The 72,089-nt window shown below is 36.4% G+C and overlaps 2 protein-coding genes across 4 annotated transcripts; both read right to left on the bottom strand.

The window, feature by feature from the left end:
- Positions 1-32,846: 32,846 nt before the first annotated feature.
- Positions 32,847-37,385, bottom strand: LOC143535314 (uncharacterized). Its single transcript, XM_077029600.1, has 2 exons — positions 33,117-37,385; positions 32,847-32,941 (listed from the first exon to the last, which is right to left on the bottom strand). The coding sequence occupies exon 1, from the start codon at positions 34,686-34,688 to the stop codon at positions 33,642-33,644; it is 1,047 nt and encodes a 348-aa protein (XP_076885715.1). The 5' UTR covers positions 34,689-37,385; the 3' UTR covers positions 32,847-32,941; positions 33,117-33,641.
- A 1,884-nt stretch (positions 37,386-39,269) lies between these two features.
- LOC143535315 (uncharacterized) lies at positions 39,270-41,716 on the bottom strand. 3 transcript variants are annotated; one of them, XM_077029603.1, is made up of 3 exons: positions 41,473-41,715; positions 39,634-41,441; positions 39,270-39,535 (listed from the first exon to the last, which is right to left on the bottom strand). In XM_077029603.1, the coding sequence occupies exons 2-3, from the start codon at positions 40,324-40,326 to the stop codon at positions 39,530-39,532; spliced, it is 699 nt and encodes a 232-aa protein (XP_076885718.1). In that variant the 5' UTR covers positions 40,327-41,441; positions 41,473-41,715; the 3' UTR covers positions 39,270-39,529. The 3 variants fall into 3 exon arrangements, with proteins under 3 accessions (XP_076885718.1, XP_076885716.1, XP_076885717.1); XM_077029601.1 differs by having other exon boundaries at positions 39,468-41,441; positions 41,473-41,716; XM_077029602.1 differs by lacking the exon at positions 41,473-41,715 and having other exon boundaries at positions 39,468-40,799; positions 41,004-41,031.
- Between the last annotated feature and the right edge of the window lie 30,373 nt (positions 41,717-72,089).

Below are 72,089 nucleotides of genomic sequence, written 5' to 3' on the forward strand. Positions count from 1 at the left end.
GTTTTCAACAGGGGTGTAATCTGATCGGGACCAACTCTAAGATTCATAGACTGCCAGTGCTCACAATTGAGCTCACAAACAAGACAAACTGTGCATGTGTAAACAAAAGAGAAAATCATAAACGATAGTTCTCCCGTGTTCATCTAATGGTACCATGAGAACTGCGGAATAGACCGACAAGACGGTTAATGATCCACACATACAAATAAACAGCCAAGTCTACGTCCTCAACACATGGGATACTGCGCGACTAAAGTTCATAAACAGTTTAAGACTCTAAGTTTGTATGAACACATGAACATCCCAAAACATTAAAAATAAAAGGGATTAGGTACGAGATCACTCACTTGATAATCGGTGTGAAGATAGGTAAAGCAAGAACCAAACAAGCAAAGTTAACCTATAATTAAAGATTATTGTTTTAACGATTTGTTTTAATGTCTTGATTATAAGTTAGCATAATTAATAAGTAAATTAAACAAATTATTATATAATATATATTACCGGAAAAGCAGGGTAGAACAAAGAGAGGAGACGGCAGAGGACAAGGACGAGAGCAAGGAGAAGATTTAATTTAAGTGTTTGTGTGTGATGTGTTAGGAAAAATAATATTATTATTTATAGAGAAACCATAGGGAACACAATCCCTAAAAAAAGGGGAAAAGATCTCAAAAAGTAAAAGATTCCAAAAGCAAAAGATATCAAAAGATATGGCAGCTGCAGGGGACAAGGGAAAAGCTGACAGGGAACAGTAACAGCATGGGAGGGTCAGATAAAGGTACTGGTCAAGCATGGAAAAAGCAGATCTCCAAAAGATAATGTCAGTCACTTTTTCTGTCAACCAATGGGGTTGGTACGCATGCTGCGCCGAAAGTAACTTTTCAGACATAAGATAGGTCAGGTCAACAGCACAGAAGATAAGACAACATAAAAGCAAACTGCTAGATTAAACAGGAGAAAAGACTCAAGGGTTAAACGCGAGAAGGCATCGAGCGCGAAGGCAAAAGTGCGCGAGCGCGAAGGCAGATAGAACCAACCTTAACGCGTCGCGGGAAGGATTATATTTCTAAGCGCGCCGCGGGAAGAACTTCAATTCTAAGCGCGTCGCGAGAAGAACTATATTCCTTAGCGCGTCGCGGGAAGAACAGTATCCATAGCGCGCCGCGGGAAGAACTAAAATCCTTTGCGCTCTGCGGGGACAGTTCGTCTCGCGTATCGCAGTAACAGGTGGTCTTTACGCAGGCTTCCTTGTAAAGAGTCTGGCGCGTGGAGCTGCGCAGACAACCTTAGGCGGGAAGGAACAAAGGACAGAGGTTCAAGGCTTAAGGGCGGGACGGCGACAAGAGGGAAAACAAGGCGGAAAGAGAGAAGAGGGACGGGACGGCGGGAAGGAAAAGAGAGAGAGGGACGGGAAGGAAAATATATATTATTATTAAAAGTAAAATATAAGTAATATTAAATCATAAAGGAAAGAGATCGGATCGGAGAAACGGATACCTAGGTCGGGTCAGATGTCACAGTCTCCCCTACTTTAAGAAATTTCGTCCCGAAATTTATCTCGAAGTAGGTTGCGCAGAGAACAGGTGCGGGTACTTGATCTTCATTTGATCTTCCCTTTCCCATGTAAACTCGGCTCCGCGCTTGGACTCCCATCGAACTTTAACAATAGGGATACGACTGCGCTTGGTTTGCTTTACCTCGCGATCCAAAATCTCAACAGGCTTCTCAACGAAATGCATGGATTCGTCAACTTGAACTTCATCAAGTGGTATGTGAAGGTTCTCGTCAGCTAAACATTTCTTGAGATTGGATACATGGAACGTTGGATGCACATTACTGAGCGCGGGCGGCAGGTCAAGTCTGTAGGCAACTTTTCCTACACGCGCGAGAATCTTGAATGGACCAACATAACGAGGAGCAAGCTTACCTTTCTTCCCAAAGCGGACAACACCTTTCCAAGGCGACACTTTGAGGAGAACAAGATCACCAACTTGAAATTCGAGAGGCTTTCGCCTGCGATCTGCGTAACTCTTCTGTCGGCTTCTGGAAATCAGCAGATGATCACGGATCTTGGCGATTTTATCGGTTGTCTCTTGAACAAGTTCGGGTCCTGTGATTTGAGTTTCACCCACTTCGCTCCAACAAATCGGGGAGCGGCACTTACGACCGTAAAGTGCTTCAAATGGGGCCATACCGATACTGGAATGATAGCTGTTATTATAAGAGAACTCGACCAGAGGTAGGTGTGAATCCCAATTACCTCCAAAATCAAGAACACAAGATCGAAGCATATCCTCAAGAGTTTGAATAGTTCGCTCAGACTGTCCGTCAGTCTGAGGATGATATGCCGTACTCATGTCCAAGCGAGTTCCTAACGCAGATTGGAGAGATTTCCAAAAGCGGGATATAAAACGGCCATCGCGATCGGATATGATGCTCAAATGAGTGCCATGGCGGCAGACAATTTCCTTGACATAAAGCTGCGCGAGTTGCTCAACACGGTAGTTTTCACGAATGGGCAGGAAGTGAGCAGACTTAGTCAAACGATCCACTATTACCCAAATGCTATCATGTTTGCTTGCTGTCAAAGGTAACTTGGTAATAAAGTCCATCGCTATACCTTCCCATTTCCACATAGGAATTTCTGGTTGTTCGAGCAAACCAGATGGGCGTTGGTGTTCAGCTTTTACTTTAGAACAAGTCAGGCATCTAGCTACGAACACAGCAATATCCTTCTTCATACCGGGCCACCAATAAGTAATGCGCAAATCCTTGTACATCTTATCAGCGCCGGGATGAATAGAATACCGAGATTTATGCGCTTCACTTAGGATATCAGCGCGAAGATTCTCATCAAAGGGAATCCAGATGCGATTGAGATAACAAAGAATTCCACTCAGATTAGGGACAAAGTGCGCTTCCGCGCCACACGCTAACTCGGCGCGAAGGTTACCATTACTGATGGATGCGCGCTGTGCGTCACGAATGCGCGATTCAAGGTTGCTCTGAATCGGCGCAAAGTGAAGCTGGGTGCGCGGCAAGATACAGTTAAGCTGGCAGGGTTTACGGCTGAGCGCATCGGCTACCACATTAGCCTTACCAGGATGATACCGGATCTCACAATCATAATCACTGATGAGTTCGTTCCATCGGCGTTGTCTCATGTTAAGTTCCTTCTGATCAAAGATATGCTGAAGGCTTTTATGGTCAGTGTAGAGGATACACTTAGTACCATAGAGGTAGTGTCTCCAGATCTTCAAGGCAAATACAACTGCACCAAGTTCGAGATCGTGAGTCGTATAATTCTTTTCATGAATCTTGAGTTGCCTTGATGCGTAAGCGATAACCTTGCCTCGTTGCATAAGAACACAACCGAGACCTTGGTTGGATGCATCGCAATACACGACAAAATCATCATTACCCTCAGGTAGCGCAAGAACAGGAGCTTCACACAACAGACGCTTGAGCGTCAGAAAGGCTTCTTCTTGCTTCGAGCCCCAAATATACGGTTTACCTTTGTGCGTTAGAGCTGTTAAAGGCAAAGCGATCTTCGAGAAGTTCGAAATGAATCGCCGGTAGTAACCAGCTAAGCCCAGAAAGGAACGGATTTCGGTAGGAGAAGATGGCGTCAACCAGTTCTTGATTGCTTCAATCTTGGATGGGTCGACATGAATACCCATCTTGTTTACAACATGACCAAGAAACTGTACTTCATCAGACCAAAATTCACACTTGGAGAGCTTGGCAAAGAGCTGCTCGGCTCTAAGCTTTTGCAATACCAATCGGAGATGTTGCTCATGCTCAGCCTTGGTCTTAGAATACACCAGAACATCATCGATAAACACGATCACAAAACGGTCCAAGAAAGGTCTACACACCCGATTCATTAGATCCATGAAAATGGCGGGTGCGTTGGTTAAACCGAAGGACATGACCAAGAATTCAAAGTGGCCATAACGAGTTCGAAAAGCAGTCTTCGGAACATCTTCATCGCGGATGCGCAACTGGTGATAGCCAGAGCGGAGATCAATCTTGGAGAAACAAGAGGCACCTTGGAGTTGATCAAAGAGGTCGTCAATACGCGGTAAGGGATACCGGTTCTTAATGGTGAGTTTGTTCAACTCGCGGTAATCGATACACATGCGAAACGATCCATCTTTCTTTTTAACGAACAACACCGGAGCACCCCAGGGCGAAGAGCTAGGGCGAATGAATCCTTTAGCAGTCAACTCTTGAAGTTGGCTGGCCAATTCTTGCATCTCAGCGGGTGCAAGACGATAAGGAGATTTAGCTACGGGGGAAGCACCAGGGACAAGATCAACACGAAACTCGACTTCACGAGCGGGAGGGATACCAGGAAGATCATCAGGAAAAACTTCAGGGAAATCACGCACAACAGGGATATCGCGAAGCTTCTTCTCTTCAGCAGGTTTGACCACATGGGCTAAGAATGCAATACACTTCTTCCGCATAAGCTTTTGGGCTTCGGCGCAAGACATAAGCTTAAGACCGCGGGAGGGTTTCTCGCCGTAGATATGAAGATCACCATTTTCTCGAGGTATGCGAATCATCTTCTTGGCGCAAATAACTTCGGCGCGATTCTTCGAAAGCCAGTCCATGCCAATAATAACATCGAAACTTCCAAGAGGCATAGGGATGAGGTCGATTAGAAAATCGTTTTCATTAAGGTTTAGCGTACAATCCTTGATCACAGAGTTTATTAAAACAGTTTCGCCATTAGCCAATTCAACTGAAAAATCTTCTTTTAAGTTATCGCGCGGTCGCGCAAGCTTCTGCTCAAAGGCGCGAGAGATAAAACTTCGATCGGCGCCAGTATCAAAAAGTATAGAAGCATAATTTCCGTTAAGTAAAAATGTACCATTAACTACGTCATTATTCGTTTGCGCTTGGTGCGCGGTTATATTAAAAGCTCGTCCACGCGTCACTTGGTTCGAAATCTGGTTCACCGGATTCGCTTGTGTAATCTGAACTTGTAGTCTCGGGCACGCGTTCCGGAAATGACTAGGATCACCGCAGTTGAAGCACGATCTGGGTCGTGGGTTTTGGTACGTTGGTTGTGGGTTCTGCGGGTAGACTGGTGGTGTGGGCGCAATTGGATTGGCTGGAAGGACTCTACAGTTCTCAGCAGTGTGACCAGTACGGCCAGATCGGTTACATTGTCGACACGGGGTTTGGGTTGGGTGGTGAAATCTACAGGTTGGGCAAAAGGGGTGGTTTCCTGTGTAAGGTTTCTTAGTTGGCGGGGCAGGGAGTGCTGGATTGGTTAAGGCATAGTTGTGGACTACAGGAGGTGTTGGGTAGACGGACAGTGGTTGAGGGGCGTATACTAGAGGTTGGTAGGCAGGTTGCTGGACTATGGGTGGGTTGGTAAGCGCGTAAGCTTGTCTGCGCTTACGTTTCTGGTTATGGTTTGAGGGTTCTGGTTTGGTTTCTATTGGTTCAGGGACAGTTTTGGTGGGTTTGGTCTTCTCAGCTCCCCGCAGGAACAAGGTTCCTGCTCTGACATGGTTGTCGCTGAGCACAGCGGCCAACTCAATAGCGTCAGGGAGGGTTACTGGGTTTCTGGCCCATACAGAATCTTGAATTTCCATGGGGAGACCCCCAAGGAATTTCTCGATGGCTCGGCGTGAAGGGGTAACAAGGTGAGGGACCAGTAAGCTTAGCTCGTGGAAGCGCGTCGCGTACTCGCGCGCTTCACCGCTGTATTGCTTAAGATTCCAAAATTCCTCCTCCAGGCGCTTTACTTCGTTGGGAGGGCAGAATTCCCGCGTCAAGAGATCCTTAAATTCCTCCCAGAGTATGCTGGAAGCAGCTTCTGCGCCACGCGCATGGGCCACTCCATTCCACCATGTAAGCGCTCTGGATTCCAGGACACTGGAAGCATATAGGGTTCGTCTGTAATGCGGGCATTGGGTATGGAGGAAAGTGTTTTCAATCTTTTCGAGCCATTGGAGCATCACGGTGTCTCCTTCAAGACCTGTGAACTTTGGAGGGTTACCCGCGTTAAAGGACTTAATGTTGTAACTGGAGGTGTTGGTATTGTTTTGGCTCAAAGCTTGGGCTATTGCGGTGGCTATTTCCTGGGAACGTTGCAGCGATCGCCTGCGCGCGGCTTCTTTCTTCTTGAGATGGCGACGAGATAGCGGAGGCATTCTATAAAAGTTTTAATTTTTGTTAATATCTTGGTTTTATTGCAAAGTATAACCTTATAAAGCTTGGTTTCGCAGAGTTAGATACTATCAAAAGTTAAAGTAAAATAAATGACTTTAAATGCAGACTTAATAAAGGTAACAAATTCGAATCGAGAATCGACAATTCATGTATCACCATGACCTTCCAAATTCTCAATTTAAAATGACGAGTAAACGAGTATTGGAGATTGACGATTCATGTATCACCATGACTTTTCAATCCTCAATATAAAATATACAAGAAAATGAGTATTGGAGGTTGACAATTCATGTATCACCATGACTTTTCAAGTCTCCAACCTCAGAACATAATCGTAATTGAAAATTGAAAATCAACTATTCATGCATCACCATGACTTTTCAGATTTTCAATCCCAACAAACGAATATGTAAGTAAAATCAATAAAAATCGAAATATCGCGGAATAAAACATAAAATCATATACTGCGCAGGCGCGAGCATATTCATAAATAACGAGTAATTAACAATAAGCGCGCAAACATGAGATTTCTCTCATGCGCGAGAGGGGACTCTTAGGTATTCTAGGCCGTTACGTCTAACCACCTATCCTAAAGTCAACGAGCTCTGATACCAATCTGTCACACCCCGACCAAAGGCGGATTATACATCGGGGCGCCACATTTTGTTTCATTACTCGTGACACTATTGGGTGTCAATATTTAATAAATACATTCATTCGCGCATACGCAAAGTAGACAGAAGATAACAAAGCAACATAAATCAATATATTATAACTCAAAATATTCGAACAGCAATAACTTGTCTTGATACATTTTAATCTAGGTCCAAAATAAAGAAAACTTCCTAGGTTATCTCGAGCTCCAAAACAGCTACAGCAAACCTGAACATGTGTTAAAATAAAACGTCAAACACTTGCGTGTTGGTGAGAAATCAAGTTTAATAGTTAATACATAGATAACAATAAATCTGCGCGCAACATGTGTATGTCTGGTTTTCAACAGGGGTGTAATCTGATCGGACCAACTCTAAGATTCATAGACTGCCAGTGCTCACAATTGAGCTCACAAACAAGACAAACTGTGCATGTGTAAACAAAAGAGAAAATCATAAACGATAGTTCTCCCGTGTTCATCTAATGGTACCATGAGAACTGCGGAATAGACCGATAAGACGGTTAATGATCCACACATACAAATAAACAGCCAAGTCTACGTCCTCAACACATGGGATACTGCGCGACTAAAGTTCATAAACAGTTTAAGACTCTAAGTTTGTATGAACACATGAACATCCCAAAACATTAAAAATAAAAGGGATTAGGTACGAGATCACTCACTTGATAATCGGTGTGAAGATAGGTAAAGCAAGAACCAAACAAGCAAAGTTAACCTATAATTAAAGATTATTGTTTTAACGATTTGTTTTAATGTCTTGATTATAAGTTAGCATAATTAATAAGTAAATTAAACAAATTATTATATAATATATATTACCGGAAAAGCAGGGTAGAACAAAGAGAGGAGACGGCAGAGGACAAGGACGAGAGCAAGGAGAAGATTTAATTTAAGTGTTTGTGTGTGATGTGTTAGGAAAAATAATATTATTATTTATAGAGAAACCCTAGGGAACACAATCCCTAAAAAAAGGGGAAAAGATCTCAAAAAGTAAAAGATTCCAAAAGCAAAAGATATCAAAAGATATGGCAGCTGCAGGGGACAAGGGAAAAGCTGACAGGGAACAGTAACAGCATGGGAGGGTCAGATAAAGGTACTGGTCAAGCATGGAAAAAGCAGATCTCCAAAAGATAATGTCAGTCACTTTTTCTGTCAACCAATGGGGTTGGTACGCATGCTGCGCCGAAAGTAACTTTTCAGACATAAGATAGGTCAGGTCAACAGCACAGAAGATAAGACAACATAAAAGCAAACGGCTAGATTAAACAGGAGAAAAGACTCAAGGGTTAAACGCGAGAAGGCATCGAGCGCGAAGGCAAAAGTGCGCGAGCGCGAAGGCAGACAGAACCAACCTTAACGCGTCGCGGGAAGGATTATATTTCTAAGCGCGCCGCGGGAAGAACTTCAATTCTAAGCGCGTCGCGAGAAGAACTATATTCCTTAGCGCGTCGCGGGAAGAACAGTATCCATAGCGCGCCGCGGGAAGAACTAAAATCCTTAGCGCGCTGCGGGGACAGTTCGTCTCGCGTATCGCAGTAACAGGTGGTCTTTACGCAGGCTTCCTTGTAAAGAGTCTGGCGCGTGGAGCTGCGCAGACAACCTTAGGCGGGAAGGAACAAAGGACAGAGGTTCAAGGCTTAAGGGCGGGACGGCGACAAGAGGGAAAAGAAGGCGGAAAGAGAGAAGAGGGACGGGACGGCGGGAAGGAAAAGAGAGAGAGGGACGGGAAGGAAAATATATATTATTATTAAAGGTAAAATATAAGTAATATTAAATCATAAAGGAAAGAGATCGGATCGGAGAAACGGGTACCTGGGTCGGGTCAGATGTCACATTTATCATCTCTAACCATCTCCTCTGTCTCATATTCATCTCTTTTGGCTCAAAGAAATACTTCAAACTCTTATGATCGGTATAAATAGTACACTTGGTACCATACAGATAATTTCTCCATGTCTTGAGAGCATGAACTACAACTACTAGCTCCATGTCATGCGTCCGGTAGGTACTCTCATGAACCTTCAACTGTCTGGATCCATAAGCTATCACATTTCCTCTTTGCATTGATACGCAACCTAACCCACGATGCGAAGCATCCGTACAAACAACCAAATCCTAATCACCATCAGGTAGGGCAAGGATTCGAGCTTGTGTGTCTCCTTTTTCAATTCCTCAAAAGCCTCCTCCTGTAACTTACCCAAATTGAATACTACAGACTTTCTTGTCATTCTGGTCAATGGTGCGGCTATCTTGGAGAAGCCTTTAATGAAAGCCAGCAAACCCTAAAAAGCTTCGTATATCAGTCGGGTTTTGCGGAGTCTTCCAATTTCATTATCGCCTCAATCTAAGCTGGGCCCACAATAATCCCTTCAGGATTGATTACGTGACCTAGAAACTGCACTTCACGCAACTAGAATGCGCATTTCAAAAACTTAGCATACAACTTCTCTTCCTTCAAAACCTCCAATACTTCTCTTAGATATTCAGATTGGTCAGACTCGCTCTTTGAATAAATAAATATGTTTCAATGAAAAAGATGGCTGACATGTCTAACATCGCCCAACATACCTTATTCATCATATCCATAAATGTTGTGGGAGCATTCGTTAGACCGAACGACATCACGAGGAACTCGTAGTGTCCATACCGAAACACTATCTTTTGAATGCCTGCCTCTTTCACCTTCAGCTGATGATAGCCTGATCTAAGGTCTATTCATGAGAACCAACTCGAACCTTGTAGTTGATCACACAAATCATCAATCCGTGGCAACGAATATCTGTTCTTCACCGTAAGCTTGTTCAACTCACGATAGTTTATACATATTCTCAAACTTCCATCCTTCTTCTTAAAAAACAACACCGGTGCGCACCACGGGGAAACACTCGGCCTTATAAAACTTTTGTCGAGGAGTTCTTGTTGTAGGGACATCAATTCCTTCATTTCGTACGGTGCCTGGCGGTAAGGTGCTTTCGCAACGGGATGTGCTCCTGGTATTAAGTCTATCTGAAATTCTACCTCACGCTTTAGTGGCAACCCCGGAAGGTCCTCAGGGAACACCTCTGGGTAGTCGCACACAACAAGAACATTTTTCACTTCTTTCGTCTCGGTCGTAGCTTTGACAACATACTCCAGGTAGGAACCGCACCCTCACCTTAACAATCCTTCGACTTTTATCATCGAAATGACATTAAGCTCTGAACTTTCTTTATTACCCTAAATCTTCACCGTACCACCATCCAAGGACTTTAACCTTATCAACCTACTCTTACACACTATCTGAGCCTCAAACTCAGATAGCCAATCCATTCCCAAAACCGCATCGAACCCTCCTAAGGTCATAACATACAGGGTAACTGGGAACTCACGTCCCTCTAACTCTATCTTACAAACCTTAACAATCCTTGGTATCCTAACCGAGGTCTCACTAGCGGTTTCTACTATAAAAGTTTCGGGCACACGACAACATTTAATTTTTGCTAACTTACTAAATTTCGTAGCTACAAAACTTCTATTTGCACCTGAATCAAACAATACAGAAGCGGAAATACCGTTGACTAGAAATGTACCAGTCACAACATCTGGGATCTGCTTGGCCTGCTTCTGAGTTAAGATGTAGGCCCTAGTCCTTGGCCTAGCTTGCTAAGCATCTTTCCTTCCACTTCCTCCAGCTTTATCAGTGCACTCCCTAGCCATGTGACCCGTCTTACCACACTTGTAGCATGAGGGCTTAGTAGGGCAATCTGGAGCATAATGCCCCATTTTCCCACACTTGTAACATGCATCCGACCCAAGCCTGCACTCTCCCCCATGAGCCTTACCACACTTGTAGAGACGTCCGTACCCTTACCTCGTATGCACTGACCACCGTTCATCTTACCACAAGTCTTACATGACTTATTCTCCCATACCCTTTGTTGCTTGCCCTTGGGGTTCCACATCTTAGTACAGGGTCGTTTAGTAGGAGCGACCCATTTCTTCTTTCTTTTCTTCCACCACCGCATTGTCCACAATCAGATCATCATAAAACATCTCTTCGAGTTCAACGAAAGAATCAAAAGTAGCAGGTTTACTAGCCCTGACTAAGGTGCAAACATTCTATGGTAGCCCTATGATGTAAAACTTGATTCGCTTGGTTTCAGTGTTCATCATGTCAGGCACCAACCTCGACATGCGGTTGAATTCAATAGTGCACTCGCGGTGTGTCATATTACCCGACTTCAAGTTTAGAAACTTCATCTCAGCCCTCTCAACCTCAGCATTAGCACAAAACCGCTTCATAACCAATTCCTTCAAGTCATCCCACCTCAAAGCCTTAATCTCTTCCCGGGTCTTTCTTTGTTCCGTAGTTTCCCACCAAAACATAGCCTCATCAACAAACGATTGAGTAGCATAACCCCACCCACCGCTTGATCGGGACGACACTCGCTAATTCGGATAACCTTGTCCATAGCGGTTATCCACTGGAGAGTAGCGATTGCATCTCCTAAACCAGTCAGCTTCAGCTGGTCGCAACCTTTGAACGATTTGTAGTTACACCCACATTGGCCCCTTTTTCCCTCACCAACTTTTACATACCTAACCTCACTCGAGTCACCTTTCTCATTCTCATCACCCTTCTAACCACTCTCCCCTATCTTCCCAGCAGTCCTTTCATATCTTTCAGCAGACTTACAAGGATGTAGATTCTTCACTTTAACATCTATGGCTTGAGCAATGGCGGCTTGAACAACATGATCCAGTTGATACCCTTCATTGTTATTCTGATCCTGCCAAGTTGCACTTCCTTCTTCTCTCGTGTTAGTAACTAGTTCTTTAGAAGGTTCCCAAACAATACGTGGCCTACCACGATGTCCAGTACGACCTCCTTGACCAACAACCTTTCTTGCTCCAGCCATTCGTATTCTATAAGGAAACACAAACGTCGTCACTCAAGGAACTATTTAGTACAAGGATAGTAAGGATAACAGGTATTAATAGTGGCCAGCTGTGATAAGAGGATCACGTTGCTCTTCGTGTCCTATACGCCTCCCTTTGTGAGTCCACTTGTGCTAGGTTCTACTTTATAGTGGTTAAGCAGTCAATCAATCAATTCACAAACAATCAAATACTCCTATCTTTAGAAATTAAGCTAGCTTCTTTACACATTCTTACATTACACATGAAATTAATCATGTACTTTACCTTTACTTAGTTTGCTTGAGTGACACATGGATTTCTTTAACTGGCATCTTCTTTCTTTTCTTACTTAAGTCCAATTCACTGTTCGAGTCTAAGCATGTAGGATGCTTATTTCTCTCGAACTTATGCTCTGATACCAACTTGTAAGGCCCTGGTACCGGTGCCCTACTTTGGCATTGAATTTACTCATAAACACAATTCTAAATATCAGAGTTAATTAAAATTTTTCGTGGAATATAAAACTTCAACCTTATATTACATAATCATTCAAATCTTTCCATAATAAATGAACTTTTGTCTTTAAACATAATGTAAAAAGTCATATTAAAACATCACAACATTCCTCTAAAGATGTTAGCCTCTTCAGTCCAATGCCATGTGTCTTCATTCAAGCTAGCTGCCTTAGCCTATTCACCTACATGCATACTAAAAGTAAGCTACGCTGAGTGAGTTCTAGTTAATCAGGCAACCTATAATCATACACTTACTTACATATACGCATCCGAAGATACGTATTATATACTTTACCTGTTTACCTTCATTTTCGTACATACATGCATTCATACGTTCTCTTATACTTTCACACATTCATACTTTCATACTACATGCATAACTATCCTTACCATCTCAGATATTAGTCTATTCTGGTCCCTTCTATCGATATTATTAGGTTTTGGTCTCTTTTGTCTCAGATATTATTAAGGTCTGGTCCCTTATGTCTCAGATATTGTTAGGGTCTGGTCCATTCTATCTCATATATTATTAGGGTCTGGTCCCTTCTTTCCCCATAACCTTACATACATTTATTTACACGTAAATTTTAATATATACTTTCATGCATACTCTTAACCTCATACATATATCATTCATACACATTCACGTATCATACACTTACCACTTAAGGTAAGTGTATTAACTAATCACATTGAGTATGCACACAACCTCGAAAACATAACAAGAAAATGGGGCTAGAAACTCACCAGAGCTCGGTTCCTTTTAGAGTTAATGGTACCTCCTTTCTTTAACTGGGCGCGGCTAACTGTATAACAGTTACACGTATCAATTAACTATCCCTACCCATATCATATTCCTAGTTTAATATAACCCTCAACGAACGGGGGTCTGGGGGCAGCTCCCCTTACAGCGGGGTCTAGGGGCAGCAGCCCCTGCTGATGATCTTTATCATTATTATTAATACTGTTAGTATTTATACATGCATTCCTTCCATTTCATTTCGATGTTGCTGCAATCACCATTCTTACTATTATCATTTTATTATCATTGCGATTACACATGTTATTATTATCCCTTATTAACGTTATTATTATTATTATTATTATTTATCATATCATATATTTATTATTTATTATCATTCAATCATCACCCTCAACAAAGATCTAGCTCGTTTATGATAAAGTTCAAACCTTTACCGATTTTTAATGCTCGGTTTAGCTAGATCTTGAAATACAAAATGAGCCAAACTTAAAGAACAAGCATTTCGTTACAAAATGTACCTTAGATGAATCGGTTTCACGAACACAATCAAATCTTGGCGTTTATTTTGCTCGTAAAGATGCTCTAACACCAACAAGCTCGGGTATTTTTCCCCGGATCTCGGTCCGAGATAGAAGATAGTGTGTTTTGAGTGTGTATGGAGGCTAGAAGATGGATATGAGGGTTTTAAGGTTATAGGGAGGTTTAAGGGGTTTATATACCCTTAAGCCCATGGACCTAAGACCCATAACCATCCCTTAATCCATCTTTTATTGACCAACCCCACACTCTATTTTTTTAGCAAACTTAATTAAATAATAACACACTATTAAATAAACAAAATTCCTTTATATATATATATATATATAATCCAAAGTAGGGTGTTACACAAACACCTCTAACAAACGATTTCAATATTCATGTCTTCGCATGTTACTGTAATACCTATGTTATACACACCTTAATTTATACTTTTTAATATATACGTACACATACAATAACTTGTAGTATAATAAACACCATCAATCTCATCTAATGATAACGCAATCGAACAAAAGATTGAAAAACTAAAACAGACCTAATGAGAGTTGAATTTGGGGTTTATGGGTGACTTGAATTGAAGAAAAATATGAAGAGAAGGTTTGAATTTTACCTCATAGCACCCTTATAACTCTTGTGTAAATGAGCAGTTAGGGCACGACGATTAGTATTTGTTTGATGATTGGGGAGTTCAATTTATTTTAAAATCGGTTAATTGAAACCGACCATAAATGAAGATGAAGTGTCATCGGAGGGAGCACTTGGATTGAAGTCACAGTTAATATTCCGATGTTTAAAGGAGAGAGAAATTAGGAGATGAAAGGACGGATATCTCTATTATCTATACTATATATAATAAATGAGACATGGGCAAATTAAGACACCTACATTTTAAGTTATTTACAACTTGTAATGTATAATGTACACATTATATAGCATGTAAGATAGGGACAACCATGTCCATTTGAAAATATGTATAAAAATAATTACGACATTGCCCCCTCAACTTTACTCAATATTTGTAAATTTAAAAAATAGTTACAACTTTGAACCTTCATCTATACTCATTTATTCATTTTCAATTTTAATTGTAAACTAACTTCCCACCAACGATTTTTAAACGCCCGTAACTCTTTCATACGCTAATATATATTTTTTAAATTGCACCATAAAAATGAGTATTTTATTGTCTTTAATTTGGGTATGGTATTGCTATAGTTTTTTTTTTCAATTAAAAAAACTATCTTGTTACGTATGCGTGTTCACAATTAGATTTTAACAGTTTCTAAGTTAAACCGTGAGTCATTGGTTCGATTTTTTGTCATTGAAAACCGAAACTGAATCATTGATAATTTAAACTGAATCATTACTAATGGTTCGGTTTCACACATTGAGCTTCAATAATAAGTTTACCGTCTGACCCGGTTTTATATGGTCGGTTTAGATACAAACCTTTTGCTATGAATTTGAACATTCAGAAACTGGCTGACCAAAAGTGGTGATTGATTTAACGTTTTCTAGGTTTCAAACGAATATTGAACAACCATAAATATTACATGATTACTAAGATTTTTGTTTCCCACCGCATATATATATATATATATATATATATATATATATATATATATATATATATATATATATATATATAGGGGTGAGTTATTGTACAATAATAGCTTATCGTACATTACTTACGCGACCATCCAGAGCGTTAGATTACAAAACATGAGGTAACAGTTTCTTAAATAATCCAAAACTAGTATGTGATCAAACTCATCAATTAAAATCATGTCTGATCCAAATTCTGAACACCTCGCTTTATCTCATCCAAATTCTATATCCTAATCAGAGCTTAAAGTATGAAATCTCAAAAGTGAAAAATCAAAATAGAACGTCGTTGAACATCAAGAATCATTAAATTGATCAAAAGTTGATGATTTAATCAATCATGTGTAGGAGGCTTTAGAATCACCAATCAGTTATGAAATTGTAGAATAATACACTTAATTGAGTTTAGTTCAGAACTTAAAACGTTCTGAACAAACTAAAATGTAAGGCCCCGGTTCCGGTGCCCTACTTTGGCGTTGGATTTTGATGTGGGCCCAAGTATAGAAGACCAGGTCATTATGTTCCTGGAGGCCCAAGATCGCGCTTCAAAAGGGGCTAAACAGAAATGGGCTTAACTTGGGCTACGGGCCTCCGTTTAAGGCGTTCTACCAGTCAAAACGACAGTTGGAACGTGGGCCACATTGTGGTAACCAGCTGTAGGTGGGTTATCCCGTTTATTTTTCTGAAATAAGGCCTCTAGATACACTTTTGGGCCCCTTTTTTGAGTTTTTCGTCTACTTTTTGTGTTTTGTTTTGGGCTGTTGTTGGGCCTTTGGTTGTTTGTTTCGGCCCAAACCTATTTTGGCTTTTCTATTAATATCCTATGATTGCAACCTAACTGATCATTGATCAGAATTAATAAAAAAATACTCTTGTCTTTTCAAGTTCTTGACTTTTGGGTCTAATTTGGGGGTTTGGGAAGGATTTTCACGGGTATTCCAAGAATCAACGTGATTAGCCTTTGGATTCTCATCGTACGCTGCATCAGATTTACTGATAAACACAGTTCTAAATATCGAAGTGAATTAAAACTTTCGCAGAATAATAATAAAAGTCAACCATTCATTACAAACATCCATAACTTGTCCTTTTTAAAACATAACAAAAAATGGAATATCAAACATCAAGACAAATCTTCAGATGCCAGCCTCTTCAATCCTGCCATGTGTCCCCCTCACGCCATCTGTCTCAATCGATTAACCTGCATGCATACTAAAAGTCAGCTACGCTGAGTGAATTCTAGTTAATCAGGCAACGTATAATACATTCACATACTTACATATATGCGTATCCGAAGACACATATTACATACTTAGCCTTTTACCTTTCTTCCTCCGTACATACATACTTTCTTTCTTTCATACTTTTATTCTTTCTTGTATTAGCTTACTTATACATACGTCATTTTCTCTACGTTTTAAAGAGCGTTTCGCCCTATAACCTTCGCAGATATTATTAGGGTCTCCTGTAACCCTCGCATATATTATTAGGGTATGCAAACCTTTGAGCATACCTCCATACAACCATACATTATCTTCTTTATATATATGAATTTATATACTTTTACACATACACTCAATCTCTTTCATAACTTTCATATATCATTCGTAAAACAATAACATATCACACTATTACCTGGCGGTACATAAAATCCGAAGATCGTTCACGTACCATCAAGCATTCATTCATGCATTAAATCATATAATGCATAAACTTACCACTTAGGGTAAGTGTATTAATTAATCACATCGAGTATGCACACAACCCCTAAAACATAACAAGAAAATGGGGCTAGAAACTCACGTGCAATCGATTCCTTACTGAATTTACTGTTATGCCCTTTTTGAGCTGTGCACGGCTAACCGTGTATTAATCATAGTATTAATTAACTACTTCTAGCTATACTATACTTCTAAGTTATTGTCACCCCTAGCTACGGGGTCCGGGGGCAGCGCCCCTGGTAGCAGGGTTCTAGGGGTGGCAGCCCCTAGAGGGGTCCAAGGGGCAGAGCCCATGGCTGGGGTTAAGCTGTCAGGTTAGCTTGGAAAAATTTTATCTTCATTAATAAGTCTTTACTAAAAACCTCATCGGTAAAGTTTAATTATTTAATCAAATAAAATCTTCATTTTAAACGTTGCCTTTCATTATTAATTATTTACTTATTCTTATCTTAACCATCATATAAATCCGTATCTATCGTTTACATACGTATACGTTGTTTATCTTTCGTTTGTTTGGAATAATCACTTTTAAGCGTATAAGCTGTCCGGCGTATAAGTTTATTGGCGTATAAGTTGTCCGCACGTATAAGTCGTACAAGCTGTTCAGCCGTATACGCTGTCCTTGGCGTGTAAGTGTTCCAACGTATAAGTCATACATGTACGACATATACATACACAGTGTATATGCATATACGACCTACATACGTACTTATGTGCTACATACTTACACGTTACATACATACTTACATGCTGCATACATATACGTGGCATATACATATACGGCTGAACACACTAATGCGCTGCTTAGACTTATACGGCACATATACTTATACGACGCATAAGTCTGTTCAGCTCTTTATTACTCGTTTTTAAGGTTTTTCTTCGGTTCTGGCGCCGCCTGCCTTCGTTCACCACCATGATTGGTCGGGGTTTCATCGTTTATGGTCTGGGTAGCTTCGGGGTGTCCATATCTGAGCTAAGGTAGCCCTTAAGCTCGTTTTTGGTTGATTAAACACTCGAAATAAGCTAGATCTAGATCCAAACGGCTTATACGACATCGCAGGGCTGTGGTGTCGGGTTCTAATATGTTGGGTCAGCTGAGAGAAATCATTTCTTACCTTCGGTTGGTCTCGGATCGTTGAATATAGTAGAGTAGAGAGTGTTTGGTTTAAGTGTATGTTTTTGAAGGTGTAGGCTATTGTGTAGAGATTGATGGAAATGAAAAGGATTAGGGTTTAAGGGAATCCTTAAGCTCATGGACCTTTGGCCCGTCTTTCCTTTTTAGTCCATATTTAATTCTATCTTTAAAGCCTACTTAACCTTCCATCTTTATTATTTTATTATTTCTTCGACTAACTCAAGTAAACTTTTCTATCATAAATAAATAAAATATTAAATATTATTTTTAGATATTTCGGGATGTTAAAGTTAACCATTGATTATGTTTAGTCAATTGCTAGGATTGAATAAACTAGTTTTCAAGAAAACCATGGTTCTCGTTTGAACCATCCCTATATATATCTATATATATATATATATATATATATATATGGTAAGGATCCTAAGAGAACCCTTTGTAAATTGAGAACTTTGAGAACCATTTTGGACCACTAAAAACACCTTTAAAAAATATTTATAAAAATCATAAAACAAAAAATAATAAAAATTTTAAAAAAGTAATAAAACCAAAATTCTTTTATTTCATTCCGGTTTCATTAAAAAAAAATAAAAAAAATGTCGTAATATACACATACGTATAATTTTATATAATCTTTAGTTACGTAATATAAACATATGTACAGTATCATTTATCTTAAATTATAAACATATGTACAAAAAAAACATGTAAATGTACATATGTGTATATATTATACATATGTGTATATAATTTAGCTAAACCGAGTATTTTTTTTATTACGAAACCGGGATGATAAAATAAGAATTTTGGCTTTTTTACTTTTTTGATTTTTGTGTTTTTTTGATTTTATGATTTTTTTTATTTTTTGGTTTTTGTGGTCTAAAATGGTTCTCATAGTTCTCAATTTCAAAAAGGTTCTCTCATGATCCTGATCATACAATAATTGGTTATCGTATAATAGGTATGCGAGTGGCAAAATTGAAATTTCTTTCAATTCAGTTTTTGACTTGATTAACTGCTTCATTCATATTTTTGGAAAATTGTAGATCAATCTGCTTTTATGAATCGTTAGCCAAAAATAGACATTAACTCCAAAACGCTGGACAAGTCCAGAAACAAAATCAAATAAAAATTAAAAACTGAATGTGGGGTTTGTGAAATCGTGAACAATTTAGAGACTGCCTGATAAACGACGACGACGACGAATAAGAACAATCATTTTGTTTTGAAAGTTGAATTGCTTTGTTTGAACGTTTAACTCATTTTGTTTTTGAAGATAATTGATTTTGTTTTGAAGGTTTAACAGTTTTAATGGTTTTGTTTGAACGTTTAACATTTTTTATTGATTTGTTTTGAATGTTCAAGTTCAACACCCAAAATTTTGTTTTGAAACGTAATTGTTTGTGAGGAACGTTTAATTTATTTTGATTTGAACGTTCAAGTTCAACACCCCGATTTGTTTTGAACTTTTAATTGATGCTGCGAGTACAACGAATACTTAGCCTCAGAAAATTGTTCAAGTTCAATGATGTGCAAGAAATTATACATCTTTTCAGTGCTAAAATATCTCCAAACAAGCGTAATTTCGGAAACTGTATTAGAATAAATAACAACTAATATTTATAATTTCTATCTATAGGTAAATATAACCCTAAGGTATAAAACAAGCTGAAATACGAAGTAAAAACGGAGATAAACAGTGAAAACTGTCAAGACACACCCCATGGTGAATCAAGACATGACCATGCCTAGAGCATACGAAGTAAAGACAAAAATCAGGAAGACAACATGCCATGTTAACCAAGACACACCCCATGTTATCAAAGGCAAGAAGAAAAGACCAAATAGAAGGTTCTGAAGCAAAACACGACAATGCCTTCCCAAACATGACCATGCCTTCAGAACAAGAGAAAAAGACAAAATAGGATGAGTTTGGACTGTGCAGGGAAAAATGGCTGAGATGAGTGGGTATTTATGGGGGGGGGGGAGGGGGATTAGGGTTTGAGGGTTGGATAAAACCTTTATCACATAGGTAACCGGTACAATTTGATTCTTTATTTAAAAATAAATTAAAATCTGTTTTAAGTTAAATAATTATATCTGAAGATAATATCAAGTTTAGAGGGTTATAGAATAATTATGGGTTGAGTCTAGGTCGGATTGGATGGTTAAAACACAAGTTTGGGCTTTAAACGAGCTTAAATCAACCGAAAACGTTAAAAAAACTGCTTTGTTTATTGCTGAGCTGCACTGTTGGCTGCTGCACAGCGGGCTGAGACCAGATTTACGCGCCACATGAGTTGGGGTTGTCGGTCAAACTTTATTGTTTGACAATTTTAGTCCATATAGTTCGTTTTAAGTTGTTTTGAGAACAAAATAATCATTTTAAACACCGTTAAAGACTTTGGAACTAAACGACAAGTATGAAACATTATTATAACATAAAATTCTTTGTTTTTTTAGTATCTAACAATCTGAAAAACAAAATGAGTCATGTTTACATTATAAGAAAGAATTACAAATCGAACCGAAAATGACAAAGGTCACAATATGGATGGACACCCGATGAATCAATTGATTAATTAGATTGTAGAATTAGATTTAGGTTATTTAAAATTATGCCACTACGTAAAAAAGAAATTGACATTCAAAAAACTCGCGTACCTAATGTACGTAATTGATTATTGTACAATAACTCATCATATATATATATATATATATAGGATCAGGATCATGAGAGAACTTTTTTGAAATTGAAAACTTTGAGAACCATTTTAGACCACAAAAAACCCAAAAATAAAAAAAATCATAAAACATAAAAAACGCAAAAATGAAAAAAGTAAAAAAAACCAAAATTCTTATTTTATCATCCCGGTTTCATAAAAAAAAAACTCGGTTTAGCTAAATTATATACACATATGTATAATATATACATATATGTACATTTACATGTTTTTTTGTGCACATGTGTATAGTTTAAGATAAATGATACTGTACATATGTGTATATTACGTAACTAAAGATTATATAAAATTATACATATTTGTATAATACGACGTTTTTTTTTTTATTTTTTTTAATTTTTTATATTTTTTAATGAAACCGGAATGAAATATAAGAATTTTGGTTTTTTTACTTTTCTAAAATTTTTATTATTTTTTGTTTTATGATTTTTTTAAATATTTTTTAAAAGTGTTTGAGTGGTCCAAAATGGTTCTCAAAGTTCTCAATTTGCAAAGGGTTCTCTTAGGATCCTTACCCTATATATATATATATATATATATATATAGGTTTGATGAGACCGAAGACCCATTTATCTTTTACTATAAAATTGGATTTTTAATTATAAATAATATATTTTTTTTAATACATAAAATATTATTTTTTAGTATATCTCTACTTTATAGGATTTTTATATCAAATATTTGGTGAGATTAGTTTTTAATTTAATGAGATATTATAACTCGTTTAATAAATATATGGGGTTGATGGGACCCATACCCGTGAATTCGGGTCAAACGCATGAGAAACCTCTATTTAAAAATCAAGCAAATCTGGTGACTCAAAAAAAAGTAAGCGACCACTTCACGACACTTAGGATTTTTATGGTTTCTTATATATATATCTGTCTCTCTCTCTATATATATATAAGTTTTGGTTTGTATCAACAAGACAACAATTGGTTTTAAGTGATAAAAAAAGCTCGAAAGATTTAAATTTGAGTTTTTCTTTTTTACTTAAAGCATTATTAATGAAATAAGATTTGGGCCACCGAGCCAGGCCTCATGGGTCGGTACTCAATTGATAGTGGTCTTCAGTTCAAGAGATGGGCCAAAATAGTGGTAGATTGGATCCTTGTGGTATGCGGTAGTTGAACTCAATACCACCTCTCCTAAACTCATAATGTTTTATCTTTATTACCGGACCACAAACCCATTGATACTATATAATTCTTACACCTTTTGTTTCAACGATTACAAAATGATTATAACAGAATATTAATAGCAATATTATAATTATAATAATACTAACATCAATAATAATGTTTAATAATTTGATAGGTTGTATCTGGTACAATTTTTATCTGCAATGGTTTTATCGTATATCCTTGTTCATCAAACCCAAGTGATCCGGCTTTTAGTGTTTCTTTTGTTTTTTTAATGTACGGTCCATGTTCACTGTGTCTGTTGCTTCTTCCTTCTTATTGTCCTGATTTTAAGGAATAATTTATTATACACAACAAACTCGACCATCAATATGGAGGCTATGACAATATTATATTGTTCAAATATTTTTTTAATCAAATATTCTCTTCTGGTATGTTAACTATCTTTGTTAGCTAAAATGGTATATTCCTATATAAATCGGTGAGAATATGGAAAAAAATGGGTAATGATCACACGAGTATTTGCTATAACACAAATCAAACAAATCATCTTGATAGCATACACTCATAAACTCCTATGATCTTATTTTAACATCATCATCACAAAACATGCGATTTTAAAAATGTACTGAATCATATACACGCGACACGCCTTCTTGTGGTACGTCGTATTACCTCTATACTATCGGTATATTACTAATTAATACAATATATTTATGCACATTAATCACATTTTGTTCATGTAACCATATAATCAAATCTAGTGCTCTATATCCAAATTCACATACATCTCATATATACTTTGTGAATGCCTTGGTTATAACAGGCAACATGAAGGAAATTGTACGTCAGATACTCAACTTGTAACAACCAAATTTATGAAAATCAGTGCATTTTACAAAAATATCCCGACTTTTTATAAAATTGACATTAACGGGTTATAAAACTAATAGTTTAATATTATAATTTACACAATCACCAACGACATTTTTCGGGTTCTACATGTTTCAATGACCCGAAATTATATCAGACACACAAACCCGACATGACCAGAATTTTCGCTAATATACACAAAAACAACCTATTTAATATGAGCTTTTACTATTTTTCACATTAATAATTAAAATTAAACCTAATGATATTTGACCTTTTTATCTTTTGAAATTTCGACACAAAATACAAATTAGTTAAAGTGTTGACGTAAATATATGTATTCTAAAAAAAGTATAACGGGTTAATCTGCAAACATGTTAGGTTGACTCGGACACGACATATGTATATTTTGGCTACACGTGTTTGCGGGTTCGACTCAAAACTGATCCGAGCCAGATTAGTCTACATCCAAACCCACAATTTTATATTAGATTGTTATCGAATTTTCAAGTCTTGCTTTAAATTCATGCTAAATTTAGTTTAGTTGGTTTAGAACTTTCATGCACTAAATCTTGTCACGTCATCATCAGCTGTACCCATTGATATCGATATTAATCAGACGGTTGGCACTTACACGTGTGTGGCGATTAACTATATCATGTGAAGCCGCGGTATTCATTTTCCGGTGAAGGTTTTTATGCCTATATTCAGCTTTAAAGGCAAAAAAATAAAATTGACTTTTCACCTAACGACCAAACATGAGAATCCTAATGAAAATACTCATCATATTCATATAGGACTAAACTGTCATTTTTGTTTATGTGATTCCGTCAGTTTTGTCGTTTTCATCCATTTTAACTTTTTTCCAAGCTGTGTACACTAATTGTGGTTTTTTATTTCTCATTTCATCCACTTACCTAACGAACGCTTATGTTAAGTTAGTATTATATGAGTACACAAATAAAATGAAGTGACTATCATTTGTGTCCATGTGTATCTCCTATTCTATCATGACCAATGATCTGTTTCTTATTATAACACATGATCACTTTTTCATGACAAAAAAAATTATTATTGTGTGATACATCATACATGTCTTAAACCCAAAACCTCATATTTAAAACTAAAAACTTTTACCATCTTCACTTAAATGGTAGTAGTGTTGGATTTTTTAACTTCACATATATAAATACGTCTCATGATCTAATCTTTAAGTATCAATTAAAATTATATTTTATTGTTCGACATTTTCATAATTCACAATATACAAACTATATAATATTCAAATAATTTATATCTTCTTTTTTCTTATTCTTACTGATCAAAATCAATCAATCATACCCAGTTAAGTTTCACCAACAACAAAGCTATAAGTAGGGTCTGGGGAGGGTGGGATGTAGGTACACCGTACCTCTATCCAACAGAATAAAGAAGTGGCTTCCAGAGAGACCATCAGCTCTGTAATACATATGTATGATGCAATATAAAGTAAATGACATAATAATAATAATAATAATAATAATAATAATAATAATAATAATAATAATAATAATAATAATAATAATAATAATAATAATAATAATAACAATAATAGTAATAATAAAATAATAATAATACACATACTAAAATAAGGTAAATAGAAGCCTTAAGGTGCTCAGTTCTCCCTAAAAATCTTTAACTTTAATCCTACTTCTCCAAGAATTCCTATCTCCAACCATGTCCTCGGAGAGGTTTAGGTCTATCAAAGCACGCCTAATCCTCTCATCCTAAGTCAATTTAGGTCGTCCTCTACCCCTCCTCCCCTCTATAGTCAAGTTTTCTACGGATCTAACAGGATTCAACGAATGCCTTCTCTTCACATGTCAAAACCATCTCAATCTCCACTCTCTTATCTTGTCTGATATGTTCGCTACCCCTAATCTCTCCCGTAACACAACATTTCTTATTCGGTCTAACCTTGTGTGCCCACACATCCATCGTAGCATTCTCATTTCTGTTACCTCCATTTTCCACACTTGTGCCTTCTTGATGGCCCAGCAATCTGTTCCATATAGCATTGCAGGTCTAACTGCGACAGTATAAAATTTTCCTTTAGTTTAGTTGGGAAACTCTTGTCGCACAATATACATGTGGCTGCTTTCCATCTACACCATCCACCTGGACTCGATGGGTCACATCACTGTCTAATTCCCCATCGCTCTGAACAAAAGATCCTAGATACTTGAACTTCGTTACCTGTGGTACCACCTGCCCTTCAATGGTGATCTGTGTGTCATCATTGTCATTTACCCCCCCCCCCTAAATCACAGTGGAGGTACTCCGTCTTAGAGCGACTAATCCTTAAACCTTTTGTCTCTAAGGTTGATCGCCACTCCTCTAACATCATTTTTAGATCTTGTTTTGTCTCCGCAAGTAACACAATATCGTCTGCGAACATCATGCACCATGGGTGCGTCCCATGAATCGACTTTGACAACTCATCCAAGACTACTGCAAAAAGAAACGGACTCAACGCTGACCCATGGTGAAGTCCTACCTCTATGGGGAAGAACTCAGTATCCCCTATGGGCGCACACACACTTGTTGCGCTCCTGGTATACATATCCATAATTATCTCTATATATTTCCTCGGTACTCCTCTACCCTCCAAGCACTCCCAAAGCACCTGTATTGGAACAATGTCGTATGCCTTTTCAAGGTCAATAAACATCATATGCAGGTGACGTTTCTTCTCCCTATACTTTTTCATCAATCTTCTTATAAGGTGTATTGCCTCTGTGGTGGAACGCCTCGGCATGAAGCCAAATTGGTTCACTGTAACCTGGGTTTCCTGTCTAAATCTAACCTCAATCACTCTTTCCCATAGCTTCATAGTATGGCTTAGTAATTTGATTCCTCGGTAGTTACCACAACATTGGGCATCTCCTTTGTTCTTATAGATAGGAACTACGACGCTGCTCCTCCACTGGTCTGGCATCTTACCAGATTTGAGGATAATATTGAAGAGATTAGTTAACCACATGACTCCTTCCTCTCCCAGACACTTTCACACCTCGATGGGTATGTTATCTGGGCCAACCGCCTAGCCCTTCCCATCCTCCTAAGTGCAGTCTGGACCTCTTCTCGTGTTATCCGTCGGCAGTAACAGTTATTCGGTTGTTGTCGTTGGAAGGTTGTGTTGTCATGTTCTTCTTGGTAACCTCTCCCATTGTTAAAAAGATTGTGGAAGTAGGTTTGCCCATCTTAGCTTGATGTCCTGTTCCTTGACCAGTACATGTCCATCTGTATCCTTTATGAACTTCACAGGTCCTAGATCTTGCGTTCTACGCTCCCTATCTTTGGCAATCTTAAACATAGCATGTTCCCCCCTTTTTGTTTCTAAACTTTCATACATCCGTTTATAGGCCGCGTTCTTTGCTTCCACCACTGCTTTCTTCGCCTTACTCTTGGCCGTTTTGTAGGTCTCCCTCAATTCCACTCGCTCCAAAATCTCTTACTGACCAAAATCAAATAATGATTATGTTTTTATTAAATTTAATTATATAAAATTATACTTTCATATAAATATTACATTTACGATCATTAAAATATATAACACAGACACACACATATATATTATGTTTTTTTTTTTAATTTTCCACCTGTGTGTAACACGAGTAACAAATTAGTTCATCTATTAAACTAGAATATCATTAAACAAAAATTATGAACCCTTATAACAACATGATTGACTTGTTAAGCCTCTTATTCTCTCTCTCTTTCTCTCTGTTTTTTTCATAGAACACTTCACAAACTAGGAGTGTTCATCAACTCGGTTTTCGGTTTTCGTTAAGCAGGTTATTTTAGTTTGTTTTTGATATTTCGGTATAAATTTTGTTAAAGGCGGAGTCGTATTCAAAATATTGTATCTTTTAGGTATTAGAAGTTTTACAGGTGTTTGTGATGAATTAAACCAATTCTGATTGAACGACATTGGTAACAGTATAGGTAGTATCGGAACTGGTGTCAATATTCATTTCATGGTTTTCGCAGTTGTGTTCAAAATTTTTTCTTCGTATTCCGGTGTCAATGTTGTTGATTTTTCTCCTCTACGTCGTTCTTGACAGCCCATCTTTGTTTCAGTAGAGTCTTTCAATGGCATGTTTCGGTCCTCTTCCCTATTACTTAGAAAAAGTGAGCCACCGGTTCAGGTACAAGATACTATCATTACCGCCTGGACAATTAGACATCCAAACTATAATCGCAATGACTCAATTGCAAGAGCGGAGCTTTACCAACTTAGTTATATTCCCCCGAGCCAAGTGTAGCATGCATGAAGGAGTCACACGACTTTTCTATTCTTTTACCTAGCGCAGCTGGGCCATCCTAGACTTGAACCAAAAACCTCGGCCGTGGAGTAAATCATCACACCTATTGTCCAACCAATTGGTAGAATCAATATATTCCTTTTCGGGAGCGATTCATCCTTCCCGAATGCAGCATACAATTCTTCGTTGTATTGCGCTCGCCAAGTGTGCTTGTCCCCCCCCCCTCCAGTTTAAACTTTATTAGAACTAAATTTTTATTGAAAATAAAATTATTTTTTTGGCAACGTAAGCCAGACGGTTTCAATATCGTACCGGTACCAAGACAAACTGAACTAATTGACTGACACTACGTGAATATCGACCTTCGACCACACATGTGGTCTGGGCGATTTGCCACACTTCGGCTTAAATGTATGGCTAAAAGGTCTTTGACCATGTTGGAAAACCTTCCAGAATGTTTTGGCCACACATATTATTCTTCACGTGACCATTGTATACCTAGTCAGGTACTTTTCGCCACACTTTGAACAAAACTGTGACAAAAACTAGCCACATTATAAAAACGTGTGGCGAAATGTGACCTACAGTCATAGTTTGTTTGATCTTTAATACATGTGACCAAAACACATGCATTAGCCACAAATTGTGACATTTAACTAGCCACATGTTTTAAAAGTGTGGCCAAATTTAACAAACGACTACTTTATTGATAAGAGATGTGTCTAAAAGGTAAAAGATATAGCCACTTATATTACGTTGTGTGACCTAATGTCACATTTTCTAGCCACATTTTTAATAAAGTGGCGAAAAATGACGAACAACCATTGTATTTATCAGTTATGTGGCAAAAACGCTTAAAATATATGGCCAGTTACACGACGTTGTGTGACCAAAGAGTAGTTTACTTTTATTTTTCATAAGTTTTTTATTGTCACGGAAACACATATTATGTGTGGCTATAAGTAATAAATGGTCACACTAAAATATTTTTAAGTGTGTCCAAATGGAATTAATGGCCACTTATACTAGGTTGTGTGACCAAAGAGTATCTTAGTTTTGTTTTTTATAAGTTTTTTATTGTCACGGACACACTTATTATGTGTGGCTATAAGTTATAAATTGTCACACTTAAAGGATGTTTTAGTGTGTCCAAATGTTATTAATGGCCACGTATTCCAGGTTGTGTGACTAAAGAGTATCTTAGTTTTGTTTTTTATAAGTTTTTTATTGTCACGGATATAGTTATTATGTGTTGCTATAAGTTATAAATTGTCACACTTAAAGGATGTTTTAGTGTGTCCAAATGTAATTAATGGCCAATTATTTGAGGTTGTGTGACCAAAGAATATCTTAGTTTTATTTTTTGTAAGTTTTTTATTGTCACGGATACACTTATTATGTGTGGCTATAAGTGATAAATGGTAACACTATAATATTTTTAAGCGTGTCCAATCGTCATTAATGGCCACACGTTGATTTGACGAGTGACGACGTCATCATTGCCTTTACAGTTTCTTGTTCCGCCAAATTCAAATTGTCAGGGAGATGTACCGGCGCTTTCCGATGGTGTTAAATACCAGTCACAATCACAATCCACAATCACAATCACAATCACAATCCATAATCAGAATCCACTATCACAATCACAATCCACCTTTCTTCCGATTATAATTTCCGATAATGGCTGCAGCTTGGCTCGAACGTGCACCGGGTGCTCAAGCCCCCATCTACTACTACCCCACCTTCTCCACGATACGATTCCACTTTTTTCCCGCCGCCGTCCGGAGGAATCAAAGGGTGAGGTATATTGACTATGTCAACCCTCAAACCTTCACGTACCAACAACTTAACCGAATGGTTAGGTGGCTTGGGTACATGACTCTTGATTATTTCAGCACTGAAATGGTAGTGCCGGGAATTGAGGTGGCGTACATCGAGTTGAATGACTCGGAGCACTTCAAGGCGGTGTCCGTTTATGGGGCATTCCATTCTCAGGTGAACCTTCGCCTCCATAGGCTTAGGGACTCCATCTACACATCGGACGTCATGTGGGAGAGGATCATGCCCTCTCATACTCCAGAAGATAATCCGAATAATCTGATGGCAGGACTCCAGAATCCAATGTAGATTTCGATATGGAATTGGATGCTAGGAGTTAGTTATGTGAATGTTATTTATGTAATTTGGTTAATTTTCTATATTAATGTAAATGTTATTATATATTGTAAATGTTATTATATATATTTTGGTATTAATATATATGTTATGTGAATGTTAACTGTAAACTAGGATTTAAGATCCGCGTTTCGGGACGGGACCGTTAAATCTAACGAAAAAAAATAAGTAAAAACGTTAAACCATAAACTCGTTGCAAGTCAGCGCGAAGTTAATCTGTATCAAGTTACGACATCGAAACTAAACAAAAGAAATAAACCCGTCAATGTCAATACAACAAATTATCATATGTAGAACCAAAAAAACCGACACGTTACAGCAGCCATCCACACAAATTCGATTAGTATCAGTAGTACCAACACAAATTCGTAAATATAAATTAGTAAGCCAAATAAACATTTTAAAGGCGAGGTATTAAACGTTGAAACGTGGATATAAAACCATGCGGCGACACGATATTTTTAAATCATGATAAGAGTTTCGGTAATTGTAAAGACGAACTATACGAAAATATGAAAGCAAAGTTTAAATAAATCGTTTAAACGACAAATAAAACATGTAAAGCCGACCATTGTCCAACTTTAGTGTTTAAAGATAATATGGTTTGTTAAATATTTTAATTAGTTGAAAAAAAAAGTAAAATAAAGAAAATGAAAACTATTATTTTATATATGAAATTATGGATAGTGAATTAGTGATTAATAAAATATTATAAAATTGAATATTAAATTGAATAGTAATTTTGTGTGGAGAATTCAATCTCCTATTTAATATATATATTAATGTTATTATTATATTTTTGTTGCGTTTTTTAAGTGTAGTTGATGTTGATTTTTTATAAATAACTTTAAAATAGATGTTAGTGTGAGTGAATAACAAAATATACCTAAAATTTAATTTTTGGTAGTTGAGACAGTAATTTGTTTTAGTTAAGTTGACTTGTAGCGTATCTAGTAAGATAAACTAGTTTTTTTTATTTTAATTAACTTGAATGTAGGCTATTATTACATAAATATATTTCAAAGATTTTCTGACAGGTATTCAAAAGTGTAAAAAGCGTGTGATGTACATTTTGACAGGTAGTATGCAGTTATACACTCAACAACCAACTTGAATGTAGGCTATTATTACATAAATATAACAACAGAGACTTTAATGACTGCAATAAAACTGGTGACTGAAATTTATTACACTTCTATATATGTTATGTGAATTCCAAACTTGGTCAAGCAGAAAATATCTAAGGTTTCCACAGATCTTAAACTTCCCAAAGATGTTAGATTTTGATAAAATCCTTTCCAAAACTCAATGCCGTCACCAAATCTTAAATCTAAGGTTACTGGTGACGGCATTGAGTTTGGAAGCGGTTTTTCAAAACTGAATTTTTTTGTTCAAAGGCTTTTTCAAAGTCTGGAGGGTACAACTTTGGTATGCATGTTAGTGAAAAGAAGGGCATAATGGTCTTTTTTTTATAGAATGAGTTGATAATGTTTTGCAGGAAACCAGCTGTTGAAAAGTATGTTGAAACATAACCAAATAGAGGTTGTGCAAGAAACAAAACCATCAGACGAGAAATGATTCATTTTTAGGCTTTCTTTGTATTAATGTAACTTTGATATAGCACGAGTCAGTTATGAATGTAATGACACTATTGATCTTACTATGGTACACTACAAGTCAACTGTGACTTTTATCAATGTAACATGATGTATGTTTGAACTTGACACCAATTGACCAAAATAGCTAGAAGATGAAATGAATTCAACAAACCGGCCTGTACGTATAAGTAGTAATAGTATTAAAAACAACCAATATTTCTTTAGTTTGAATTAATAAGTACAAAGTAAAGAAGGAAGATATCATGTATCATAACTATATTTAAACATTATTTCCATCTAAATAGCCGAACGAACACAACTGCTGGGTCGACAACCCCGACATCGGCGTCAATCTCCATTACGAATAGTTGTAGGCTTTTTCCCGGGCCGCCAGTAATCATCCGTGGACTCATTACGAAGCAGTTGATTTGGTTGTACAAGTGGCAATGTATTACCCTCATGAGGGAAAGTTACCGTACTAAAATCCTCATTGACCTTGTCATACGAATGCCTATAATTCTTGGGTGGAGTCATGAGGACAACATGCTTTTTTCTATCCAGCTGATCTTGAACATAAAACACCTGGCGTGCTTGCGAGGCCAATATGAACGGATCATCCTTGTGGCCAAATTTGTTTAGGTCGACCGACGTGTAACCAAGAATATCATGTTTGACATGTTTACGATCAACCCATTGGCACATGAAGACCGGAATTCTTTAAGTATGATAATCTAGGACCCATATCTCTTGCAAAACTCCAAAATAAAAGTTTTGTCCATACGTCACCATGTTTTTTTTGATGTGCATGTCATCCGCCTCTACCCCAACCCCGTTGTTCTGGTAAACTCTACCATCATGAGATTTTGTACGAAATTCAAAACCATTGATGTCATACGAGTCGTATTTGTAAACGTTGCGGTGTGCTCCATGTGCAATCCACTTTATGGTTTCCGATACAGAACCTTGGGAGCTCGCTAGCTCTTTTTCAACCTGAATTTCATTACAAGGATTAGATTCGTCACCTACATTGTAGAAACTATAAAAGAATTTTAAAAATTATAGAAGACTTAATAAATTGATCTACCTTGTCGCGTAACCAGTCACCAAACTTTAAATATGCTCCTTCTCCACCAAACTTTTTAGCTTTGTTTTTTGCCTTTGAACGTCCCGCGTAACTACCGTACGTTAAGGCATTAGCGTATAGTAACTGCACCCTATATATATATATATAATTTAGAGTATATATGTTAGTAATACTTACTCGATATACAACGCTATTTCAGGCGTATTCTGCAGCACATAGAAACGTGCTCTCTTGAAAAGATCAGGAGAAACTTCAACTGATTTAACACTTGTCACAGGAATTGTCTCCCCATTATCATCATGCTTATCATGTGGAATACCAATAGTACTCTTGATGTTTTTTTGGTATTCGCTCAGAAACTCGATTGTTTCTTCCGCAATGTTCTCCTCAGCAATGCACCTTTCTGGATAACTTTTGTTTCGCACATTCCCTTTGATAACCTTCATACACCTTTCAAAGGGATACATCCAACGAAAGCATGGTGGCCCACATAATTTTATCTCTCTAACAAGGTGCACGGTTAAGTGAACCATGACATCAAAAAATGATGGCGGAAAGTACTTCTCCAGCAGGCACAGTGTAACTATTTGCTCTTCCTGCATCTTATCAAGCTCTTCTACAATGATTTCTTTGCTACAAATTGACTTGAAAAAAAACAAAGCCTGATTATAGCATTTCTCATTGGTTCTGGCATGATGGACCGTATTGCAAGGGACAGAAACTGTTGCATAAGCATGTGATAATCATGTGATTTAAGGCCTCGTAGCTTTCTTTCGTTAAGATTCACCAAACTAGAGAAGTTAGAACAATACCCTAGTGGAGCCTTCAGTTTATACAATGTTTCAAGATACATGTCTTTTTCTTGCGCTGATAGGCAGTTCTGTATTGTTGCCTTTTGCTTTCGGTTGCAACTCCTTTTTAATCCCTAAAAACTCCAAATCCTTTCTAGCTGTCAATCCGTCTTTTGTCCTACCGGGAATGTTCAGCAACGTCCCGACAATACTTTCTGCCACATTATTTTCAACATGCATCAAATCAATACAATGTTGGACAGGTAATTACTTCCAATAGCTGAGCCGTTGGTACCATATGTTGAACTTCTTCCAATATTGGTGCGGCGTTGTGTTATCCCTTTTCCTCTTACTCCCACTTAGGGATTTAGGGATTCAGATCCCTTTCCCCATTCATTGTTAATGTTTTTGACCTCGTCGTATATCTCTTCCCCTGTCATAGTCTCTTTAGCGGTTCTCATCTCCTCTTTTCCGTTGAACGTCTTTGTTTGTTTTCTAAAAGGGTGGTCATGTGATAAATACCTTCTGTGGGCAGCATAACTTTGCTTCTTTGTGTGATAAAGTCGAACACACTGAGTGTCGCCCCGACACACCACACAACCTTTGAATCCACTGTAAGGGAAACCGCATAGTGTACCAAGAGAAGGGTAATCATTAATCGTCCATAACACAACCGCACGTAGTGTAAACATTTCTTGTTTATATGCATCATATGTTGGCTCCCCGACCTCAAATAAATATGCTAGATCGTCAATTAAAGGTTGTAAAAACACATCAATATTGTTTCCTGGCACTCCGGATATTAATAAGGAAAGCATGATGAATTTTCTTTTCATACACATCCAAGGTGGAAGGTTGTAAATGACTGCTAAAACAGGCTAGACACTGTGGTTTCTGTTGCCTCTATGTACGTCGACCCCGTCAGTGCAAATCCCTAGACGAAGATTTCTTGGATCGCTTCCGATGGTATCTGAGTACTTGTCATCTATGGCTTTCCATGCTGGTGAATCTGATGGGTGGCGTAAAACACCGGGTTTATTGGTACTCGTGGCGTGCCATGTTAAATTCTCTGCTGTGGTCTTTGATTGAAAGAGGCGCTTGAATCGTGGAATAATGGGAAAGTACCACAATACCTTATCGGGCGTGTTTATGTAAGTTTTGTTAGTCTTCTCATCCACCTTCCACCTTGACTTGTTACAAACTGGACATGCTTCCAAATCCTTGTAATCCTTATAGTAAATAATGCAGTCATTGATACACACATGTATCTTTTCGTATCCTGAGCCCATTGCCTTCATCATCCTTTTTCCCTCATACATATTATTTACCATTTCGTTATCTACAGGTAGCATCTTTTTCAACAATTTCAGAAGTTCATCAACGAACTTATGAGATACCTCGTGCTTGCTCTTCAAGTTGAGTAGTTGTACTAATGCAGACAACTTGGTGAAGTCAAGACATCCTTTATATAGGGGCTTCTCAGCATCAACAAGTAGTTGTTGAAACTGTTGATACTTCTTGTCGCCTTTGAAATTGTCTTTTGTAGCATTTACCATTTCTACAGTTTCACAGGCATTCGTTGGAATGTTGGTGTCAACAAACCCAGTATTATTTTCATAATTAGTTGGAATGCTGGTGCAGGAAAACCCAGTATTATTAACATAATTAGTTGGAATGTTGGTGTGTGCTTCTCCATGTTTTATCCAAGTAGTATAATTCTTATCAATTCCAAACCTGTACAAGTGAAGTTCTACATCGTCTACACTAAGAGATACGTGGTTCACACACTTAACACATGGACATGAAACAGAAATTGGTGGTGATGTCTCCTTGCAATTACGAACTGCAAAATGTAGAAATGCCTTAACACCATCTCTATATGCTTTACTGCACCTGTCGCCTACTGACATCCAAAACTTATCCATCTTCCAATATTTTTTTTATTATCTGTGTCATCAACGATATATATATATATATACTAATTAACGCCAATAAATGTAACTGACTAAAAGCAAAAATATTTGGTACTCACCTGAGATTAATGAAGCTGTTTGGTAGGGTTGAGATTGATGAGAGTTCAATAAATACACTAGCAGATCATTTATTAGGGTTTGGTGAGATTGTGAGATTTTATTTGGTCAATACTAATTGATTTGTGAGTCTTCCAGAAGATAACTCAATTAATTGGCGGGTAAAAATGAAAATTTTAAACTTCTAAATTTCGTTATATAAATATTAGAAGAGGTTCTATTACGTTCTCAGGGTGTAGCTCAAACGGTTGAGGCGCTTGTGATTAAACATAGAATGCAAATATCGCGGGTTCGAAACTCAGGAGGGACATATTTTTATTGATTTTTGATAATAACATTTTTTTAATGAAATATTATAATAACCTCTTTTTAATGAAGTAAACTACGGAAACACTCAAACTAAACTACTCATTAAGCCTTTAATTGCGTTCAGAAACATAAAAATACATCATAATAGCTGGTTTAAAATCGTAACAAAGTTTCTTAGCTTTTAATTACAAAACTAATTAAAAGCCCTAAAAACAACAAGAAGCAAATAAAATACAATAACTTCACTTTTTTTTTCTGATTCAATCCTTGAAGCTACACTCCTTGCAAGTTGATCCTTTAATGACTTATTTGCCTTTATCAAGATAGGAATTATGTCTGTACATCTTGTGCACACATCAGATCTTGTGGACGAAGCACAATCAGACCATATAAAGATATCACATTTTTTGCCCTAAAAGTTGAAAAAAATATAGGGTTTATGGTCAACAATTGTAACCTGAGATGAATTCCAACTTTATTTGCAATTTCACTAACCTGAGATGCACAATTGTAGAACCTCCGACCTGGATTTTTGGTGGTGCTTGATGTTCTTTGAATGGCTTCAACTCCACAAAAACAATAAACCTGAGATCGATTGCTTCTGTTACTGGATGTGGTGGTCCTCGATGAGTTTTCTTCCATGGTGAAAAATGAGTTTTTATTGAAAACAAAACTAGATATATAAGTATATATATATATATATATAGGAGGTTTTAGAAAGGAGTTGTTGTACACATGCTTTTTATTACCGTTTTAGGATATTTATATATGTCTTTGTACAGTAGTGGGTTGCAAGCGTAACAGACTCTTTTGAACAATTATATTACATATTTTAACCATTTTTAACAAAGAAAGATGAGAACCATTAATCTATATTTACCATTCATCAAAAGATGCATCACAAAAAGTACCCTTAATTACAATACATAAAACATGTTAAGAAAGCATTTTAAGATAATATATATTTACCATTCATCAAAAGATGCCATACAAAAACTACCATTAATTACAATACATCAAAAAAAAAAAAAACCAAGACCAGCAAAGCTAACATCACCATCACTCCGCCTTGTCCACAGTCTCCGCCCCCATCTCCTTAAAACTCATGTTGGTTGACACCGTAGTTATGGTGTCAACCAGGGTCTTACACACTGAGTCGTAGCACTCAGACTGTTGTTGCTGATAATCAGCAACCATTGCTCAAAACTCAATGTCGTCTTCCCACAACATGAGGTTACAGGAGTGGAAGGCGGTTGTTTTTTCCCAAGCCAGTCTAGACCTGATCGCTTCGATTGTCTTCAACAGAGAGTCGTCTCTTTCTTTCTGAAATTCCATCGTTTTTTTCACGATGGCCTTCACGGTTGTCTCGGAAGAATTCATTTTTACAGGAGTGGAAGGTGTTAGTGTGATTGAATAACAAAACTTAATGTAGTTAAGTTTGATTTGTAGTAAGATATAGTAAGATCTAGTAAGATATAGCTTAACTTTAATGTAGGCTATCATTACCATAATATTTTTCGCGGCATTTTTGACAGGTGACGTATAATTGTGATCAATTAATTCTGACAGGTGATATAAATGCAAGTAATCTCTAGATTAAACAAAAACACATGAGACAAATTATTGCGTTTCCCAAGCGCGGGACACCCTTTTGTTTTTTATTACAGTTACTGTTTGTCTGTGAGCATTTTGGTTATATATACCTACACCACATTTGTGAAACTCATATACCTACATAATTTTAAATTATTATTTTTAGTTAATAATGGATTGCTTGTCATCATCATCATCATCATCATCATCATCATCATCATCATCATCATCATCATCATCATCATCATCATCATCATCATCCAGATCCTTCAAGGCTGCCCTCAGAAGGCGAATTGAGGCTCAAATCGAGGTAGATAAAGCTTGTCGGGAAACTCTTACTGAAGAATTTGTAAAGATTAGCAACAGCTTGGATGCCAGGGATCTCATTACAAAAGTTCTTACTCGGATGCCTGCTAGTTGTATCCGAGATCTTGCTGTTTTGTTTATGGTAGATGTAGGACTGAGGGAGCTTGACGAGTTAAAAATTTTGGGCAAGGCAATTCTTGAACTGAATTGCTCAATGGAATTGAAGTTGAAGTTTCTTATGTCACTCAGAAATTAGTAGTAATAAAATTTGTATGTTTGTGATGGTGTGTTTATATGTGTGTTTGGTAATAATAAAATTTTTATGTTTGTGTTAAAACATTGATTCAACATTTAACTATTATCTTAAAGTGAATTACAAACTGATAACAAAAGACTAGAGATCTCCATAAGTCTATATCATAACAAGTATCTTAAAGTACATAGCATGCACTCATTCAAATTTGTTGTTTCCTTTTCTTAAGTTCATCAATCAACTCTTCTTAGGTTAAACGAATGTCGTCATTTTCATGGAATAGCAGTGCATTCTTGATAAGAGTATTTCTGTTTCGGTTTATATCCGAGAGGAGGATTTTGCACAAATACTTTAACCTCAACCCCTTTAGCTGTCTTTGTTGTTCAGGGCCTTCATTTTGGAGATTACACCCCCATGGTCTCTTCCCATCATATTTCTCCATGTGTCTCATAGCAAAAATGCCACAATCTATTCCATTACTTTTGTTCTCCATGACATCTTCAATCTATTGATTGTTGCTACTTGGATTTGCTGCGTAATGGGGTGTTTGATTGTTTCAGGATACATGCAAAAGACGTTTCTCTACACAAAATAGAAAGCAATTAAAGTATTTTGACAATTTTTATAACAGGTATGTATGTTTTATGGGTTAAAGGTATATATTTTTACCAGTAAATTAGGAGTCTTTTCGTATCTTTCTTCAAAATTCGCTCTAATTGCTTTTGATTTGTCTTCTAAGCTTTTAAACTTTGCATCAGCTGGTATTTCTTGGTTTGCACTGTTGTCAAGTAAGTCTATCACTCCTGTTTGAAGATTGAAGGCAACCACAACGAAATGATCGTGTTGTAGAATTGGCACGAGCACTATATCAACCTCCTTGAGTGACAGCTTTCCACTCCTTGCCATTTCTCTTGTCATGTTGTCTGAAAACACTTCCAGTCTTTCTTTGTCTGTGTAACCCCTTGACTTGGAATAATGGTCACTTGTCTGTATATTAATTAAAATGCAGATGATTAAAGCGTTTATTCAGCGTTTTCTAATAGTACAAACAAAATAGATTAATTTGTACCAGCAAATTGCTTGAAGCAAATAATCTGAACGGTGATGTTGCAGATTTTTTCTTTTCTTCATAGTTCATTACTTCACTGAATGCATCCATTGCATTGGCTCGGATATAAATGCCAGGAAAGAAGCTTTCAAAGACCACCTTGATGTTTATAGTGTGAGTGGACTTGTAGACCTTCTCCCAAATTAATCCAAAACAAAAAAATATATACTCTGAAAGTATTTCTTCATCTTCTGTGACACTAGCGGATGCGTCAATCTCTCTCAGAAGATATGGAGAGTTCAGGCTATCACTTGTTGACAATCCGGTGTGAACTGTTAAACACAAAACAACTCACATTAAATTTGACTGAAATTAATTGTAACTATAATTAAATACCTTATTTTCCCTTTTGGTTTTTATTTATAATTACATACCCTCTTTTGCCCACGCAACCACTGTATTAACAACTTCATCAACATCTGCGCACGAGACATTATTTTCTTGACCTGCATCACCTATATCATTTTTTACGACAGCCAAAGATGTAATATGTTCAACTGTGATTATAATTAAGCTGGTACATATATGATATACCTTTCTGAGCAGCCACTGGACCACCAACACCAACATCTGAATCAACTGCATCACACAGATGTAATAAGTTTAAAAGAACAGCATAAGTGTTTTAAGAGCGTTTTAACTATACTAATAATTAATTTAACCCAAATACCTTTTAGAGTAGCCACTAGACCACCAACACCAACACCAACATCTGAATCTTGTGTTTTAGGGATCACATTAGATGTTGCGAATCTGTTTTCCCATTCACAACATCTAGCAAAGATATTCTCATTTGATGGATGTCTATCCTTTCCTTGACGGATCAACTCGTTGATCTCGGAGCAAATCTTATCAAATTTCTTCAACTTGTTATCCATTGCCTTATTCCAAGACTGTAAAAAGAAAATATAGTTTGGGTTAATTCAAAAACATTTTCAATTTATCCCAGCCAGTTGTAATAGAGTTAAATAATAGTCAACAAGCACGATAGGCATTTGCAAACTTAAAGGTGAATAATCGCTTACATAATCATCCAAATCTTGTTCAGCTGTTTGATCGGCATTTTCTGTTTCAAATGCACTTTGACCATCTGTTTTTTATGTTGTATTACATAAAATGCATGTAGAGATAAGAGATATGAGAGTTTTTTACAAGAAAATAACAAGTTTAATACTATGTTCTTGTTTCTCCTCAGTTGCAGTGTTTTCTTCAACTCAAGGCTTACCGGCAGCACTAACCGTCACAGCAGCAGTAGCAGCAGCAGCCGCAACAACAGTCTCATCAAGTCTCTTCCCGGCAGCACTAACTGTCACAGCAGCAGTATCAGCAACAGCAGCATCAGCAGACTCATCAAGTCCCTTCCCGGCAGCACTAACAGTCACAGCAGCAGGAGCAGCAGCAGCCGCATCAATCCCTTTCCCGTCAACACTACACGTCACAGCAGCAGCAACAGCATCTTCTTCTAAGGGAAGACCATTATTCTCCAAGTATTTTTCCATCTTATTAAGAGTAGTTGTTGTTATGTAGTTGACTGCAGGCGTTGTGACGGGAGTCCCAAATGGACCATATTTTTTCTGGTATTCATGCGTGTAAAGCATCACAAGGAAGGTGATCAGACCGTTGTATTGAATGTTGATACCTTTCCATTCTTCCTTTGTCATTTTCAAGTTTTCAATAACATAGCTGCACCAGTCCATATTTGGAATATCGGAGGTTTTATCAATTACGGCGATGAATCGTTGATTGACTGTTGTTGATTTTGTCACAAATCCTATACAGGTGTTGACCAACACAAGGAAATTAATCTTAAACAGTTCACCAACTCCTTGATCCGCGGCCAGTTTGTCTTTCACATTCTTTATACTTATTCTTGCACTTGTCGGGAATTGAGATTTGAACAAATCTGTAGTAACATCTTCCCCCAATCTTGGTCTATTCTTGCCTAAAATAGGAATCTTACCCATTGGTATCCCCAACACTTCATGTACTTTTTGTGGTTTATCTTAATAACACCGCTCCCAATGTTCAATTCATTTAAACGGCTATTATAGTTCATGAGCAACCAATATCCAAAAGTTGTTGGAGTTTGGGTTACTTGAAGTCTTACCATTGACCCGAAACCCATTTCTTCTACACAAGTTTTTTGGGCAATGGTCATTGTCTTCACTGCATCAACAATATTAATAGGTGCACACCTATTCATCAATATTTTGTCTACAAATTCAACAAAAGGTTGTCCCCTCTCGACTGGCTTCTTTTCTTTAACGGCTCTCTTTTTCTGACGCTGAAAGTTCGGGCCGGAGGTGCTGGGTTCCACCTGTTTCCGCTTTGACAACAACCTGTTGATTTTTGTGTCAAGGTCTGAATCAGAATCTGCTTCCACAACATGTTTTGTTTTCCCCACAGGAGCTACTTTTTTAGTCTTCCTTTTATCAGTCTTGTTTTTTTCTTTAACGGCTCTCTTTTTCGGACGCTGAAAGTCCGGGTCAGAGGTGCTGGGTTCCACCTGTTTCCTCTTTGACAACAACTTGTCGATTTTTGTGTCAAGGTCTGAATCAGAGTCTGCTTCCACATCATGTTTTGTTTTCCCTACCGGAGCAACTTTTTTAGTCTTCCTTTTATCAGTCTTGGTTTTTTCAACAACTGAATCACATACATACAATAAAACATGGGGGTAGGGGATAATAACATGAATCACAAGGAAACAGAAAACTATTATAAAACATCACAGTGATAAATTCTCATACCAAAGCCATAACACGCTAATCATACGCATATAACTTGAATAAATATTATACATAGATTTAAAAAAACAAGGATATGTATTACTACAACAACAACACGCTTATCAAACGTATTATTACATAAGAAGATTCAAACAAATGCTTACATTTTAAGATTAAGTAAACCTAAAACGCTAAAAAAATCATAAAGTAACACCTGTTCCATCTTCATTCTGAGACCTATCGTGCTTTTGCTTCGTCCTTGGTTCCGTTCCATAAGTAGATGAGTTAGGGTTCTTCATTTTGGTTCCGTTCCAGAAGTAGATGAGTTAGGGTTCTGACCTATCGTGCTTTTGCTTCGTGCTTGTACTTGTGCTTGTGCTTCACTGTAGAAACGAATCGTCGACGGTTCCAGAAGTAGATGAGTGACTTACGTGGGTAGTTATTTGACCCTTTTAAAAGAAGGCGCGTGCTTTTAAATTTTAATCGTACGGTAGTTATTTGACCCTTTTAAAAGAAGGCGCGTGCAATATATATATATAATATTAGTGGGTGGTGGTGGGTTCAGGTGGTCATGATGGAGGTGGACGGTGGCGGAGGTGCGGTGGTTCGTGGTGGCGGATGTGTGGTGGTGGGTGGTGGGCAGTGGGTGGTGGTTACGGGAGGTCGGTGGTGGTGGTGGTGGGTAGTGGGTGGTGGTGGTGGATGGGTATAAATAAATGTATATATATTTATATATAATATTAGTGGGTGGTGGTGGTGTGGTGGGTGGTTGTGGTGGGTGGTGGTGGAGTGTGGTTAGTGGTTGGTGCTTGTGGTGGGTGGTGGTGGAGTGTGGTTAGTGATTGGTGCTGGGGGTCGTTGTGGCGAATGTGGGCGGTGGTGTGTAGTATGATTGCGGATATGTAATACATGAGACAATGACGGTGCTATCCCGTATGATGACCATGATGATTGGCCCAATTATGACGAGACGATGCTAATATAACTACCTGGGTTGGTGGTGGTTATCATATTGATGCTGCTAACCTATATATACGGTTTGCTTACGCCAACCCATACGATGGCGACTGTAGCTCGTACGAAGAGCATGACGTCTATGATGATGATCACACATATATATGATGAGGACCAATTATATGTACCTAATGACAATACGCCACACAGGCGCGCGCGCGCACACACACATATGTTGATGATAATGGTGACACCAATGTTTAATGACATGTAACCCGTATGATCGACGACGACCATGATAACGTATACGATGGTCATACTGATGGTAGCATGTACGACTGATGATGTCGTTTGATGACGACAACAATTCATAAGATGGTGCCGACAGTGATCGCTAATATTGGGCGTTTTGTTTATGATAACCCGTACGATGCTGACTACATCCCGTACACGGCAATCGGATGATGATGATGATGCTGATGATGATGATGATGATGATGATGATGATGATGATGGAGATGTGTGACGATGATGACGACACTGATAGCGAGATATATGTTTGAGCTCGTATGATCAACGCCGACTACGATAGCCTATACAATGAACACGTTGATTACCCGCATGTCTGATGATGATGCCGTTTCATGGTGATGGTGATCGATGATTATGATGATGATAACCACTATAATACATGATAACGATGATAACTTTATGATGTTGATCATCATCATAACACATATGGTGATGATGATAACCTAGAAGATGATAATGATACAAAGTTGTAAATCTTATCCAGAAAATCTTACTAACGGTTAACATAATACTTAAATAATGGATAAAATTTTAATAAACGAACTCCTCTTTTAACGAAATTTAATACCAGAGTGTTAGTAAAAAAAAACTAAAAGTAAATGTTTTTATACTATTTTTAAAAAGTTATAAAACAAAAAACTAAAATATATAAATAATTAAATGTGTAGAAATAAATAAAACTAAAATTCAAAACCCTTTTAACTTCAGAACCCTTTTAACTTCAAAACCCTAAATCGACTTCTACTTCGCTTTACTGTAATTCGTAGACATCGCTTTACTGTAAGAACATAAAAATGCCACGTCTCAATAATGGAGTTAAGTTCCTGGTAGATATCGACAGCGATTCCATGAGTAGGATGGTATGTTAATATTTTTATCTTGTTAATTTTTTTTATGAAACATTTTACAGTTTTGCAACAAATACATTCTAAGAGCATTTTTTGTGTTACTTATAGCTCATTCCTAAAGCTGTTCAACCAATGTTTGCTGACATGAAATCGATTACCTGCTGTTGTTTGATTTATTATCAATGTGGTAGAACGTTTTCTGTTGTTTTAATCAAAGTACTTGATGACTTTTATTTTGGAACCAGTTGGACTGAATTAATCAGAGAATGTTGTATAGAAGCTGGAACATATGTTGTTTTTGAGATTAAACCAAGATCTATGTTGAATATGTTTACTTTCAAAAGAAACGTAAATGATCAATCCAGTACTATGATATGTATTCCAGTCAGAAACCGACACGTTCAAATTCAAATGTCCTTTAATTAACATGTTTAATAGGATTTCCCTGAGTGGTACGTGACTCAAGAATTTGGTGACAATTACATGAATTCGCTTTTCGAGCTTATTGCTCCAGATAGATATATGTTTAAATTTTCATGTCTTAGGGATGGAATGGGTTGTAGGCTAGAGGATGGATTGAATGAGGTTTTTAAACAAACCAACTTGAAAGGTGGCTCGTTTGTTGTGTTTGAAATCATATCAGATAAGACATTTCATATTAATGTCTTTCATGAAGATGGCATAGAATTTATCCTTCCTGGTCCAAATCAGCTGTTTCTCAACTATCAATCAAGCAATCAAGGTAGTTCCTCCCAAAACCCAATTCATCTTGATGAGCAAAATGATGACTCAAAAATCGTCTTCCACATGAACGTCACCAAGAAATTGGTAAATTGAATTTTTAAATTTCTTTTTTATTTACAAGTATATTTGAAATTTGCTTTTCACAGCGTCTTCCGCGTCACATTGCCACCAAGATTGATGCCTATGATGGAATGCCAATCACTTTGGTCAATCCTGAAGGTCGTAAAAAGAAAATGAGACTTCATGGTGAACTATCGGACCTGAACTTCAGATATCGGTTACCAAAATGGAAAAATTCGAAGGTGGAAAATGAAATACAGATTGGTGATAAGTGCATATTTGAATATGACTTCAATGAAGCTACTTTGTTAGTTTTAAAAGTTGATTAGTGATTTGGTGATGTTTGGAACATTTTGGAAATATTTGGTGATGTGTTTGGTGATTTTTGGAACATTTGTGATTTGATCACTTTGTGTAATATTTGTATGGTTGTATTGTTACACTTTTTAGTTTATTGTGTTGAATGTTGGTTGGTTAATTAGCTTTTAAATGCTTTAATTTTATAGTTTCTTGTATCATCTATTTTGTTATTCACTCTTATTTTTGTTTCATGGAATGTATTGTAATGGTGCCTTTTGTATGAAAACTTTTAATGAATGGTAATTATCGTTAAATCTAAAAAATAAACAAAAAACACTTTGTTAAAAAACACTATTACGCTTGTCACGCGCTAATGTACATAAACATATATAAATATCCTAATACGCAATACACGCTTATCCAACCATCTTCTGACAAAGTGCCTATTTTCAGCCACAGGTTCTCTGCCGTAAAAACTATGCCAATAATTAATTAAAAGGGATGTAAAACTCAAAAAGCTCCAAAATATTGGCTCCAAATATTTAAAAACTCCAAATTACATTTAACACTCCAAAAATCAAGTTACACTCCAAATTATTAAAAATTTTCCACTCCACAAATCAGCCAAATTATTAAAAAAAACAATCAAAGATGAAGCTTATAGATGAAAGAATCGAAGAAGAACGATACTCCGATGAGGAAGCTAAATACGACGACGACGCTCAATCAGACGACACTGAAGGCTACTCCAGCGAGGAAGCCAACGACGACGACGGTCAACCAGACGATGTTATAGGGACGATGGTTATCGAACCCCTCAACAGTTTGGAGACTATCGAACCCCTCAACAGTTTTGCTACTACGAAAAAACCTACAAGGGGGTTGACGAGGTTACCTAAGCTGCGTACCCAATATGCAAACTCTGGTGGTGTCAAACTGGCAGTGGAGTTTGATAATCTGGGTAGGTTCACTGGCCAAAATTGATCAAAGTTTGCAAGTTTTTTAGGGGATGTTGTAAGGGAAATAGTTGGCTTGAGACATTTAAGTTGGAGGGAGGTCACAAAGGAGCTTAGAGATAAACTGTGGGAACAGATAACGGTTATTCTTTATTTCTATTTGTGTATTTTATATTTTGAGATGTAATTTACCTTTACTGTATTATATTATGCAGAAATATTTTGAGATTGAGGCTTGTCGCAGGCCTTCTGTGATGAATCGGCTTGGACACCTTCTTCGGGATTTCAGAAGAAAAATGTATGCCAAATACATTATGCCGAACATCGGTAAACCTCTGAAGCTGAAGGCGATACCCAAGGGACACAGGACGATGATCAGGCAAGAAGACTGGGATCGCTTCGTTGAGTACACACAATCAGAGAAGTTTCAGGTATAAATCCTCTACTCTGCAAACGTAGATTGATCGACTATATATGGTTTATGTTTTTTGTTTAAATATAATGAAATGATTATAATGTGTGGTTGAAGAAAAAATCGGCTTCATCAAAGGGAGCTCGAGCAAAGAATGTTTTTGATCATCACATGGGATGAGGGGGTTATACCTACATTCAAGAGAAACTGGTAATCACCGTCAGCTGCTTTCTCTCTAGTTCAATGATTTGTTGGTTATGTGTCTAACGTATGACCGTCAGTTGCTTTCTCTTGAATATTTTACAAGGTCAAAAAGAAGGAAATTGGACCGGATGAGATCCCCGGCCGTGCATTAATGTGGATGAAAGGAAGGGAGGACAAAGATGGTGCATACAAGAATGCTGTTGTCAAAGGCGTGGCAACCAAATTAGTATGTTTTAGTATTAAACTTTTTAAATCATGTTAAAGTCAACTCATTGCCTTATATTGGTGTCAAAAAAATTTGAGTCTGTATAACTTTATGTGGATACATAAGCGTGTTACAAGTGTATTAGAATATTTGTTTTCTTGCAGGTTGAGCATGAGGAGCAGATCGCCTCCGGAGCCCTGGAACTTCAACCATGCACAGATGCCGTCACCTTAGTGCTTGGCAAAGAGAAATGTGGGTTTTTAAAAGGGATTGGGTACGGATTGACAATAGGTAAATATTGGGGTGTGAGTCGAGTAAAAGGCTCGTTTAAGCAACGGATTGCCCAACATGAGCATGAGGCGGTGCAGAGAGATGTAGTGGTGAACAGGTTGACGTCTCTACTTGAATCCACGAATGCTATGCTAGCAAGCCGTGAGAAGGAACGGTTAGAATTTGAGGCCAGGTTCAGACATCTCGAAGGATTGTTGCCGGAAATGTCGGCAAGTCAAGTAAGTGACGTATGCTACATATTAATTAATGCATTCGACATACATAATTGGCACTGTTTTTGTCACAATTCGTAGGTAAATCCTGTTCCCAACCACGTTGGTTCTAACCAAAGTACTAGTGCTGTGGCGCAAAATAAAATGCCAGGGCCAATAAGTATCTGGCAGTTTCTTTGTTTTTTACAACTTTCCATGTGATTTTTCATTTTCCATAACCTAATAAATTGATTTGTAGGTCAGTTCTGTGGGAAACATCTTAACCTCAGGTGAGGCTGTGTAACAAGAATCCGCTTCTTAGGTAACCATTTGACAGTTTGATTGATTTGTTTTAATAATTAACTTTCCATGTGAGTGTGCTGATTTTGCATAAGTTAATTGTAGTCCAAGTCTGCGGATAAAATATTTGTCTAAACGCTACCCGCTCCCCATATCGCGACATCAGTAAGTATTTGACGATTTCAGTACTTTTTATAATTCGATTCCAATGTGAGTGTGCTCATTTTCTATTACCGAATTGCAGGTCAAGTCTGTGGAAAAAAGTGTTGACCAAACGGTACCCGCTGCCCATATCACGACATCAGTAAGTATTTGACAATTTCAGTACTTTTTATAATTCGTTTCCAATGTGAGTGCTCATTTTCTATTTACCGAATTGCAGGCCAAGTATGTGGAAAAATGTGTTGACCAAATGGTAGTCGATCCCCATAGCGCGACATCAGTAAGTATTTGGCAGTTTCAGTTTTTATATTTTATAACCTAATAAGTCCAAACAATTCCAATTTCTATTATATTACAAATGAAGCCTGTAGAGAACAATGTTGACCAACCATCAACACAACTACATCACACTCTGGATAGTAACGGCTCGAAAAAACCATCAGTAAGTATCTGGCAATTTCAGTTTTTCCTTTAATTGTTGATTGATTCATTGAATGGTTTTTAGGTAAAACGGAGAAGCCGTAAAAGAAAAGTTGATGTATGTACGGATGAAGCTTCCCAACCTACTGAAATAAAGGTATGTGCTGCGCGAAACATTGTTAATCTCCCACCAACATGGGTATATACTTATATATTGACTTCAACTAAGCCAGCTTAATTTCACATGCTGGTTTATAGGTGTATGAGTGTCGTTTGTGTGTGCATGACAAGCGTAACAAGGTGGAAAATGGTAAAGTTTAGTGGTCACCGGTTCCACAATAGTTGCATGGAAAAGCAATCCCGGAGGGTTGCTATAAAGTTAGTATTGATGGAGCCATAAAGGAACAAGCAATTATTCCATGTGAGGCAGGTGAAATTACGACTGTTGGCAACGCAATTAGTATTTTCGTTGCTTGGCCAGAACACCTAATCGTATGTGACGAGGAGGTTTGTTCCCTTTTAACTTAACCGAACAAATATCTATGTTCTTTTTGATTTAGTTTAAAAAATGAACACTTGTGTTCGTTTATGTTCGTTTGTTTATAATCTAAACTAACGTAATTGAACAAAGATAAACGAACATAAACGAACTTCCCGCCGAAAGGTTCACGAACAGTTAAACGAACGTTCGTTATGTATGTATGCATATTATTTTGTTCTATTCGATTACAAAATACGACATTAATTATACATATTTGTTTTTCATATTCTGTTGTTCCAGCTACCACCACTCCTGTCCTCAAAAGAACCAGACAGAGCTGGCAAGAAGGCAAAGGCAAAGTACACAACGATAGACCAGGTGACCAAACAGAAGACAAGGAGCAGTGCCAAGAAAACCGACGCCTAAGCTAGTATATAGGTAGTCGTTATTTCTGTATTTTGTAAGATATTTTGCATATACATTTGCAGTGAATATTATTGTTAATGTAATAATTTTGTTTTGTTGCTTATAGCTGTTTTATATTACTGCACAAAAAATAAAAATAATTATATATTGCCTAATCACACACAATTTGGCCACATAGAACACATTAAATAGGTATGGCCAAAAGTAAGACAATAGCCACACCTGAAATTACAAAAATTAGAGTCTATAAATGACCAATAGCCACAACATAAACATTTTTGTGTGACGAAAAGTTTGACAATAGCCACACTTTATATTACAAAAGCATTATATGTGACAAAGAGTAAAGACAATGGCCACATCACAAACTACAAAAGAGTGTTTGAGTGAAAACTTCACAGTTTTAGCCACATTGACAACAATCTCCAGTGTCTATATGATATTATTAGCCACACAGTACCTAACTATGTGTGACGAAAAGTTTGATAATAGCCACACTTTAAATTACGAAAAGCATTATGTGCGACAAACGGTAAGACAATGGCCACAACACAAACTACAAAAGAGTGTTTGAGTGGCAACTTCACATTTTTAGCCACATTGACAACAACCTCCAGTGGCTAAAAATGATATTAGTAGCCACACAGTACCTCACTATGTGTGACGAAAAGTTTGACAATAGCCACACTTTAAATTACTAAAAGCATTATGTGTGACAAACGGTAAGACAATGGCCACACCAAAAACTACAAAAGAGTTTTTGACCAAGTTCACATTTTTAGCCACATTGAGAACACCCTCCAGTGTCTATATGATATTTTTAGCCACACAGTACCTCACTATGTGTGACGAATGGTTTGACAATAGCCACACTTTAAATTAGGAAAAACATTATGTGTGACAAACGGTAAGAAAATGGCCACACCACAAACTACAAAAGAGTTTTTGACTAGCAAGTTCACATTTTTAGCCACATTTACAATAATCCCCAGTGCCTATAAGATATGATTAGCCACTTAGAATTTCAATATGTGTGACGAAAAGTTTTACAATAGCCACACTTTATATTAGGAAAAACATTTTGTGTGATAAACGGTAAGACAATGGCCACACAATAATCTACAAAGGAGATTTTGAGTGGCAAGTAAACATATTTAGCCACTTTGTATGTAATATCTTGTGTCTATATCATATAAATAGCCACGCTATTATTAAATTTAAGTGGCCATTTCTTTGCTATATTCACACGGTATAGATCACAATGTAAGCTTAACACAAACCTATTGGCCACATTAATATAAAATTCATGTGGCTAAAACATAAATTCATGTGGCTATATAGATGAAATGGTCACTCATTGGACATTGATATGTGGCCATTTTCTACCATTTAGTCACACTTATTGGGGAGGCTTCTTGATGGCCAGAAACTAATGTCTGTACCCTTTGGCCACACTTATTACCAATAAGGCCACTAAAAACTGTGTGTGGCCATATCATACCCACGGTGTCGTGACCTTTGGCCATATATGACCTGAACCAAATGTGTGTGGCTAAAGGCCTACGGCCACACTTTTTTCGTGTGGCTGAAGGTCAATAATCACGTAGTGTGAGCAAAACCAGTTTGCTATCAGTATTATCATAACCAATGTCGATTTTTTATGGTTTTCGTAGTTTTGTTCAATTTGTTTTCGACATTCAAGTGAAAGTCCGATAATAACTAAGTTGTATTCAACTAGAGTACTTTTTATTTATCAAAAACTATACGAATCCCTTTACTATATCGGTACCATGACAAATCGAGCACTAATTCCAACCCAACTCAATTTCATTGCCGCAACGCTTGGCTACTTTATCAAGTATATAGTAATTTGTGTCTTACTATATACGTCTTAACTCATTTAATTTGATTTTTTCTTAACACCAGTACGTTAATTTTTGAAAAATTTGTATATGTAGGTGTGTTTAACTTTCTTTTTCTTGAGGTTCCGGTATATTCTTTTTGTTGAAAACGAAGTTGTTTATAAAGTAGATTAGTTTTCATATCGTAAACTATATCGAGTGTTAGTACTCTAACGATACCGTGATGAACTGAGGAGATAACAACAATATTGGTACTGGTAATCCATATTATTGGAACCAGTATTGATATTCGTTTTAAGGTTGTCGATCAATGTAAAACACGTGCTAATTTTATATAAAGCGTATCACGACTTTCTTCATATATATGGTTTTAGATCAATTTGAAACACATATCGATATCCTTTTGGGCATATCACACTTTATTTTAAAGGTTTCTATTTCATGTTCTTATACCGGGTGTCGATACCATACCAATATCATAATGTATCTAACCATTACCTACAAAAACTAAATTCATGTTGCATCACGCTAGGGAATCCAACAAGTTTTCTACTGCAAAACAAATCCCATTAGACAACTTTTTGAAAAAGTTAATTATCATTTAACTATTAGAGAATATTATATAATATATTAGTAGAATTTTAGTATTATAGTGTTACTATAATTAGGAGATTGTATTTGATTATATTTCCTTGTATTTATCTTCTTGTAACCCTATATATGGTTGATTAATAATACGTTACACCTTACGGAGTTTTCATTATTCTACATGGAATCAAAGCCATACGGTTCTTGCCTAGTTATTTTCTTCTTCTTTTGTCCTGCCCCGGGAACGCATGCACACTATTACTTTTCCGGACATCATCTAGTATCAATAAACTATCTATTGAAATCTCTACGGTCACAAATCCCAATCCCTAGTTTTGTCCTTCATCTTTCTTCTTTATTCTTTTAGCTATATTCTATTTTATCCTTTCCTAAATATATTGCTTTTGAAAGTTTTTTCTATACAGAACGTTACTGGCCTCAAGATCCTCAGCAAAATCCTGGAGCAAAACCACATCAGTGCTTGCCGGAATTGCCTACGGGCATATATACATGCCTACGAGATACTCCAAACACTATCCATTTCCCAAGTCGTTTTTAATATTATGTTTTTGTTGAAGTTAATCATACGTGGTGGTTCACTGGATACTCCAAATACTCATATTTTTCTTTCGTTAGTTCGTTATTTAGTTGGTACAGTTAAAAGACATGCAACGCTCATGGGTCGTCCAACTTCTTTGTTTTGATAATTTGTTAATTAGTTTGGCCATTTAAATTGTCATGGACCTCTTAATTGATTTTATGCTATTAAGGTGGGCCAATAAAAGGCTATGGAAAGCATATGGGAAATCCAACTCAAAATAAAATAACTATTTTGGTATGCTAACAAGTTGGGACAAGAAAATGATATGGAAGGCTCATGGAAAGCCTAACCAATCAAAGAGAATTCGTTTATTCATTTATTAATTTGACTTGATTTAATCAAAATTTTATGATTTGATTTATTCACATTACTTCAATTAATAAAAATATTTTAATTCTCATGATCTGTACAATCCTATAATTATAAAGACACAATTTCCACCGTCAGTTATCATTTAGTCGTATAATTTAAATTGTCTTTTCTCATTTATTTTCTTATATTCTCAAACATTCAAAAACGTTTTAATTTTCAACCTTAACTTTTAATTATTAACATTTTAGTACTTTATGTTTTTGTTAATCTCATGTTGCTTCTCATATTACACAACTTACGTCCATCTTATAAGTCTTTATTATTGCATTACAATTATTGTGATTTTATTATTAAGTTGAATTTTCCATTATTTAAATTTAATTTCCACTATTAAATTATATTATCACTTACTTAGTTTTTATTTTCATGATAAAATTGACTTTTCCTTCTTGATTGAATATCCATGTATAACTCAGTTACTCATTTTATTTATTGACATTTTCACGATTTTATTAGTGAAAACCTACGGTGGTTCGTGGGTATCTCAACGATCTATTTTCGTTTTTATTACATTTCGTTATTTAGTTGAAATTACACGGTGGTTCGTAGATATTTCAACGCCCTACTTGGATTTTTTTTTACATCTTGAGAATTATGAATGTTTTCGATGATGACTTCGCTAGTTTGTTGGAATAGTCATGGTGATTCATGCATTTCTAACCCCACATTTTCTCTTATTGTATTATATTATTTTCCAACCCATTTTTATCTTCATTGTTAATTTAATATTCATTATTTATTTGAACATCCATTATAAATCATAGATATCTCAATTTATTTATTTTATCTTATTTATAATATTTTTGTGGAAATAGGAAAATCTCTTGAAATTTGTGGATAATACAATTCCCCACCTTATATTTTACCTAATTTTGAAGATTTATTTGGAATAGGACGATCTCGGTGATACGAGAATATCCGCTTCCATTTAATTTATTAACAATTTATTCGAACATGTAAATTTTCGCATTTCAATTAATGTCTCAATTATTAACTAATTTTGTAATTTGTATTTATCTCATCTCAGTTCACAGTTGTAATGCTACAATTTCATATAAATTTATATTTAAATTTCATAAGTTCCTCATCTAACCAAACTTGATTATTCAAAATCTTTGTTCAACCTCGTTTAAATTTATACTCTCGATCATAAGAATTTCATTTCTAATGTTGGCAATATTTAAAGATTTTACATGTTATTACTCATTTTAAGATTTGTTGTTAATTAAACTATTAATTTAATCATTCACTTAATTTTTGGTGTTGATATTTTTTTGTACATTTATAAAAACTTGTTTGCTATTTAATTTGTTTAGTTCACAACACTTCGTTGGTTATCTTATATTCCTATTATCGTTCATCACGATCTATCCTGTCAAATTCTCATTCAAAAATTTATCTCAACTTCAAGTTTTCATTTCCCTTAAATATTAAGATTTATACATTCATATCAAAAGTTATAAAAAAGACCAGTGTTTTCATTAATCAATCTCCAAAGTTCATCTCATTGTTTTATTTCAAATATTTCATGCATTTATGATCTCCCGATTTTACGTTAAGACTAATTAAAACTTCTACTTTCTCACAAAGTTATGTCTTATAAAAAATTTTGTAACCCACAGGATGGGACGGATTATGTGGACCATCCGACAATCGAAGTAATTATGGATGCATACGTAATTATCCAAGTCCTCGCATGTAAATCATCATACGTGCAGTTTTGTGTCATAACTTAGAACCGAAAGTAGTTTTGGGTAAGAGTACAAATGTAATGATAATAAGGACATGGTGGATACGCCGCTAGTACAACCTATATATAAGTGCCCTTATCCGAATTTCATTTGGAGCGTTTCTCCGACTACTCAAAGTTCCATGTTATGATTAAATTTTAAATTTTATATAAAAAGATTCCATAAATTTAACTGTTTTTAACATTATATTGTTTTAGTTTTCCTTGATTTCGGGACGAAATTCCCAAAAGTAGGGGAGACTGTAACATTTCGGATTTTTTGTATTTAAATTCGTATTCGTTTACCCGACTCCGGAATGTAATTCGGATGTTTCGTATTATTAAAAACTCGTATTTATTGGCATTTAACTTGGTTTAACTTAGTTTACACTCTCATAACTTTCAAACTCGTCAAACAACTCTTAAAAATTCTTAAAACCGATTAAAACGGCTAAAAATTGCGTTTATAGAAGTACAAGGACTACTTTTGCCAAAAAATAAAAAAAATTAAGCCACAAGACAAGTCATATGATGTTATAATGTGTCCAAATTCGTTCCCCTATTATTACAAACGAAATCCCTAGGTTATTATACCTGATTTTGTCATTAATTGGTTATATAGTTTCCTATTTGACCCCATTTACCAAATAAACGAGTTCTGACTTTTATTATTATAATCAACCTAACAAGAAACCCTAAATACCTCTAAAACTCAGCCCCCACCTCTCAGAAAGTAGTTCATAATGTTTCATGGTGTTTTCTTCAAGAATTTTCATTATACGGTTTGACTTTTGTGCTTCAAGACCCTTTGACTCTTGATTTCTCATTGTTCCATAATCTTTCCGGTTAAGTTGTCTTCATGTAAAATGTTTGTTTTTGTCTAACTAACGAAAGCCCTCAATTAATTTTACTTATTGATGGGGTTTTTTCGGTCAATTTCTCTTACTATGTAGCGAGTAAACGATAAATCGGTTAATTCGTAGTGATTAAACGAGTAATCGACCGATACCGGTTATGACCTGTATATATATACTAAGGGGTCATATATGAGTGATATATACATTATAGTGGATAACATATTGATATTAAGACCCCAGTACGTATAAAACCATTCAAACGAAAAAGGTTTCGTTTAACGGTACGCTATGAGTTTAAAACCAATCGTTAACATCAAAACGATCATTGTAGCAGCCGTCAAACCAAAAAATACTTGTATAACACTTATATGACACGTTTTAAGCAATTCGTGAAAATAATTTGGATTTTTATAACAAGTCAGTACATTTTTCTTATTTTACAAAAATGAGCTGAAAAACACTCGTTTTCGCGCTGTTTTTCGCACCCGAACTATTTTTCTTGTGAAAAACCAAACCCGAACTAAATTTTGGACCGAGACCGAACCTTGGCACGCAAAAAAAATAACCAATGGGCCAAAAAGAGGCCCATTGGGCCCCTTAATAGTGGCGGCCGAAAATAATGGGGGTCCCACCCTTAGTATATCTTTGTTATTCTTGAACGTTCTCAATACATTTCACACTTATGTTCACACATACTTCTGGCCAGACTTCTTGTTCATCAAAACCTGCAAAAGGTACCTTAAATGTTTGACATGTTTATGCCATTTTAATCAAACTTAAACATAAATAAACATGTCTTGATTAGTATTAAGCATGTTTAAACATCCAATACCTATTAAAATGACCTAAATCATGTATTGATCTTAAAAATGATTACAAACCAGGAACATATGGATTTTTGACCTAAAACACGGATTAGAACGTCAATATAACGTTTTTACGGTTTAAAAGTTCGGTTTGAAACCCTAACCGAAACCCTAATTAACAATGCATGATTATGGATGATTTATGCTTGGTTTTGGGTTATATGATATGTAGATACACTGAATTTGTGACCAAATACCAGGAGAGTCGATATAACAACCAAAAACACTCGAAAACCAAAAAGGTAATTACCAGTTTACTCGTTAGGGGTTGTTTAGTATTAGGTTGTGATGTGCTAGTTTTTAGTTTGTGAAACTTTTCAGGGACATTAGGGATCATATAAGTGAGTCCCTGTGCAAATTTGGTAATTTTTCAATAAATGGAGAATATTTAGCGAATTTATTACCGTTTATTAGCGTTTATTTATGAAAAATAGTTAAACTTCTTGAAAAATTATGAAATTTGGTTTGAAACTCATATGTGATGGTAAGATCATTGGTAAATTTGGTATCACTTGGATATGTTTAGGTACAGTTTGTGCCTTTGCGTTTTTATCGGGTTTTAACAGCCAAAAAATGCGCAAGATTGTATTTTGGCCAAAGAATTAGGTTCTGAAAATTTTACAGGGGTTATGTTATGATATTGTGACCACTCAGAAAAATTATCGGGTTTTTCGGGAATCAGTTGGTATAAACGGGATAATTATCGGTTAATTATAACACATAAAATGAATTTTTATAAATAAATAACTAAGTATAAAAATTCTAAAAATATTTTTATAAAATTCTACAGATTTTAATTTATTTTAAAAAAATTCTAATAATTTATATATAATTACATAATATATTATGGTAATTTAAAATTTAAAATTATATATGTTTTGACAATACCGGCAGCATTATGTTTAACGAACTGACTGGTATGTCAAAGCATCAAAAGTGGTCAAATATCATAGTTTTGAATGGATTTGCTAAAAAATGAACTTTTTACGAGATTTCCGGACAGTTCGGGTGGATTGTACACGTTTTGTATGATCAAACCCATATGAAAACGGAAACGAACCCTGCGACCAATCCAGATACTGAAACCCAAGATTTTTTTATAAATCAAATCATTTTATCAAATAGTATGTTTACTTAAGTTTATGTGATATTACCTATTTCCGAAACACGTAAACGATCAACTTGGCCAGGCACGGAAAATGATGAAACTGAGCCAAGTCTGGTTTTAAAAATTTCATATAGTACAACGTCACAATTTAAGACTACTGACATGTTCTGGGCCTAACAACCATACCCAGACAAGTTATACAACCCGATTTAGTTTAAACACTATACAAGTATTAACAGTACTGTACCGGTTATAGGATTCAAGCTATAATCGAGGCACACTAGTTACTGATACGTATTACCAGTTGAACTATGATAAGGTGAGTTTCATGACCCTACTTTCTAAACTTTTTTACGAACTTTTGGGGTGGAAAACATGTTTACATATACTTATATACTTGAAAACTTGTGATGATGTGAATTATCTAAGTACTAACACTTGAAAGTCCCCACAAACACAAGTGATTAACTTCGTGCCGGTGACCTGTGGATAGTACTATCGATTTGACAAACCCAACTGACAGGGCCGGAGGGGTATGCTGGAACATGTTAACCCAACTGCACATTATCATTTAAAGTTATTACATTCTGCTATGTGATGTTAGACATATTACATGTTTGGGGGAAAAGTGGCTATTAAATGCCAACAGGAGTACATTGGCAGGTGTGGCCATGTGTTTTTAGCTCGTTTAGGTTTCACTTGTGGCTTAGTATAAAAACATACATACATACATACATACATACATACATACATACATACATAATATGATCTTTACGAACACATATACTGGTTTTTGTTCGTACTCATTAAACTTGAAAGTCACCAACTAGACGTAGTTGACCCGTTTTAACATGCTTTTCAGGTAAGCCAAAGTTGGAATGATTTGCTTACGTGCTCGGTGTTAAGAGTGAAATTGAATCGCTGTAAATAGATACAAGTATATAATAAAGAATAAGCAGTCACGAGAACTGGTTACGTGTTTTTCGCCTAGTTTGTAAACTTAGTACCAACTTATGTAATATGATGTAAATTAGTTGTAAATTTTCTTTATAAAAATGTAGTTGATACCAAAGGTGTCTGTTACATTCCCGTATACGCTTTCGCAATTAGCTAGTCGGGGTGTGACAATTATCTTGTTTCTTTATTTTTAATTTTATGTACTTGGTTGTTTGGATTTATTTGAACAATTAATTAAAGTTAATAGATATTGTCCCTTATAATTATTGCGTGATAGTACCTTAAGAGCTGTGAACAATCAGCTCATGCCCCGACATTTCCGCTTTAGATTGGGGCGTGAAAATATATATATCCATAATATATATAAATGAAACATTTAAAAGCTCTTTGGTTGCTTCCTAAATTTTCTCAAGCCACATATACATATACATATAAACATACATACATTCATACATACATACATGCATATACATACAAATTTGCATATATATATATATATATACACACGTACCATACCCATATATACATATACTATACAATACTGTACATATCTATCTATCAATCAATCAATCAATCTATCTATCTATCTATAATATATATAAACGAAACCTTTAAAACCTCCTTGGTTGCTTCGTAAATTTTCTCAAGTCACCATATTGTTTTATTCGTAAATTGAGGTTTCTCATGTATTTGACCCGAATTCACGAGTTTGGTTCTCACCAGACCCAGATACCTCTTAAACGGGTTATAACATCTCATTAAATTAAAAATTGATCTTACCAAGTATTTGATATTAAAATCCTATAAAATAGGGATATACTAAAAATTAATATTTGTTTTTTTTAAAAGATAGTATTTATAATAAAGAAACAATTTTATAGTAAAAGAAAATAAGCGGGTCATAGGTCACCAAACCGATATAACTTTTAAACGGGTTATAACGTATCATTTATTTGTGAAACCCTTTCATTATTAAACCTTATGTATATTATTAACTTTCAAACAATAAATAAAATTAAAATCCAAATAAACATATAAATATTAAAAACAAAAAAAGAAAACCACCCCCGTAGTACGGGAAATAAAATTTTGTATACACACACACACACATAAATACGCACAGAATGTGACATCCCAAATTTCGTTTAATGTTTTAAAGAAATTGGGTTTAATTAAATTATAGAAGATAAATTTAATTATCTAAATTAGGAGGGGAATAAGTGTCATTAGATGAAAAGTTAAACATGAAATCCTACCATCTTCTTATAAATATAGTCACCATCTCATTCATACCCATCCTTGCCTCCACACCTCAAGAAAACACACACTTCTCCAATTCCCGTTTTTGAAAAAAATAACCCACAACGACATAATGATTCCCAAAGATCTAACCGTCGGATCGATCTACGATTTTAACTGAGTATTCATGGCATATAAATGAAGATTTTCACTGATCAGATCTTCGATCAGAGGTCAGGAAGTACGGTTTTATCAGCAAAACCGTAACAACTAAAAAAGAAATTTTTCGGCCACTGTTCAGCTTTTCCGGAAACCGTAGCGGCGTTTTCCGGTGAAGGCACAGATGGTTTTGTAGATCTGGCCGAGACGGTTCCGTGGCCGCTTGAATCACTCAATTTCGAGTTCGTTTGTTATGGTTTTGGTCGTGATTTCAAACATATACCTCAAATGTACGTTTTTGTTAAACATGTTTACTTTTCGTGTAAGGATTTGCATGAAAACTGGAAGGATGATAGAATGGGCCATGCTTATTGATAAAGTAATGAACTTGATAGTAAACGGGTTAGTCGGTTCGTTTCGGGTAAAACGAGTAATGTTTGGTTCGTGAAAAGGATGGGTAAATGAAGTCGGTTTGCATGAAGCTTGGTAGAAATTAGTTATCCCATCTGACCCAACATATTAGAACGCGAAAACACAGCCCCGGAATGACGAATGTGTCATTTGAATCTAGATCTAGCTTTATTCGGGTGTTTAATCAACCAAAAACGAGTTTAATGGTCACCTTAGCTTAGATCTGGACACCCCGAAGCTACCTAGGTCATAAACAATCAAACTCTGACTAACCATGGTGGTTAACGGCAGCTGACGGAGCCGGAATAGAAAAAAAAACCCCACATAGCGAATAAAGGAGCTGAACTGAACTTATACGAGCGTATAAGTATATACGCCATATAAGTCTAAGTAGCTCATAAGTAGAAGAGATCGTATAAGTATGTATATAAGGTATATCTATGCAACGTGTATGTATGCAGCGTAATGTATGGGTACACCGTATATGTATGTAACGTGTATGTATGTAGCGTCCATGTATATAAGTGTATATGTATGCATATACCGTGTATGTATATAAACGTATATGTATATATGTAGCGTATATGTATATAAATGTATATATGCATGTACTGTGTATGTATATAAACGTATATGTGTATATGTAGCGTGTATGTATATAAACATATATGTATGCATGTAACTTGTATGTATATAAACGTATATGTATGTATGTGACGTGTATGTATATGTATGATGTATATGTATAACTTATATGTTATACAGAATTATGTGCTAGACGACTTATACGCTTGGGAAACTTACACACCAAAAGGACTTATACGGACCAAAGTGATTTTCCAAAATAAACGAAAGATAAGCAGCGTATACGTACGTAAATGATAGATATGGACTTATATGATATATGAGCTAAAGATAAATAATAAATTAATAAGGAAAGATAACGTTTAGAATGGGAAAATGACTTAGAAATATAATATACTAAGGAGTAGTTAACTGATGCTTGTTAATTTATACACAGTTAGCCGTGCACAACTCATAAAGGACATTACTGTAAATTCAGAAAGGAATCACTTACTAGTGAATTTCTAGCCCCATTTCCTTGTTATGTTTTCGGAGCTGTGTGCATACTCGATGTGATAGTTAATACACTTACCTTATGTGGTAAGTATATGCCATATATGATACCCTAAAACCCTCATTTCTATCCATCTTATTCTCTACACACTCTAAAACACACACATAACCTCACATTCACGGCCGCAAGAGGAAAACGAATATCTGAGACCAAAACCAAGCTATATATTGCTATATCGTTGATATACAAGCAAGATACAAGACTATTGTTCATAAACAAAGCTAACCGTAGCCTAAAAACGCATACAGGTATGTTCTTTATCCTTAAAGGTTATGTTTTTATGAATGGTTTGCCCTATAACTTAGAGTGAATCGGGTCTAGATAAATAATGAATTTGCAAACTTTATGCTTAAAATGGACTTAATGAACTCGTGGTTATATACGGTTCATAAATAAGCCCTAGATTTGGTTGTGAACGTTTTTGCCACAAAGGTCCAAGCTTTATGGTTGCACGGGTCAAGTTTTAGCCGAAAACGGTTAGGGAAACATTTATGGGTTGATAGCTAACCATAATAGGGTGTTAAGGCAATGAATGTAGTAATAATGGTGATAAACGGACCATAACGGTTCAGCTCGTTCGATTACATGAACCTCATTCGAATAAAAAGGATAAACTCGATTACATGCCTTTTATTCGAATACATTGGACCCATTCACATACAATCTCAAACTCGATTACATGCCTTATATTCGAATACATTGGACCCATTCTCATACAATCTCAAACTCGATTACATGCCTTATATTCGAATACATTGGACCTATTCGCATACAATGATTCAACTCGAATACAATGGCCAGTTCGATTACAATGCCCATTTCGATTACAATACGTAATTCGATTACAATGACTCATTCAATTACAACGACTCATTCAATTACAATGAATCATTAAACTACAATGAACCATTTAATTACATTGAATCATTCAATTACAATGAACTAATCAATTACATTGAATCATTCAATTACAATGAACCATTGAATTACAATGAACCATTCGATTACAATAGTTAAGTTCGAATACAATGAGTATTCGATTACATTGTATGTATTCGCATACAATACACACATTCGAATACAATGTATAATTAGATTATAATCATGGACTCAATTACATTGTGCCATTAGATTACAATCATGGACTCAACTACATTGTGCGATTATATTACAATCATGGACTCAATTACATTGTGCCATTAGATTACAATCATGGACTCAATTACATTGTGCCATTAAATTACAATCATGGACTCAATTACATTGTGTCATTAGAATACAATATGATCATTGAAATACAATATGATCATTAGAATACAACATGATCGTTAGAATACATTATGATCATTAGAATACAATATGATCATTAGAATACAAGTGTATTCTAATCATATACCATTCAAATAAAAGGTATTTAAATACAATGCTATTAGAATAGACTAGATTTAGCCATTTTGGCTAAAACCTGAATAATGTGAATAGGATAAGTATTGATACATGTAATTAATATACAGTTAGCAGAGCTCAGTTAAAGAGAGGGGTAACGATTAACGGAAAACGTATCAGAATCCATGTGAGTTTTTAGCCCCACTTCCTTGTTATGTTTTTCGGGGCTGTGTGCATACTCGATGTGATAGTTAATACACTTACCTTAAATGGTAAGTGTATGGCATATTGATTTATATGTCTTGAATGCGAATGAAAGCTTGTCGGTACGGTAAGTATATGAATTATGAATGTGTATGAAAGATATGTGTATGACATGTGAGTATGTATGAATGTTAAAGAAAGTATATATAGATAAAGGTATAGTATGATATGAGGGTGTAAAGAAAGTATGCACGAATATGGAGAACGAATGGATCAGACTCTAATAATATCTAAGATAGAGAAGTAAGGGATCAGACCCTAATAATATCTGAGATAGAAAAGTAAGGTATCAGACCCTAATAATATATGAGATAGAGAAGTAAAGAATCAGACCCTAATAATATCTGAGATAGAAAAGGATGGGATCAGACCCTAATACTATCTGAGATAGGAAGGACAGTAAGTATATAGTATAGAAGTAATAAAGTATGAATGTATGTATGAAATGAAAGTAATAAGTAAAGTACTTAATGTGCATCTTCGGATGCATAAATGAAGGTAAGTGTATGTATTGTATGATGTATGATTAACTAGAACTCACTCAGCGTAGCTGACTTTTATTATGCACGCAGGTGAGGAGGATGGGGCAGCTAGCTTGAGTGAATCGGGTCTAGATAAATCATGAAGTTGCAAACTTGATAATTAAATGAACTTAACGAACTCATGGTTATATATGGTTCATAAATAAGCCCTAGATCTAGTTTTTGAACGTTTTAGCTACAAAGGACCAAGCTTTATGGTTGCACGGGTCAAGTTTTGGTCGAAAACGGTTAGGGAAACATTTATGGGTTGATACCGAACCATAATAGGGTGTTAAGGCAATGAAATGTAGTAATAATGGTGATAAACGGACCCTAACGGTTCACCTCATTCGATTACATGAAGCCCATTCGAATACAAAGGACAAACTCGATTACATGCCTTGTATTCGAATACATTGGACCCATTCGCATATAGTCTCAAACTCGATTACATGTCTTATATTCGAATACATTGGACCCATTCGCATACAATCTCAAACTCGATTACATGCCTCATATTCGAATACATTGGACCCATTCGCATACAATGATTCAACTTGAATACAATGGGCAATTCGATTACAATGCCCATTTCGATTACAATGACTCATTCAATTACAATGAATCATTCAATTACAATAAACCATTCAATTAAATTGAATCATTCAATTATAAGGAACCATACAATATCATTGAATAATTCAATTACTATGAACCATTCAACTACAATGAACCATTCGATTACAATGGTTAAGTTCGAATACAATGAGTATTCGATTACATTGTATGTATTCGCATACAATACACACATTCGAATACAATGTATAATTAGACTACAATAATGGACTCAATTACATTGTGCTATTAGATTACAATCATGGACTCAACTACATTGTGCCATTACATTACAATCATGGATTCAATTACATTGCCATTAGATTACAATCATGGACTCAATTACATTGTGTCATTAAAATACAATATGATCATTAGAATACAACATGATCATTAGAATACAATATAATCATTAGAATACAAATTTATTCTAATCATATACCATTCAAATACAAGGTATTCGAATACAATGCTATTAGAATAGACCAGACTTAGCCATTTTGGCTAAAACTTGAATAATGTGAATAGGATAAGTATTAATACATGCAATTAATATACAGTCAGCAGAGCTCAGTTAAAGAGAGAAATAACGATTAACAGAGAACGTAAAAGAATCCTGGTGAGTTTCTAGCCCCATTTCTTTGTTATGTTTTTCGGGGCTGTGTCCATACTCGATGTGATAGTTAATACACTTACCTTAAATGGTAAGTGTATGGTATGTATGATTTATATGTCTTGAATGTGAATGATAGCTTGTCGGTATAAAAGATATATGTATGAAATGTGAGTATGTATGAATGTTAAGAAATATATATATATATATATATATATATATATATATATATATATATATATATATATATATATATATATATATATATATATATTAAGCTATAGTATGATATGAGGGTGTAAAGAAAGTATGCACGAAGATGGAGAAGAAAGGGATCAGACCCTAATAATATATGAGATAGAGAAGTAAGGGATCAGGCCTAGTAATATCTGAGATAGAGAACTAAGGGATCAGACCCTAATAATATCTGAGATAGAAAAGTAAGGGATCAAACCCTAATAATATCTGAGATATATAAGCAAGGGATCAGACCCTAATAATCTCTGAGATAGACAAGGAAAGAGGAATCAGACCCTAATAATATCTGAGATAGAAAAGGGGAGGGATCAGACCCTAATAATATCTGAGATAGAAAAGGAAGGGATCAGATCCTAATAATATATAAGATAGAAAGGACAATAAGTATATAGTATAGAAGTAATAAAGTATGAATGTATGTATGAAATGAAAGTAATAAGTAAAGTACTTAATTTGTATCTTCGGATGCATAAATGAAGGTAAGTGTATGTATTGTATGATGTATGATTAACTAGAACTCACTCTGCGTAGCTGACTTTTAGTATGAACGCAGGTGAGTAAGTAGAGGCATCTAGCTTAAGTGGGGCACATGGCAGTTGAATAAAGAAGCTGGCATCTGAAGACTCAAGATGTTTTTATGTTTATTGATGTTTAATTGAAAGACAAGAATGTTTGATTAAGACAAGTTATGAAGTAATATGAAATTTTTATATTCCGTGTAAAGTTTTAATTTACTCTGATATTTAGAACTGTGTTTAGAAGTAAATCCAACGTCCAAAGTAGGGCACCGGTAACGGGGCCTTAAAGATAGGGACCAAACCCTCATAATATCTGAGAGGATAGGGACCGGACCCTCATAATATCTGAGAGGATAGGAACCAGAACCTGATAATATCTGAGAGGTTATAGGGCGAAAGGCTCTTTAAAACGTATAAGTATGTAAAGTAAGATTAAATATAAAAGTATGAAAGAAAGAAAGAAAGAAAGAAAGAAAGAAAGAAAGAAAGAAAGAAAGAAAGAAAGAACGAAGGAAGAAAGAAAGATGGTATATATACGAAAGAAAGATAAGCAAGTTAAGCATATAATATGTATCTTCGAATGCGTATGTATAAGTATGTGAATGTATTGTATGTTACCAGATTAACTAGAACTCGCTCAGCGTAGCTGACTTTTGGTATGCACGCAGGTAAATAGATTGAAGCAATTGGCTTGAGGGAGGGACACATGACATGATTTGTAGGGACTTGCATCCAAAGAATATTTGTTATAATGTTTTAATAAGCTACTTTATGTTATGTTTTAAAGGCATGTATTGAATATTTGTAATGAATGGTTGACTTTTATTATTTCCGCGAAAGTTTAAATTAACTCTGATATTTAGAACTGTGTTTATGAGTAAATTAACGCCAATGTAGGGCACCGGAAACGAGGCGTTCCATAAAACAAAGACATGGTATACCTAGATATATACACATACCACATTTGTCAAATAATACTGAATTATGTTCCATCATAACACTTCATTTTGTGTTAAATTTCTTGTGAATGATGACCAGTACACTTTGTATAAGCTTAGCTAGTCGACTTGCTTTGTGCTATGGGGAGTCACATTAGGTTAAAAAAAACTTATTTTTAAGTATTACAAAAAATACAAATATTCTTTTTACTAAATTATACAAATATTCCCAACAAATTTACTAGTATGTAGTGTGTATCATGTTTATTTCCTAATTAAGTCGTGCATCAAGAGAACGACTCATTGCCACATGTATTTCGGAGTTCGGATTCACCCGAAAAGGTTAATTTAAAAGTTAAAGTTTTTTAATTAACTTACTTTAAAATAAACTAACGAAACATATTGTGTGTTGGCCTCCCATGAGCTTTCCATGGAATTTTGAATGGTCCAACGAACTAACGAATAAAAACAACTGAGTTTGACAGCCCATGAGCATTACAGGACATTTTAACTGTCCCAACTAATTAACGAATTAACAATACAATATAGTTTGTCAACCCGTGAGCGTTACATGGCGTTTTAACCGACCAAACTAAATAACGAATAAACAGAAGAAAAATATGAGTAGTTGGAGCATCCTGTGGACCACCACGTATGATGACTCCAACAAAAAATATAAACCAAAGTGAGAAATGGATAGTAGGAGTGCCCATGGGTTCCATGGATTTTTCACCCAACTAACCATTTAAATAACAAAACACAGTAATCGGAAAAACATAATTTAGCCACGAACCACCATAAATTCGGTTTATAATAACCTAAGGTGTCGGTCGTATGATAGTTGTGTTCCAGCTTTGGCTTATAAGCTCGAGTACTGTGGCCAGGTTATCCTCTAGGTAAGGAATGGCGTCTTACCTTGGGTTCTCGGAACCGTTTTGCCAAGGCCCAACTCACAGTACTCTCCCCCTTCCAGTTACGGCCGGAACTTGTCACACTACCTAGCCTTAAGGTGAAAAGTAAAAAAAAAGTAGGGAATTCTTAAGAAATTTCCCAAAAATAAAAGACAATCTAATTTAAGAAAAATTTTCTTTGAAGGTTGAGGCATAGCCTCGGAGTTGTTTGTGTGCATAACAGTATAATAATAAATAATAAGTAATTAATTATCTAATAAAGTTGTAAACAATTAATTCGAACACATAAGGCAAACAGATGTCTGGAATATCAAACTCTACCCATCAGATAGGTAACTGGTACGATCCTATACCTTTAGATACTAACCATGTTCCCATGCAGGATTCAGGTATCAACCAGGCCATGGCCAAGGAGTTACGGAAGCTAAAGGATATGATATCCAGTGTCCTGGGAGTGATACGTCCAATTCCTGAGATACCGGAGGGAAGTAACAGATTATCCAGATTCGCTCCGCCCATATGTGATGCTAAAATCCCGAAGCGGTTCCAAACTCCCAACATGAAGACATATGATGGGAGCACCGATCCTGAGGAACATGTTGCCCAGTATAGGGAAAGGATGGAAATTAATCCTGTTCCTGAAAGACTCAAGGAGGCTTGTCTTTGCAAAGGATTTGGAGCGACACTAACGGGAGCTGCACTAAAATGGCTGCTAAGTCTCCCCCCTTTCTCGGTTACATATTTCTCTCATTTAGTTAATTTTTTTAACACTCAATTTTCCTGTAGTCGGAAATTTGAGAGGTTAACCAGTGATTTATATCATGTTATCCAACCTAGTGATGAATCCCTTAGGGATTTCGTTACCAGGTTCGGCAAGGAAGCTCTAGAAATTCCAAACCTTGATATGACTACTGCTGTTGAAGCATTCAATATGGGAATTCAAAAGAGCTCCCCTTTTTATGATGATTTAGTGATGACTTCGTACAGGACATTAGATGAAGTCAGAAACAGAGCATTGAGATACATCCGCTTAGAAGAAGATAAAAAGATCCAGGATCGTCTCGAAGGACAAACGAAACAAGAAACTCCCGAAAAGAATAAAGGATCCTGGAATAGGAACAACAATTCAAAGCCGTACGCCAAGTTCAACAATCAGAACGTACGGGCAGTTGAAGAAGGAGATGATGATGAAGACTATCCTTGCATCTCCGACTATTGTTTCTCTGTAGATACTCATGGCTTAATTTGTGCCATGAAGGATCTGGGAGAAAAAGCAAGGTGGCCCCGAAAGAATGAGAAGGTTGTCGGCTTCAAGGACAAGTCTAAGTGGTGCGCCTTCCACGAAGATTTTGTCCACGCGACATACGAGTGCATCGGCTTAAGGAAAGAAATTGGATACCTCCTGAGAAAGGGTCACTTTAAAGAACTCTTGGGAAGGAAGAAATCCAAGATCCAGGATCCTGAAGATCTTCCACAGAAAGCAACACCACCGCCGCCGGATGCCCATGTGATCAACTTTGTTTCCAGAGACTACGAATTGTTTAGAAATTCTTGTGCCATAGGAGAAAGTCCAGTAGAAGAATTCGAGTTGGATAACGAGAGAAGACCACTCATCCCCACCACTCGAGTAACTGATCAGAGAATCTTTTTCAATTCAAGGATCCAGGATCCTCAACAGGATAAGCTGGATGTGGGGGCAGGCAATTTCATCTCTGGAAGTTCAGACATATGTGGAACTTCTTTCTCTATAGCAAAAAGATTCGCCAAGGAGATCAAGATGGATAACGGGGATCATCCAATAGTGTCAACCACATTAACAACAGACAAGAGAATCTTCTTTGATGAGGAAGACAAGCTAAACATTCAGGACCCTCATCATGACGGTTTGATTATTACTTTATTTATCTGTAACCATTGTGTACGCAGGATCCTAGCGGACGGTGGCAGCTCGGTCAACATTATCCAACATGATGTCCTCAAGAAGATGAACATCCCGGATTCAGAAATCAGTCATAGAACATCAGTGCTAGTCGGTTTCAGTGGTGAAACCAAGAAGACATTGGGGGACATCAACCTCTCGATTTATATCGAAGGGTTAAATTCATACCAAAAATTTTGTGTTATAGATAACCTTTCCTGTTGCAATGTTATTTTAGGTATGCCTTGGCTCCATGGAATGAAGGCTGTAGCTTCAACTTATCACCAATGCATCAAGCTACCTACTCCTTGGAGAGTTGTGAAGATAGTGGGTGACCAAGCGGAGGCTAGGAACTATTATTCTTCATCAATGAACCCAGCAGCCAAGCAAACTATAGCATAGCAACTACAGAAACATCCTAGGAACGTGCTGGAAGCTCGGGAGAAAGATCTCAAAGAAGTATCCTTGGACCCCGAGGATCCAGAAGTAAAGGTGTTCCTAGGATCCAGTATCCCCAGTAAGATTGAGGAGGATATGATATCCTTCTTAGCGCGAAGAAGATCTACCTTTGCCTTCAAGCACTCATACATGACAGGTATTTCAAAATAGGTAATCACCCATAAACTCGGCCTGGATTTAACTGTTAAACCCGTCCATCAGAAGCGAAGAAAATTCGCTCCTGAGAGGAACAAGATCATACAAGAAGAAGTTGAAAAACTTCTTAAGGCCTGTATGATCAGAGAGGTTCAATATCCTCGATGGCTAGCTAATGTGGTCGTTGTTTCAAAAAAGAATGGAAAGTGGAGGGTGTGTGTCGATTTCACGGATTTAAACAAGGCATGCCCCAAGGATCCTTTCCCATTACCATATATAGATGCCATGGTAGATGCAACGGCTGGACATGAAATGCTCACCTTTATGGATGCTTCCTATGGATTCCAACAAATTCAGATGGAACCATCTGATCAAGAGGATACAGCATTCATGACTCCAACCGGCGTATATTGTTATATTGCTATGCCGTTTGGACTAAGAAATGCAGGAGCGAAGTATCAAAGACTAGTCAACATGATGTTCAAGGACCAATTGGGCAAGACTATGGAGGTATACATAGATGATATGGTGGTAAAGTCGAAGAAAGCAGAGGATCACCTCAAGGACCTTGAGGAATCATTCAATATCCTGGACCGCTATAACATGAAACTGAATCCATCCAAATGCCACTTTGGTGTTAAGGCTGGAAAGTTTCTGGGATATATGGTCACAAAAAGAGGAATTGAAGCAAGCCCGGAGCAAATCGAAGCCATTATCAATCTCAAGTCTCCTGCAAATGCCAAAGATGTCTAGAGACTCACCGGAAGAATAGCGGCTTTGAATAGATTCATCTCAAGATCCTCCGAGAAGTGCAAAGACTTCTATGATATACTTAGAAAGAACAAGAAATTTGAACGGACTGAAAGGCATGAAGCTGCGCTTACAGCCCTAAAGGATTACTTATCCTCAGCTCCAGCTCTAATGAAGCCTGTGGATGGAGAATCCTTGTATCTATATCTTGCTGTCTCAGGAAATGCGGTGAGTGCCGTCTTGGTAAAGGATCATGAAGGTGAACAACATCCTGTATACTATGTAAGTAAAAGTCTTCTAGATGCGGAGTCCAGGTATTCTCATTTATAAAAGTTAATTCTTGCACTTATTATGGCTTCTACTAAATTGAGACATTATTTTGAAACTCATCCTATTATTTTAAGAACTAACTATCCTGTAAAGAATGATCTTAGAAAACCAGAGTTGTCAGATAGAATGGCTAAGTGGGTTGTGAAATAAAGTGCATATGATATCCAATACGAGCCAAGAACAGCAATCAAGTCTCAAGCACTAGCGGACTTTGTGGATGATTTCACTAGTGATCTACAAAAAGAAGCTGACTTGGAAGTACAACAACTGGAAAAGACCAATGATCCTTGGATACTCTTCACAGATGGAGCATCCAACGTAAGAGGAACAGGATTAGGGATCATACTGAAATCGCCACAGGGGGACATATTACCCCAGTCCATAGCTTGTGAATTCCAAGCAACAAACAATGAAGCAGAGTACGAGGCTTTAATCGCAGGTTTGCAATTAGCCAAAAAGTATGAGGATCAGGTATCTTCAAGTTTATGTAGATTCTTTATTGATAAATAACCACTTTAATGGCTCGTATGCTGTTAAAGGTGAGAAACTAATGAAATATATATTTAGATGTTGTGAAGGAGTTATCGAAATCCTTCGAAATATTTAGTATTACATAGGTACCGAGGGAAGAAAACGCTGGGGCAGATGCCTTAGCAAACTTAGCCTCATCTCTGAAGATTCCTGAGGATTTGAAAATCCCAATAATCCACATTCTCTCGCCAGCAATAGAAGAACAGGAAGTTGGAGAGATAACGAATGATAAAGAAATCGTGCTCTGGGATCCTTTATTCTCAAATAAGAGAGGATCATGGATCCATCCTATCAAAAAATACATTCAAGATGGAGAAATTCCAGCCACAGAGAATCCGAAGTCTTTCAAACTCAAGGTATCACAATACATATTATTACATGATGTGTTGTATAGGAAATCTCTTGCAGGTCCATACTTGAGGTGCATTGAGGATCCTGAGATCCAAGAAGTAAAGGAATTTCATGAAGGAGATTGCGGCAATCACACAGGTGGAAGAACATTATTTTCCAGAATACTTAGAACTGGATACTTCTAGCCAACAATGAAGAAGGATGCAGTGGAGTATTCAAGGAAATGTGATGCTTGTCAAAGACACGCGAATATCCTTCATCAACCAGCGGAGCCTCTATATCCTATATCCTCCTCATGGCCTTTCATGAAATGGGGTATGGATATTGTAGGCAAGCAACCAAAAGCACCAGGTGGGAAAGTCTTTATGCTAGCTATGACTGACTACTTCTCCAAATGGATTGAGGTAGAAGCATTTGCACAAGTCCGAGAAAGGGAAGTAATATCTTTTATTAAACGAAATATTATAACTAGATTTGGTATCCCCGCTGAAATTGTTTATGACAATGGTTCCAAGTTTATCGGGAATAGAACTACTAACTTTTGTGACAGTTGGGGCATCAAAATGATTACTTCCACTCCGGTTCACCCTCAAGCCAATGGTCAAGCAGAGTCTAGCAACAAGATCATCATCAACAATCTAAATAAGAAGCTAGGATCCAAGAAGGGAAAATGGGCTGAAGAACTTCCTTATGTTCTTTGGGCAGATAGAACTACACCTAAAAATGCAACAGGCCAAACACCCTTCTCTTTGGTGTTTGGATCAGAAGCAGTAATTCCCACAGAAATGGTGGTTCCTACAGCAAGGACGAGCATCCGTGATCCTGAAGCCAATGAAGAAATCCTTCTTGAAGACTTGGATACTATAGAAGAACTAAGAGACTTGGCCAAGATCAGGATGGCAGCCTATCAACAAAGGGTAGCTGGGGCATATAACAAAAATATCAGAATCAAAAGATTTCAAGAAGGAGATCTAATGTTAAGGAAAGCCTTTCAAAACACAACAAATCCGGCTGATGGGAAGCTAGCGCCCAAATGGAAAGGACCTTATCAAATTGAGTCAAAAGTAGGAAAGGGGGCATATCATTTGCTCACAATGGAAGGCAACAGGTTACCAAGAGCATGGAATGCCATCCACCTCAAGAAATATTTTTTCTAATCACGATCCACTATCCTGAGAGAATATATTATACAGAGAGAGGAACTAGGATCCTTAAATTGGTAACATCTTTCTGATCAATTATTCTTTTTGAATTATTATTGTTAATTTAAGGACAATATATTCTTAACACTTTATATTTTCCAAGTTTTGAATAACCATGCAGGAATATAATTATTCATTTGATGTTCAA

Source organism: Bidens hawaiensis, unplaced genomic scaffold (genome assembly GCF_021521415.1).
Source record: "Bidens hawaiensis isolate Kalapana, Puna unplaced genomic scaffold, B.hawaiensis_p1.1 tig00010465_1, whole genome shotgun sequence".
In the NCBI taxonomy this organism is placed as follows: domain Eukaryota; kingdom Viridiplantae; phylum Streptophyta; class Magnoliopsida; order Asterales; family Asteraceae; genus Bidens; species Bidens hawaiensis.

Excerpts from the sequence above, each read along its gene's own strand:
- LOC143535314 (XM_077029600.1), bottom strand. The coding sequence starts at position 34,688 with ATGGATAAGTTTTGGATGTCAGTAGGCGACAGGTGCAGTAAAGCATAT.
- LOC143535315 (XM_077029601.1), bottom strand. The coding sequence starts at position 40,326 with ATGGGTAAGATTCCTATTTTAGGCAAGAATAGACCAAGATTGGGGGAA.